At 39.8% G+C, this 54,988-nt stretch overlaps 2 protein-coding genes across 5 annotated transcripts in view; one reads left to right on the top strand and one right to left on the bottom strand.

Moving 5' to 3' along the window:
- Window positions 1-21,815, top strand: part of pnocb (prepronociceptin b) — a 25,464-nt gene extending 3,649 nt beyond the window's left edge. The window contains exons 2-3 of the mRNA XM_032586100.1: window positions 13,183-13,439; window positions 20,901-21,815. Of these exons, the coding sequence (XP_032441991.1) occupies window positions 13,302-13,439; window positions 20,901-21,539 (777 nt within the window). The 5' untranslated portion in view covers window positions 13,183-13,301 and the 3' untranslated portion in view covers window positions 21,540-21,815. The remainder of the gene's footprint in view (window positions 1-13,182; window positions 13,440-20,900) is intronic.
- Window positions 21,816-24,621: 2,806 nt separating this feature from the next.
- On the bottom strand, window positions 24,622-45,284 carry znf395b (zinc finger protein 395b). Of its 4 annotated transcripts, none has more exons than XM_032585617.1 (10): window positions 42,889-45,212; window positions 37,561-37,735; window positions 36,089-36,243; window positions 35,891-36,003; window positions 34,311-34,510; window positions 34,092-34,192; window positions 31,592-31,892; window positions 27,321-27,416; window positions 26,380-26,486; window positions 24,622-25,512 (listed from the first exon to the last, which is right to left on the bottom strand). In XM_032585617.1, exons 2-10 carry the CDS (start codon window positions 37,669-37,671, stop codon window positions 25,377-25,379), a joined length of 1,320 nt encoding a protein of 439 aa, XP_032441508.1. In that variant the 5' UTR covers window positions 37,672-37,735; window positions 42,889-45,212; the 3' UTR covers window positions 24,622-25,376. The 4 variants fall into 4 exon arrangements, with proteins under 4 accessions (XP_032441508.1, XP_032441511.1, XP_032441510.1 ...); XM_032585620.1 differs by having other exon boundaries at window positions 24,622-25,488; window positions 42,889-45,208; XM_032585619.1 differs by lacking the exon at window positions 42,889-45,212 and adding an exon at window positions 45,266-45,284 and having other exon boundaries at window positions 25,377-25,512.
- Between the last annotated feature and the right edge of the window lie 9,704 nt (window positions 45,285-54,988).

The following is a 54,988-nucleotide window of genomic DNA, read 5'->3' as shown; positions in this document are numbered from 1 at the left end:
CTATTAATTTAATAGGGGTGCACCTGATTTTCTCAATTTTGGGAAATTGGCGATTGGCCGATACCTACATGTGAAATCAATCTTATCCACCGATTTTATCTTCCTTGGCAAAGATCTGAAAATCTCTACCATTTAAGCTAATTAATTGGAGGTTCTTTTTGTTTTTGCACGGTAAATAGTTTATAAACTGTTGTAAGATGGCTGCTGACTCTTAATTTGAGCTCCCTTAAAGGTGAAAAGGGTTAAAACTGCAGCTATGCTATTAGAGTTGGAGGTTTTAATTAGAATATCGTCAACTGGCTGTTGGAACAATATAAGAGAGAGAGAGAGAAATATGCTTTTATGCTGCACTAAGTCTGCTGATTTTGTATAACCTTTCTGGAAACATTTAGCAGGTAAATGTTTCAGGGGGCATGACACAACCACATCCTACTGAATATTAAATGCTATTTGGTATTCTTTGTTCAAAGATTCATATCAGTCTACAGTGTCTGCAAAAGTATTCTTACATGTGGAACTTTTTTTTAAATCTATTTCTCACAAGTTTCTAGCTTTAGTTTCCTATGGAGATATTACCCTAACCTGACTAGTCAGACAGTTCTTCCCATGATTCTTTGGATGGTATTGACCTTGTGATGAGCTGCACCTGGTTTCCTCCAAAAGTGATGCCGGGTACTCACACCAAAGAGATGAGTCTTTGTGTCATCAGATTACAGCATCTTGTTTCTCCTGATCTAAAAGTCTCTCAGGTGCCTTTTGGTAAACTCCAGATGGGCTGCCCCATCTGGTGACTTTGATCAGCAACACTACCATGGAGGCCAGATTGGTGGATTGCTCCAGATGGTTGTCCTTCTGGAAGGTTCTCTTCTCTCCACAGTTGAATGGTGGAGCTCTGACATAGCGACTATTGGGTTCTTAGTCACCTCCCTGACTAAGGCCCTTCTCACTGAAGGGCCTTAGCTCAGATTAGACGTTGGCCACCTCTGGGAAGAGTCCTGCCGGTTCCAAACATCTTCCACTTACCAATGACGGAGGCCCCTGAGCTCACTGGAAACTTCGGAGCAGCAGAAATGTTTCTGGATCCTTCCCCAGATATGTACCTGAAGTCAATCATGTCTTGGAGGTCTACAGACTACTCCTTTGATTTCATTCTTGGTGTTTGACCCGGACCTCCACTGCCAGTTGTAAGACCTCACGTACACAAGTGTGTGTCTTTCCGAATCAAGTCCAAATAACTGAATTCCCAACAGCTGGTCTCCATTTAAGCTGGAGAAACGGCTCAAGCATAATGAGTGGAAACTGTTAATTGTTTTTGGAGGTTCCTGGCAAAGAATGTGAATGTTTGTGTCAATGTGAAATTGTGGTTTATTATTTTTTATGAATTAGTAAACCTTTAAAAAAAGACTTACAGTAAGTGGATGAAAGTTTAAAATCTTTCTCTTCGTCAGTTGTCTCTCAAGTGACCAAAAAATGGCATTGGCATCCATTACTAACCTTGGAATGCAGCCCTGAGAAGACTCGACTTACTATCCCAAATTTTGGACTTTTTAAAAAAATTTTTTATGAAAGACACAGATTTTCAGAATCTTGGTTGTGTTTTTAAACAAAGTGAATCGCTTAAAATAACAAAAACATATCATGCCTTTGACTATATCGGACTATAGCGTTAGACTGAAAATCTTGACTACCTGGTTTAGAACTCGGTGGCCAAGTTTAGTCCTTGAGAGGTACTATGCTGCAACTTCACGAGGTACACCTGCTCCAAAACACCAGAATCAAATGGCTATGCTTTTCCATCAGCATTCAGTCATTCAACTCTGCAGAGGCCTGGTAGCGAGTCAGTAATTTGGTCAAGATGTGATGAAGATGGGATGTATCTAAATGTTGCAGGATTGCGTCGCTTGAGGACTGATTTTGAGTACCCTGAGTCAAGAATGATTTTTTTTAAACTCTTCCTTGAAGGATTTCTGTTCTGCTTTGCCTGAACTAGCATATGAACAGCAACAATGTTTTGTTTCCAAGCATAGTACATTTATTGTAGATGGTACTTGAAGTGGAATATATTAAGATCTTTACAGCAGGTACAATACTACTGATAGTAACATCTGACTCACTAGCCTGCTTTTATAACACTTCAAGCAGGGACTTAACCTGTTAATAGCTTTGTGTGTTTACTGAATGGAATGAGGAGAAGTCAGCCCACTCCTCTGATTTGCCAAACAAGGTAGTATCAACGTCTGATTTAAAGGGTTAGCTGGTTTTGCAGCTTGATTAGACTAGCTTAAACAGAAGAGATGATTGGACCTTAGTTGAAGATACTTCCAGGAAGAGAACAAAACTAATCACCATTGTTTGGTTTTACCCTTTAGAATGGCTTAATGCTTTATATCCACCATCCTGACACAAGAGGGCACAGATACTTCCGGATCACTAGAATGCTATCTGCTTACACCAAACAAGATATGATGAGGTAAATTATCAGTAATCAATAATAGTGAACATTTACATATTTTATTGAGGCGCCAAAATGGACCTTTTATTCAAGCCAGGAGCTCCTAACCACCGGAGGCCAGAAGTTTTTCCTGAATTCAATAATAATCCGTATAACAGTTTGAGCCATGAACCTCCAAACTCTCATCTCTGCTTTATTTGCAGTAATCAGTGTTGTATAGTAACGAAGTAAAAATACTTCACTACTTTACTTAAGTATATTTTGGAGTACTTCATACTTTCCTGGAGTATGAAAATTTTTGATGACTTTCACTTTTACTTCACTATATTTCCGAACTTAATTGCGTACTTTTACTCCGATACATTTTCAATGTGTGGTTTAGTTACTCGTTACAAAAAAGCGAGAGAGAGAAACGCAAGTGTTTTGACCCCACCTACTGATTAGCAAGTAGCAAGTAGGCTACCGAACAAAGTGCCTGGGCTTGTTCATCACCACCAATAGGATACTTCTTCTTCTTCTTCTTTTCTATTATGGCGGATCACAAGCAACTTTAAGGTGCATACCGCCACCTACTGTACATGAGTGTGTAGAAGCATTACTTCATATCTATTAAATTCTACTTTTTAATTTTGTATTCTTAAGATAAATAAACAATGCTTTCCTTAATTTGTGAATATCTGTTATGTTTCCTTCATTTCCTAATATACCTTTAAGATTCCATTCATGCCCCATATTTCTAACTATTCTCTTTAATTCTTCCCTTTTGAGTTCATTTGACTTACAGTTCATCAATATGTGTTCTACATTTTCTTTCTCTCCACATCTCTCACATTTATCATTATTTTTCCTCCCTATTTTATAAAGCATGTCATTTAAGTAGGTATGACCTACTCTTAATCTACTAATTATTATTTCTTCTCTTCTGTTTCGTTCATTAATGCTTCGAATTCAAACTGACTTTTGTACTTCATATAATCTTCTTCCTTTCTTATCTTCATTCCACATTTTTTGCCATTTCTTGATTTCTTTACTTTTAATTAGGATACACCTGTTTCGCTTCTCCCATTAAACACAAAGCAAGTCTCGCAATCAGTAGCAGTCACATGGAAATTCTATCTTACAAAAACTCCCCGTCCAACTTGAAGAAACACATCGAGGTAACTTCTTATGAAATGGTTATAATCCTCGTGTTTCAGTAACTATAGCTTGGTCACTAGGCACTACTGTATTGTGAAATCTTGACCATAAATGAACTTTGTTTGGCATTGTTTCAGTTCCACACGTGGTGTATTTAGCTTAGGCCTAATGTTGACTGTAGCAGGCTACCTAGACTCCTCTGTTCAAGGGGGGACAGAAGCCATAGCGATAGCAATTTAGACTAAATTTAACGAATATAGGAAAGGCAAGCAAGTTCAAAACCAGGTTTACAGATGCCAATAAGCTGCATTTTCCTCCCAGTTCTTTTTTTCTTTTGCATAATGACCAGTTGTGTGCACCACCTACTGACTGTAGGATTGACTGATTCACTGATTTGTGAAGTAGAGTAATCGTAACAGCTCTTTTTCTTCATGTTGGCCGCATTTTCTGTACTATTTATTTTTCTCATTTTCAGCACTGACCTTACTTGAAGGGAAAACTTAAGGCTTACAAAAACTTTGTATTTTCTGTCCTGGAGGGTATACTAAGAAGCTGGTTCAGTTGTAAAGCAGGTTAAGTTAACCTTGTGCTATAGGTAAAGCACCTAATTTTCTTAACTAAATGATGCCTGCAGGCATATCTATTAGCAGGTTTAATTTTGCCTGCACTTGGTTGTGTACATTATTTTAAGTGTATTTGACAAGTTTACCAAAATATAAAAAATGTCATTCAAACTGCATTTGCTTTGTTTTACTTTTTACTTGTACTTTTCATTACATTACTTGAGTACATCCATTTTTACAGTAATTTCCATACTTAAGTACAAGAAGTTTCAAATACTTTAAGACTTTTACTCAAGTAACATTTCAGTCAGTGACTTGGACTTTTACCAAAGTCATATTTTGGAGAGGTACTTGTACTTTTACTTGACTCTGAGATTTCAGTACTTTATACAACACTGGCAGTAATGATTCAGCCCTCCATCTTGATATTGCCACTCACAAATAAATATCGGCCACTCTTGCCTATAAATTTGCATGCCGTTTCACTCTTCAACCTTTAGCGTTTCGCCTCATTTGCATAATCTGTCTGACAGCAAGAGTGCTGGGATGGACGCGATGGGGCTAATCTTTGACTGACGGCAGCGGGACAAAAGTGGGATCTATGGGCAAACAAAGGGGCCTTTTCCTGTGGAGGCGAAGACAACATCATCCGTCCAGCAGTTTGGGAGCGCGCTGCCCGAAGGGTGGCTCTTGAAAACAGATCTCCGTCATCGTGCCCCCGCCGAAGCGACCTTGTCCTCCTTAATGAATGCCGGCATGAAAGCGAAGGGAAAATGGACTTTAATGAAGTGCCGGATGCGGCGCTGTTTTTAGACGCGTCCCTCCATCTCGTGGAGAAGAATGCTTTTACCTGCATCTCTCTGAAACAAGCGCATGGTCGCGCGCTTCCATTAGAGTTAACAAAGGCCTTGAAAATGTTATGTTTTCAAAAGAAATGTTCTTCCTGTTGAATTAGCAAGGAGGCCGTCACAAAAGGGCCACTGCTCTCATGCATTTGGTTTTATTAACTGGGTCCATTTCTTGTCGGAGAGGATAATAACGCGGGAGCAGAAATGTCTGATACCGTTGGTTTATGGTCTTTCAAAGGGACGCTCCGGCAGTCAGAAAAGGGAGGTATTATATACCTTTTCTTTGAGTGGAAACTGAGCAGAGAAGGTCCATTAAACTTTTTAGAAGTCCTTATTTAACTCTACCCTTATGGACCGTATTGTATTGGAGAAAAAACAGATTAAAATGTGTTTTTTTGCCTAATGCAGACTTTGAAAAATACTTCTCCCCTATCCAGGCTTTTGTTTCACCAAAACAGGAAGGCAGTGTATCAGTTTTTCCCCCCTACTACTGCCTTGTTGTCTTGCTATTAGATAGAGGACGTCTCACAATGCCTCTACTTTTATTTTCTTTAAAAAAAAATAAATAAAAAGAAGACAGCTGAATGGATGAGATTTGCTATTTATGCGGATGGAGAACAAACTTGGTGGGAATGAATAAGGCTAAATTAGAAGCTCCGGTGAAGGGCATCGAGGGCGCCAGAATGTCACGACTGTGAGTGGTGGAGAAGAAAAGCCCGGTGCCTCGATCCTGACAAAGCCCTGACGCTCTCTATCTCATCCATTAGTTGTCTGCGTGGAGCTGAAAAGCAAAGAGGAGTCTGTTAATGCACAGATAACCCAGAGGTCCCTATGTGTCTGTCTCTCCCCATCTCCCTCCTCCTCCTCACTCTCTTCCTTACCTCCTTCTACTCCTCTTTCTTCAGCCCACCTACCCAATGTTTCTCCCTCTTGTTTGAAACATTTGGTATTATAATGGGACTCTTTCCTCTTGTGCAACGTATTCCGAAAGATTCCAGTTTCTTCCATTAGTAATCTTAACCAACCTTAACGAAAGTCCAGAACCAAGGCACGACGATGCGGTCACTCTCTAGGAGGGAGAGATGATTAGAATTTCTGCTCTACCAATAACATCTCGCGGAACCATTAGCGACACTTGATTTATCTTTATATGCAGAGATTGGTGAGTGTTTTATGTCGACGCGCCGTGTAATCACTGGTGGAGAGTGCATTGATCTGAGATAATGGGCAGCTAAAGTGCAATGTGGTGTTTGAACGGAGGGGTGAAGGAAGCCAAAGAGCGTCTTTAAAATAACACAATGATGGTTTTGACACAGCCGAATGCCTATAAAGAAAAGATGTATTATTCTGAAGGACATAAAATATATTTTTTTATGTGAATCAACAAGGCAAAAATACAAAGGTTTGTCTCAACAATCACGGTTTGGTTGATTTATTGTGTTCAGCCTTAAATTTAGTTCTTTTTCGACTCGATTCAATTCAAAAATACTTTAAATACCGAAAAGGGGAATTAATTGCTGTAAATGTTATCATCTAAATATCTTCAAAGAGTCGTGAATGGTGATGCTGTCTGTAGGAAGGATCTCCTGTGGCTCTCTGAATGAAGACTGTTGCTTGACTGACATGCTAACAACTGAATTTCTGGGCAGCAGAGATCATTTTCTGCAGCCCCGTCTCCACAGGCTTGGCTTTACCGGTTCTCCCTCAGTTAGCTCCAGCGAGTTTTGTCTCAATTTGCAGATCCGGCACGGTTTCTTTCCGATTTTTGGAACCACCTCACGGATGGTACAAGCCGGTTCAAGCTGAGTTTTGCGCATCTGATTGGGAGACTGGTTTTTCTAACTGGATTTACGGCACTGGGTGAGAAATGGCGATACTTCTGGAAGAGCGCATATAGCATCAACTTGACGGGGCAACCTGCAACGTACAAATATACCAAGAGATTTCGGAAAAACTGGCCGCCTACTGGTACAAAATGACACCATTGTAACGTCGACCACAGCTCCTGCACGCTCAAGGTTCGCCCACGTAGTGAGGAAAACACCACCAATGGAGACACCCAACTTTGCTAGAACCAAGCTAGACATTAACTGGCTAAAATTAGACTTAACAATGGAGAAGGGGCTTACAGCAACATGTCTTGGATGACACTCTCAGTTGTTGACAAGCATTTCTAATCCATCTCATCTGCTTTTGCTGCTTCTGTTTAAATCTCTGTCTGGTCGTATGGTTAGAAACCCGGGCGGAGCGATGGTGGAGTTGTAGATATGATCTTATTTCATCGAGACGGATGGAAGAGATGGTTTGAACTTCCTCCTTCTTCTCTCTGCTCTTTGGTCCTGCTCTGCATCCATGAAGCTTCCTCTTCAAATCTTCTGGTCTTTGGGGGGGGGGTCAAAGTTCAGGTAATATTTGAGTGTGCAGGGTTCTAATTCGCGGATCCCAGTTTTTAAAAACAACAGAGTTGCCACTTTTATGCATCATAGCAACGGTCCGAAAGTGAAGAAGTTAAGAGCAAGAATCATTCAATCTGCACAGCGTCCATGACGAGAGAAGGACAATTGCCCAAACATTTTTCAAAAATATATATTTATTTAAAAAAATCAACAAAGAACTAATGTTACTCCAACATGCTTCCAACATCAACTGTGAAAATCTTGCTGCTGTTCACTTACTACTCCTTGTACTCCCATGTCCAGTCAGTTTTGCTCCTTTCAGTGGCTTTTTGTTCTATACTTTCATTAAGTGAACAGTTTTTCCTTCAGCTCCAGCTCTTTACTGGAAACATTTTGTCTTGCGGAGTAAATCTGTGGAATAGTCTTAGCGTAGAAATAAAGTAATGTCCAAACGTCACCCAGTTTGAAAAGGGGGTTTCAGATGACGAGACCACGTCATAGTCAAGACTACTGTTCAAGGACAAAACAATTATGGATCCACCAACCTGATTTAACAAGCTTCTACTTCTTCCTAGCACAATTCAAACATATCATTGCTGTAAATAGTGTAAAATCCCCAGCTGTTATACCTGTTATTTTTATTTAACATACACTAATTCACAAAGACACAAAGTGTAGTCGCAGAAAGATAATCTCAGGCTTATTGTTTGGCTCTGCACACATTTCCACTTGGCAGAGCGTAATCTGTACCTGATGGCATTTTTCTGACAAAACGAAGACACAAAAATTAAAGCTTGTCAAAATAGCCTTCATCACAGCCAGCATGGGACTTCTGCAGTTATACCGTCGTGTTGTAAACATACTCATATGTGTGTACTCTGCATTCAACATGCCCCGTTTGGGCAATAATCTCAGGCCGCTTTCAGCTTACGGGAGAAATTGCTGAACAATGATGGGGTTAAGTGTGTCATAGTTTATGGGTAAAAGGTGTGCAAACAGATGTAAGTGAGATATACAGTTAAAGTGACATATGCATGTCACTTTAACATGCACTGCGTCAATACAGATCATGACATTTGGATCACTGTTGAGGGACAAGTAGATGGATGTCTATTGGTCCAGAACATCAACGGGATTTTCCATTGTGGGTTTGCATGATGTGTTGATGGCTTCCTCACAAAACAAACCCAGCAAGCTAATCGAGCTTCCTGCGTCCATGAAAGTCAATGTAACAATATGTGTGAAATTAAAAATAAAAGGACAATCATGTCTTAGAAAGTTAATTTTTCCAGATGATTTTTGCGGTGTGTTTTTTTTTTTTTTCAAATTGCCTTGTACAGTAAAGTTATTCCCTATGACGGAGTTTCAGTGCGAAGCTGAAAAAATATATTACGAGGAGATGGGCTTGTGTTATTTGTTAATAAAAATGTGGGGGTTTTTTTTGGTCATTTTAGAGTGGTTTGGTCACATTTTACAGGGCTGGAATAGATGAAAGTTATTTTAGTTAACTTGAACAGGGAAAATACGTTTGAAATACCAGCAGATGTACTTACGCGATGAATTAAACTTGTATCTCGAGCTTCTGCTGAACAAGGAGCAGTTTTTGATTGGGAAATTCTTCATATTTTGATGACTTGTTTAGGTTATTTCCCCAGAGGACAGGACGGATACTTAAAAGACTGGGAACACAATGCTTTGCTGAAAGCCAATGCTTAAATGCATGCAGGCAATTTTACGGACGCCTTTTATCTAATTACTATGAATATTGTATGACTTTGTTTATTAATAACGGTGTTGACAAAAGCGTCTGGATGGAAGCTTGAAATGTCACCTCATATTAAAATACTTCAGTGGAATTATTATGTGTGAATGCTGCGTCTTTGTAACACCGGAGTGCATTCGTCGCCCACGCTGGGCCTGTGCTAATTTGTTTAACTTAGAAAGGGCCACTTAAGGGAGAACATGACAATATCAACTGGACTTAGTCAGCAGGCGGGTAAATAATCGCCACACAAAACATTTCAGGGAGGCAAGCAAACAGGTTTCCCTTAATGATTTCCCATAAAGACGCCTGGAAATTTGCCGGAGCCGTGCCCGACCTGTCTCACACACCGCTGACTTCAAGTGGTAATGTGACGAAGTGGAAGTGGTCACGGTGTGCCAGTTTTTACCTATTCATCCGTTTTTACCTCAGCGCACTCATCAATACAGCAGCAGTGCAGTTTATTCTCAAAGGTCCCCCTTCACTGTTATCAATACAGGCTCACTGTGACTGATTACATCCGCTACTGGCTCTGTGTGGGCTGGCGACGTTGTGATATTTCTGATGAAATATTTCTCACACAAACTTTTCATGTAGCTAGGTTCCTCTGAATGCAGAGAATGAAGTTGTTCTTCCTCCACAGTCCTTTGACTTTGCAGGTATACATTGAGCTTTTCCAGCAAACTGCGTCAGTCAGTACTTACCTGAAGGCAGGTTTAAAGAACACGCTCTCGCTTGGAAAATTGGTTCCAGCGAGGCACAAAGTCTTTCCTGGCTGAGCACCAAGTGGCTCTTGTTTCTGGCAGGAGTCCTCAAGGACGTGACTGTTTTCGTAAAAAAGTCTTTACTTTTATGGACAGGCGGGGGAACAAAAACTGAGGACTTAGCCGTTCAAAAAAAAAATTGTAAAAAAAGATTGATAAAATCCTCCAAACACAACATCCGTAGACAAGTTTTGTTTTTAGCTACTGTTAAGTGGTTGTCCCGAATCAGTCAAGAAATATACTTTACTCTGTATGTACTTTTAAAGTTTAGTCTAAATTAATACGTGGAATTAGCCTTGGTTAGCATATTTTGACATTTTGTCCACATTTAGACACTTTTGTGTGAATGGTTTCTTCTTTCAACCGTATTTACACGTTGCTTTTACAGGCCTTATTCAACTCATATGAATAAATAATAAAATCAGGACGGCTAGGACTTGACTACATCCTGACCAGTAGAGGTGGATGATATTGACTTAAAATTTTATCTTCATACTTTTTAATAAAAGTGATGGTAAAAAAAAAAGTATTTATTTTTGGTAGGGACAATGCATATTAATTGGCATTTCTGTAAATGTGCCAGAATTAGCCAAAAGGCTATTTTTCATCTGTTGCAGCTTATTGCTTCTTTGCCATCGGTTTTTGTAAACTGTATAGCTGTGACTTCATGGCACAGCAATCATGGCTCCATAAGCACACAGTAACAAATCATATTTTTGAAGTTGTTGATATTATGTAACAAGCTGTGGCGAAAATAGCAACAGTAGCAATGTTGACAATACAGACAATTTCAGAAGTTTTAAAACATCATTAATTGGAATCTGTCGCGATATGTCATGATAAATCCAAACTCTTATCACAATAATTTTTTTCCACAATAACGATATCAATATATGATAACAATACAATCAATATATTGTTATCCAATAGAACAATTTATGGTATATTAGATAACGATATAACAAGACAATTCAGGTCAGGGTTACAGTACATCTACATTTTGCCGTTACCCAACGTTGGAGATTGACGCAGTTTAGACGAACGTAATTATCAACTAATATACGTTTAGAGAAAACTTTGGGAAACAGACACTGAGGACTTGATGCCAGGTGTTCTGCAACAGGTGTGGATACAAAATAAACAAGATGAAATTACATCAAAAGGAAGTTAAAGCAGCCAAAAAAACTAACTATAACAATGGATCATTTTGTAAAATTGGTGCAATGAGATGTTACTTAACAGTGAGCCAATGTTTATATGAACTATTCTTAACTATTTTCTTTAATGTGGAGATTAGTGACAATCCACCAAGGAATGGTTGTGACATCAGTGTTGAAATTACATATCAAGCTTTGCACATAAAAATGTATTTAATATAAGCCCTTTAAACTAAGGTGTATCATGTATCAATTATATAATTATGTTTTATATATATTACATTATTTGTTATTTTTTATATTTATGGCATCAATTAAGCAGCAAGTCACAGATCCTAATATATAAATGGTAATGAGTAAAAGGAATACATAAAACCACTATGGGTGGCTGGGTCTGTTGTTTTTCTTTCTTTTTTTAGTGGGTCTAAATTAATGTTTGTCAGGTAAAAAAACATCTGTGGTTGTTTTCATCATGTTCACGAAAATTTGATTTGCTGCTTCTTTCTGCTGCCTTTACATCCTTTCATTAGTTGGCATTGAAGTGTTCGCAAAATACAACACATAAAAATCTCTAATTTCTCTTTACCTCATTTGGTTCCTTCTACCTGGACGATGGCCGTGTTTTAGATTTGCGGCAACAAAAAATGTTTCTTCTGAGGTAGACCAGCCGCTGAGCACAGGCAATATGTGATGTTCTGAGAGGCTGTTTTCCTTCATCATCTCCGTGTTATCGGCTGATATAGAGGGGAGCGACAGAATAGATGTGGGTCGGGGAATGAAGGTCAACCCTATGCACCTGGTCCACTCAGTTAATGCCACAGTCACACATCAGAGGACTCTCAAATTTATTTGTCCACCTTTCCTGCTGAATCTCTCATCTTTTAAAAATAATGACTTAAAGCTGCAGTTAGTAACTTTTATAGAAATTGTTATTTATTTACCATATCGTGGCACCATGTCATGAAACAAGCACTGAAAAAAATTGAGCTCCTCGAAATAAAGCGCTCCCTGACTAAAACAACTAATCAGAGCCAAGATCTCTTATGGCTGTCAAACAACTTCACATACATGCTAAATATGCTAATGGTGGAGATAACTTAACGTTCCAGGAAAATTGTTGGTTGCTATGCTAACTAGCCATAGCATTACTAGCAGACTCTGCTATTGGGAAGACGCTGTGGCATAGCAGAGAGCACAAATGATTGACAGCGCTAAGACCCGCCTCCTGGCTCTGATTGGTTGTTTTTAGTTAGAACTGGGAAAAGGCAGAGGAGCATGATTTGTTTGGGGGTTTTTTTGAAAGATTATCTCTCATACTATACTGCCAGGATGTGGTGACAGTTTCACCAAATGAGTAATATATATATCTTAATATATTTTTAAAGTTACATAATGCAGCTTTAAACCAGGGGTGTCAAACTCCAGTCCTGGAGGGCCACTGTCCTTCAACTTTTAGATGTGCCTCTGCTGCACCACATCTGAATAGAATAATTAGGTCATTAGAAAGGTTCTGGAGAACTGATCTACACAAGGAGGAGGTGATTAAGCCATTTCATCCCAGTGTTTTGTACTTGTGGCACATCTAAAAACTGCAGGACAGCGGCCCTTGAGGACTGGAGTTTGACACCTGTGCTTTAAACATAGCTCTATTTTTATGTCGGAACTTTTTAAAAACTCATATGCGCCATCATCTGTATGTCGTTTATCAGACAGACTGAAGACAGCTGCGTGTCGATTCGTGTTGCCTCCGGTGATGACCCATGTTGTGCTTTAAAGATAATCCCTGCAGCCACTTATAAACGGCAACAAATCCCCAACCTCTGCAATCGGGGGAAAAAAAAGTCCAATTTGTGAAGCAACCCCTGGAGCAGAGGACGATTCCTGCCCACTGGAATTTGCCCATCTATAATTGCTTGAGGTTGCGCTCTCTCTCAATCCCCACCCACGACGTCCATCTCCTGATGTTGGCTGAACACTCTTCCACCACCAACGCGTTCAACTGACCACGCAAATCCAGTTAATTATCTGTTGGGGGTTTTATAAAAAAAAGAAATGGAATTGATGCAATACTGCTGTCACTCTGGTGCGCTTCTCTCCTTGTAGGCTGGAGCCAGATCCCAGCGGCATTGCCTCCCTGATTCTCCAGCTGCTGACTGTGATCTCTGCTGGGCTCTGGTCTGTCCCTGCCCGCCCGCCTGCCCGCCTGCCTGGCCGTGCTGAGCATGAAGATCCCCGTGTGGTGCCTGGTGGTTCTGCTGGGATGTTTCTTCACCCCCGCGCGCTGTGACTGTCAGGGGGAATGCGTGGCCTGTGGGCTGCTCTTACAGCAGCAACAGCTGGAAGAAGCCTTCGATACCATAGTGAGTATATGGGTGGCTGGCTCTGTTTTTTTTCTTTTTTTAGTGGGTCTAAATTGCAGCGCACGTGTCATCATCTTCCAAAAATAATGGCCTGTGTCATTTTTTGCCAAAAGATGAATTAGGTTCTGAAAAATAACTTGGGCCATTATTTTAGGCCTATTTCTGTCAGTTGCTCAGGAAATGACCATCTGTACTGTAAAGCAGCAGACTGCAGGCTAGCTACAGGAGCAGATAACCTAAAAAATAAACCAGCTTGTTACACTATTTCCCTTTTAAAGAACAGAGCTGGAAAAATAAATGTCATTTAAAACAATAAACATTTAAATACTCTCTCTAAACTACAAAATATCAACAAATAAAGGTACAGTAGTATAATCATCACTTAAAAACTTTGCTAAATTATTTTAGCAGCAGTGGGAATCACTACTGAGTTTTAGTTTAAAATGGAAGCAATGCTATGCATTTTTGTCATCAGATTTTTTTAAATAAACACCATTAAAACATACTGTAAGAATTCAATTTCATACCTAAGCTCTTCGCAATAAGCAATTAATCATCTCATCAATTAATGGCATGTTATTGAAATTAGCTTGATCGTTTCCATTGTGATAATTAATATCTTGTTTACAGAGACGCCATAATCCATTTTATTTATGTTCTCGGTTGTGTGAGGCTTTTATTTCTGTTTTGTTGATTAATTTTTGGTTGCCGGATTTTATTTTATTTCGGACATTTAAAATGTCTTCCAGTTCCAACGTGGAGTGTTCTGTACAAAATTGAAGTTTATTCGTGTTTGAGAGGGCAAACTTGCACTATTATCCCATTATCAGCGTATTAGTTGAAAATCAAAATGTCAATTATGATTTATCGCAGTAAAATTAAGAAAGCTAAAATCAATAAAAAAAATTACAGCTTAAAATCATAATATTTGACACACGTTTTTTGTTGGCGTTGCACAGTGGTTTAGCTACTGTCAGACAATTATTGCATAAGACGGAACAGTTAGAAAACCGGAGAGACATGGCTTTAGCTGGGAAAAAAAATCCTCAAATTATTTCAACCCAACTTCTGATATTGCAAAGCATGAACGGCACTTGCGCAACACTTCGTGACCAACTCCAGCCTCTCAACCGGGAGGAACAGATTCCCCCCTCCTTCTCTCAAACCCAGAACTTCCAACTCGGCTTTCCAAACAGTCCGAGGACGTCAGCAGGGGTAAAAATAGTCCGAGGGCGTCCATGGATAACGGCAGGACGGCTAATTTAGCTGATAATGATGCGCGGAAAGACAGCTGGGACCTTTATGGAGTTGTAATAGAACTATGTAATTGACTGCTCCTCTGTAGCATCATCTTGGGCTTACATCGGTGACTGACACTTTTGATCAGCTCCTCATTGTATTAGGCGCCTTCCCATTGAGCCGAGCCCCAGATGGAATCCGCAGAGCAATTCCATTGTTTCCCACTCCAGACAGAGAGAAGGGGTGTGTGTGTGTGTGGGTGTGTGTGTAGGCGTGTGTTTGTTTGTAATACCTTGCGGGGACCATTATCCCGACACATACTTGTGGGGACCCACTGCTCCTTGTGGGGACCGAAGCCTGGTTTTTGGTTCAGTGGTTAGATTTAGGTGTGAATTGAGTTTTGGTTAGGGTTAGGTATGTAATGGTTATGGTTAGGATAAGGGTAAGGTTTAGGCAGTAGAAATGAATGGAAGTCAATGGAAAGTCCCCATAAAGATAGTCACGCAAACATGTGTGCGTGTGAGGCCGCCGCTGTTTGTTATAATGTCAGGACCCATTGATTTGTTCCCAGAGTAGGCAGACACACGGATAGAGGAGACATACTGTACGCACACACGCCTTCTGCCTTTCTATTCATTACATAATGAATTATATTATTCTCAAAGGTAAACGCCAAGTTTTGTTTACACTTGGGCTAATTATCTGTGTTGTTGGTCTTAATTAGAGGATTTTCAGCAGCTCCGACAGGCTTTATTCAGGATTCCTGGGGTTCTCTAAGTGTTACAGTTCAGAACAAGGCAGCAGAAAGGTGTCAAACTGAGCTCTTTGAAACTTCCATACAATCTGATCCCAACTTCAGCAAATCAAGTTTTTCCTTTCTAGAAAAAGTTAAGAGGGTCTACCCTCTCTTAGTGTTAAAGTCATTGGCTAAACAGGAAACAGCTGGGAAAACTTTTTACCTTGTTGTGCAACTAACAATTATTTTAGCAATCGATTGTTCTATATCAATTAATAAAAAAAACCTTGTCACATTCTACAGATTTTTAATATGCAGTATTACAAATAAATTCAAAGTTGCAAATGGACAAATTGTTCAATTAGATTTGAACTGAAGACTGAGCTGCTTGAGTTTTGGCAAAAGAACACATCTACAAAGATATTTTCATGTTAAAGCTGCAGTATGCAATGTTTATTAAAAACTTATTTTATACATTTGTTGAAACTGTCTCCATGTTGTGACAGTATAATGTAAGACAGATAATTTGTGAAAAAAATTAAGCTCCTCTCCCTTCTCCCAATGCTAACTAGAAACAACCAATCAGAGCCAGGAGGTTGGTCTTAGCACTGTCAATCATCATTTCCTTTCCTTCCCTTGCTCTCTGTAATCCTGCAGCCAGCAGAGCCGGTCTTGAATGCTAAGGCTAGTTAGCATAGCCACTGATTACGGCGGACAAATGGTTTTTCCATAACTATGGGTTGTTTCTCCGCCTTTCATGCTTTTAGCAGGCAATCACATGAGGATGGTTGACAGCGCTAAGCCCCTCTTCCTGGCTCTGATTGGTTGTTTTTGGTTGGGAGCAGTTCATTTCTTCAGACAGCAGTAGTAGCTCAGGGAGGAGACGGAGGAAACTGATCTTTTCACACATTATCTGTCTCATAGCAAATTGTTAGGAGATGCTGACTGTTTTAATAATGTATGTATGTAAAAAACATATTCTTAATAAAAGTTACCTGGTGCAACTATGCCAAATTTATATATATATATATGACAGTTTTGGCTTAATTACAGTTCTGAATATGATGGGGTTTTTCTTTCTTTTTTGAGTCTGCGTACTCCAGTTAACGATTAGAATGAAATTTAGAATTCTGACCTTTTTTGTGACAATTTGTCAAATGTTCCTTTTCAACAGAGCTTCAAATCTGGGCTTCTAAAAAAACCTTCAGAATTAGAAAACGTTTCCAAACGGGTCAAATCAAGCGAGTAGACTGGTTTCTGATGATTGCACTTTTAACGCCTGAGCTCGTCGACTATGGAGATGATACTTCCGACCTGCTGTTAGACGGCACCGCTTTAATTCATTTCGCCACCTGGCGTCATGCCATCAGGGAACAAAATAAAAGGTGTAATTCCTGCTCGGCCGTTCGAAAGCAGACATTTTTAAAACACAGGTTTGTCAATGACAACTGCATTGCATCTGAGCGAAAGGTCTGCTTTTACCCGGCAACAGGCGCGCACAGATGCAGGGGTTGAATTACGGCGCCCGCTAACGCACCTGTGTGTTCCCTTCTCAATAAAGTTAAATTGTCTACCGTGAAATGAGCTAATCAGACGGATTTATTGCTCCAAGACCCCCTACCCAAACTCAAAAGGCTGCAGTTGCTCTCAACAGCCGTGTCCTGGTTGTAGGTAGTAGGTAGTACACCGGTCCATATGAGGGTCAACCCTTTATAGCCACAAAACGTCTGCGGCAGCCAAAGGTTTTCCACAACCGCCTTTGCGTCCTCTCATGTATATAAAAACAGAACTAAATTCTCTCTCTCTCTCTCTCTCTCTCACACACACACACACTCATCTCCGCTCACTCATAAACTCCTTTTAGATTGCTCCATTGATCTGACGTGGAGAATCCCCTTGGTGTGCTCATTTCATTTACGACGGATAATTAATTTCCGCTGGTAGATCCGCAGCGGAACTCCCTCTTCTCTCGCTCCTGTGATGCGAGCAGGTCTTCCGATAACAACGGCAATTTATCTCGTTTTGGGCGAGATTTTGAAGAGCAAAATGGGATTCGCCTCTCAGCTTACGCTCGAAACTTTTTAACTCGCAGAGTGTCGGGTTTGGGTAAAAAGGAGAGAAGCAGAGGGGGACAGTTCTTTGGAGAACATGGTGGGGAGAAAAATGCTTTCCCTAAAGTGTCTAGAGGTTTGTAATTTTCATTCTGGTGTTGTTGATGTTCCTTGACGACGTTTTGTTGATCGTATTCACACCAGTTGAGCTTTTGCACCTTTTATCCTGTTATAACCCCAAACCTGAGTTTGTTTTATAGGATTTTTGTGCCATAAACCAACATGAAGTACAGCAAATTTAAACTACTACAATTTTAAGTTGTTTTGGCTTGGCATCCAGCTAGCTTATTAGCTTCCACCATTTTGCTTTACAAAAAGGTCAAGGTAACATGACCTCGTTTTAGTACTAATAATAACATCGCAGTTTTTAGTAGTTTTAATAAATCTGAACTATAAGTGGACTTCATCCAGTTTGATGAGCTAAAATGATTTAATGGTTCACAAATTTCACATTTATTTATTGTTTTGTGATTTAAAGAATCATTATTTTCTTATTGCCTTTATTTATGCCCTTTTTTTCTTAAAATTATAACATATACAAACATTAATATTTTATGATTCTTCTATTAATTGACTTTTTGACACTTGTAATCCATTTTATTTTTTTCTTATTGTTCTTGACTTGTGGTCAGTGGGCTGAAAGTAATCATTTCAAGGGCCACAAATGGCCCACGGACCACACATTGGACACCCCTGAACTACTGTGCCTATGAACTGACGTAAAAAATGTGAAATGAGTGAATTTTTCTGAGTGTTTTTTTTTCCTTAAGACCATTAAAAAACACAACCACAGTAACATCCCTGTATGTGTATGTATCTGAAAGTACTGGCAGCAAATGACACAAATAAATAAAGTACTTAACTTACATAATGTCAATGCTATTTACCTTCCACATTATTTTCCCATAGCTGTTCTGCACTGCTTTGTGAGGATGTATCACATGAAATTACAACGAATGACCGTGTGAAATTACCGTATGTGAAAAAGTTGCACCAAGTCTTCTGCCGACAGGAAAAAAGCTCATAATGTGTTCAGAATGCAAACCAAAATCTCATGTCCAAACAGTAAAGCTGTGACCCTTTAAGAAATCTGACAGGAAATCAAAGAGTCAGGAATAATGATGATTTGACAGGAAAGTCATTAAAACTGCACAGCGTACCTGTGCTATATTAAAAAGTTGTAAGATATGACAGGTGTCGTTTGAAGAGCGAAAAACACATCATTATTATAACCGAAGAGTCAATCAGAAATAAATAGGTATCGACAAAGGAAATGATTCAGCTGCTGTCCTTCAGGCCAGTTTGCGACGTCTTTCAATTTGGTGCTGTCAGTCATCCTGCGGTCGCAGATTTTACGCCTGTCAAGTGACGGACATCTCATATTGGTGCATAACTTTCCGTATACGCTGACCGTGGCAGTAACAAGGCTCATTAACCCCAACAACGCAGCAGCCGCCCAGTCAGGCTGCAGAGCCGTAAAGAAACGGGATTGCTTGCCATCGTTTTACAACATGTGTAAAATACTTTAATATTTAGTCATAAAGACAATTTATGAAGTTGAAAAACTTTGTGAGGCCTATTGAAGTATTTTTTTTTTATTAATGTAGACATACCTATAGAGAAGATTCGCTTCACCTAAGTGGACTTCTGCTCAGCTGTGTGAATCTTTTTACTATTTTAGAGGATTTTTCTTTTTAGCTTAAATGAATAAAAGAAGCCAGTGTTATGACTACAGAGAGTTAAGCTTGCAACAAGATAAAATTATTATCTTTTATACGTATTGAGGCAAACTAAAAACCAGATTAGTGAATAATGGGTTTTTAACAGTTGGACACACCTGAGCTCCAATGAGATTTTTTTGGCCTACAATTAGCAACTCTTTGCTAACTAGCTAACGAGAGCATACAAATACTTGACATGCATTGATTTGTTTTTGGAAGGCTGTTTAAGACTTTTATCTCAAGTTTCATGTACAAAATTGGAGCCTATCAGATGATAACTCCTGTTCATTTTTGTTCAGATAAAAAAAGATGTGTAAAGTCAAACTTGGTAGCCATTTTATCAAGAGCAACAAAATTCCAAATACATCTTGATATTGTTATCAAGATATTTCAAGACGATTTGAATCCCATCCAAACTTTTAAAGTTTAAAAAGTGAAACTGTTTTTTCAGGGCCAGAGTGTGTACACACACTAATTTAGCTTAGCGTCGCTAATAGCTTTAATGGATCTTTATTTTTTTCCTGAAAACCTGAAACTCTTTGCTAACACGTTAGCCATATTCTACTGCAGTTTGACATTCATAAGGTTATGATTTGATTTCTTAGGTTCCATTCATTGTGGAACAAAATTTCAATTGTGAAGTAACAATTGTTTCCTAAGTGAAAAGTTTTAGGGAGGACTGAGATTTCACTAGGTAGGCTACAAACGTTTTCTGAAAACTTTGAGCAAATGTTGAAAATGTGACGTTTTTAAATCTACATTTAGCCTAAACTTAACAACTAATGTCCAGAGTAGGTAAGCTAACGAGAACTTAGCCAGCTATCTTTCAGTATTTCTCTGGATTCTGATTTTACTTCCTTTTTCAACTTTATTTTACAGTGTAAAAGACATCATCGTCTTTTCTATGTCTGTTTGACAAATATTTGCCTAGGAGGAAAAGGTTTCATCATATTAGCCAGAAATGGGGCTCTGGTTTGATTTGTTGGGTTGAAAAGCTCCCATAAAATAAGAGATAAAATCATAATAAATTTTATTGGCTTTAACTACAAAATAATTTATTACCTTGGTTGATTTGTGGAGTTAAGTTATTTTAGCCTTCCTTTGTTTTTGGCAAGACAAATTACTCATTGTCACGGACAGCAGATACAAACTCTTGGCTAATTCTGGTGCATTTACAAGATGGTTAATTAATGTGCATTGTCCGTACCAACTAAATTAATATATTTCAAATTAATCAGCCATAGATTAATTACATTTTAAATGTAACTTGAGACAAAACCTCTCCTCTGATGATTTAACCATTTAACCTTTACTGTTATTAGGGTTAAATACGATGCTTAGTAAAGTAACTTTCATAAGAAACAGAGGCGCTCCACACCGAGAATGATTGGCAGCACTAAGACCCTCTTCCTGGCTCTGATTGGTTGTTTGTAGTGATCATTGGGAGGAGGAGGAGCTTGTTTTTTTCCCACAGGTTATCTGTCTGAACACCAAACTGTCACCAGAAGGTCACAGTTTCAGCAAATTATATATATATATATATATATATATATATATATATATATATATATATATATATATATGTTAGAAAAGTTTCATACTGCCTCTTTAATCTCTCTGTTGGACTAAATCCCACTTCCTGTTCCCTCTGCAGGTGTGTCTGTTGGAGTGTGAGGGTCATGTCTCCACTTCGCTAACATGGGAAGTGTGCAGACGCGCCGTAAAGCTGTCGCACCAGCCCACACTAGCAGAAGGGGGCGCTCTGTTCAAGAGAGCCGGGGAGGAGCCGGACCTGACCCCTCTCGACCTGAACGCCGAGTCGGCGGCAGCTCAGCAGCTCCCGGAGCAGGACCAGGACGAGACGCCGTGGGACAACGAGCGCAGCGTCCAGTATGACTCCTCCCCGCTGGGCTCCTCGGAGGAGGGCGGGAGCCTGCGGGGCCTGGATGTCCGTCTGACCGAGGAGGAGGCCCAGCAGAGGAGGGAGCGGGGCTCCGAGAGCGACGGCCAGCTGGAAGGGGACGCCAGCTCCGAGGGCGTCACCTTATCCAAGCGCTTCGGCGGCTTCCAGAGGGGGCGCCACGGGTACAGGAAGCTGATCGGCTCCCCAGTCAGGGGCCTGCAGAAGCGCTACGGGGGGTTCATCGGCGTCCGCAAATCCGCCCGCCAATGGAACAGTCCGAAGTGGATGAACGTGAACCAGCAGCTGCGGTACAGGAGCAGCAGCCGCAGCGGCCGGCCCGGTACCGGCGGCCTCCCCACGAACCGGCGCTGGAGGCAAAGCAAACTGTGACGCCTCTCCGCCGCCTTCGGGTTACCTCAGCTCATCCCACCTTTCAGTTCTCTGCGGCTCCCTCGGATTTGAACTGTCGACGTGATCAGAACAACAGACTCTCATCTCCTCCGCGCCTCTCTTCGTGTCCCTAAGTAACAGAGAATGTTTTGATGTCCCTCCTATTTAACTCACATTTTACATGCCATTCTGTGAAATAAAAGAATTAGAGAAAGTGCAATTGAATATATTTTTGTGTGTCGATACAATAAAAAGGGGCCAAGTGACACTGGAAAACTGGCTGCTTGTGATGTTTTTCCACCGAGAGAGCTCCATAGCAGCACTTTCTTACACTTGTCTTCACGTTTTGTTAGGATACCTCAAATTTTTGTGTATTTCATGGAGATTCTGTGTGTTAGACCAACACGGAGCAGTTCGTAGTTGTGAAATAGAAGGAAAACGACGGCAGAGAAAGAGAGGAAATTATGGATTTATAAATAAAAACCTAAAAGGTGTGACATGCATTTCTATTCATCCCCTTTTACTCGGATAACCCTTAATAAAATCTAGTGCAGTGGTCTCCAAGCTTTTTGACTCAGGCCAGGTAGGCAAATTTTTCCAAAATAAAAATTCCCCAAATTTGGGGGAATTTAAAAAATAAGAATTGACCTTAGCCAACTGGTCAAAGTGACTCAGTTAAAATGGGCAAAGAATTTGCCAATGTTAACTACTGGCAGGCCACAAAAGGCATTACATTGAAAACGAAAAAAAAAAAGAAAAGTTTATTGTAACTGTTTTAGTTTTACCCGATCAACAAAGGAAAAAGAATTTTAAATGAAATTTGTATTTCATTAAAGATCCAAAAATATATGCCGTATTAAAAGAGAAATAGACAATTTCCAAATTTTCAGAAAAAAAAAAATCCCCAAAAATGTTGGTTTATTTTGTTTTGAAGATACACCAACAAATTTTGGTCTAGTTTGTTGTCCAGACAAAAATAGACCATCATCTAAAAGAAAAATAGTCAACTTCAAATTATTTAATTGTTTTCCCCAAAATTTTTGGATTTTCTTTTTTTTTTTTTTGGAAAACTTTCCATAAAACTGTTAAAAAAAAAAAAAAAAACTATAACAAATCTTGATAATTAACATAGACAAATAAAATTTGGCCTATTTTGTTGACCACATTCCTCACTTGTGGTGAAACATTAAATCTCAGTATTAATCTAGTTGTGGAAAAGCTCAAGGGGTTGTGAAAACTTTCACACTGCATCTCTTTAAAAGAAAAACTAGTTCTGTAGTTCTGGATGGAAATCGCCTCGTCAATGTAACTAACAACAACAACAACAACAACAACACAGGCTTACACGCGCATCTACAGACTCCCAACTAATCCCCACCTTTAACCTAACTATAAATTCTAAGTTTCACGAATGTCAGCGCAGATTTAAGTAATTAAATTGGAAATGGACCCGCGCCGTGTTTCTGAGATAGTTCAATTACTTGTAACTAAGGTTAGACCATGGGAGCGCTGAAGCACAAACTCTTAATTATTGCTAGGAGAGTCCAATTTTCTGCTTAAAGAAATTTCATTAATTAAACACAATGGAGATAAAATTGGGTTTTTCTGCGCTTTGTAAACTCGACGGAATTTCGCCCAACCCAAGCAGGGGGAGAAAAAAGACCGTAAAGGAAAATTAATGTAGAAATAAATAAAGTACTTGTTCAAATTTTGGTCATCATGTGGACGTTTTCCCTGCGACCTCCGAACATTGTGAGTTGATTTAGCAGAAGTGAAGAGCAGATTTCCGCCACGCCGCTTCTCCCTGTGGAGCATTACTGCCCTCTGGTGTCCGAAGGTTAAAAATGACCCAAATGCGGAAATAAATAAAAACGTCCTCCACGAAACTTGGAATCCACGCTAATAATTTGGGTCACTTTGAAACGTGTGTGATCATCAGCTTCTGTTTAAATAACCAAACAACAAAAGCTTAAACAGTTTAAAGTAGGATTTAAAAAAAAACAAACAAACATTGTGGCATTTATTTTTGAAATAGCCAGCAGCTTCAGCCTCCAGACATGGATTTATTCTCAGCGAAGATTCCAGGAGAATTATCTGCTGCACATATTATCTACTTAATGGTTTTAGAGCCTTTATGCAAAAATCCTAAAAAAAAAAAAAAAAAGAAAATAAAATCACCTGAGTGGAGTGAACTGTGCGGTTCTGTTGCTATGACGCACAAAGCAATGTTTTCTGCTTAACCCTCTGATGCATGAATTATGATCCTTTGTGTCAGAATTTTTTTTCCATTTTTTAAAATTCTTTTCTTAAGGCATAAAAAAGGTAGGAACATTTTTTTGTAAAAATAAATTTTTTTTATTTTTTTTATTTTTATGTGATCAATTGTAATTTTGTCCAAATACAAAGTTGTTATTTGAAAAATACATCAGTAGTATTGTTCCTTAGGGGTTCTCTGATGTCACAATATTTTTTTTACTTGCAAGAGTCGTCTACAGTAGAAGGAGGGACCGGGTCGGTTCTCATGCTTTTTTGTCTGTCGGCCATATTGTATTTAACAAAACTAATTTCTTGCATTTGCAGCTGATGGCCAGTAGTTGATGGTATATTTTATGATGCATTAGTGTCCACTTCAGTGGTCTGTGTGCATTTATAACATAAAAATCCACAGGAAGCACAAGAAAATGGCTTTTAGATAGCTGTCCACTGTAGTGACCACTATGCATGAAAGGGTTAATCAAAAAAAACAAAGAAAAAAAATGTAAAAAGCTGTATTTGTTTTGCCGTTATGAGCAGGTCAAATCCATTACCGTGCATCTTAATTGTGTTGAAGTGTTTACTGGCGTTTGATTAAAAGATCCAGTGATTCACGCTAATGGCTGTGTGGGTGATTACACACTGTGTTTACATGTAGGGAGCTTAAAAAGTGTTGTTTTGTTTTTTCCCTGAGAACAGTGACCATTTCAGGCCACACGTTTGACATTTAACTATTTTTTCTGTCTTCATATAAACAATCTGGAAATGAACCAACCAAACGGCGTCGCCCTCTCGCTCTGCGCCGCTTGCAGAAGGAAACGAAGCCCCGTCAGAATTCTCAGTGCTTTTTTTTATTGTGTTTGACAATATATTTCCTCTAGTACAAACTCATTCCTCAAATTCCCGCTGCCGTGACGATTCCAAACATACCTTCAACTGATAAAACCATTAACACTGGGTCTGTGTGCCGACGCCTGGGCAGAAAGGAATTCAGCCTCATGGAAGGAACTTGGTTGAGTCGAACCAAATGTAGCTTATTCTTGTGAGTTAATATTCCAACAAAGTGCCAAAAAACATTTAAAAAAAAAAAAAACATCAGTCAGCCCATTACACAGGCTAGACAAGACAATAATATATATAAAAAAAAAGACAAAAAAAAGGTATAAAATGTTCGTACGGAACATCAGAGCACACAATATAATGTACATCATAACCACTGTGTAACAACTGGAAGAGAAAGACTGGAAGAAAGGAGACAGCCAGGTAGCGGTTTGGGGATACGGCGGAGCTACGGAGGGCGGCAATATGAGCTTTGGATTTAACAAAAAAAAAAAAAAGGAAGAGAGGGCTTAGCACATCACATGGTCAAAGTCAGTCAACAGCACCATCGCATACTTCAGGTTTCAGGATCGAGATACAAAGATACACAAAGAGTCCATCTTCATTCCTTTTAGGAAAGAAACAAAAGTAAACAAAAAAAAATAAAAGAAAGAAGAAAACACAAAGAATTTTGCTTTTCTTGATTTCTATTCTTGTATTCTCTTTTCGATAAATGTCTCTGTTCGCACACGTCCGGCTCGTTCTCTAGTCGGGGAAGCGCTGGCAGGCCTTTTTCCAGCGGCAGGCGGTGCACCACTGGTCCTTGCGCTCCACGCCGTACACCTTGCGGCACTTCTTGGCCTCCCCACGGCCCTTCCTGGAGCGAGACACGGACCGATCGCTATTATGTACAGGCACATCAGATATTAGCATGTTAAATTATTAACACGCGATATATCGGCATTAACATCGGTATTGAACAATTTCAGTCATTTTTTTTTTTTACTTATTGCCATCGGTTTGATGACTAAAACCAGGCCAGTCTGAACAACTGATGTTAATTTCTGTCTTGTTGGCATTTGTGTGTCTGGAAGGGGAGGGAGTTGTAACCTAGGAGAACAAAGTCTTTGTAATCTACTTTTTTAAAAAACATTTTAAGAGATAACTGTTGTTATCTTGTAGAGCATCACAAAATCTAGAATAATTACATATTGAAAGACCAAAGTAATCCTAGATAATCGATAGATAATTAAGCATTTGGAGTCATGGTGGTCCTAGATTTAAATTTAAAAAAAAAAAAACACTTTTAACAATAGCAAATGAATTACTTAAACTAAAACAGTGTGGGATGGGGAAACTCAGAGGGTTTTGGTGTTCCTCAGGGCTCCTCAATGGTTCCAAAACTTTTCTATTTTTCTATTTTATTTTATTCATATATTTTTTCTTTTGCTGCTTTAATTTGATGACTGTCTTTAATTTGAGTTTTTTAAACCCTTATCCTGCCTTATATGTTTGTATAATCAGACCGTTTTGATCCTTGGTCCTCCCTACAAACTATGACTTTAGTTCAGGGATGCAAATGTAAATAAATAAAGACAATCCCACCGGAGAGATTTTCTACTCCTCCTGGCTGCCTTGGCCACAAAACCGCTAACACTTTAGAACCTTTACTTTCTCTTTTACCCCCGACTTTCAATTGTACCTCCAGCATTTGTATGTAGGCAGTGTGTTTCAGCTACTGCAGCCTGTCTGGTGGAGGCTGTAATACCTGAAGGAGCAGTGGTTGCGGGAGGGAGACGCGCTCATTGGCTGCAGCCTGTTCTGCTGCAGCCACTGTTCCCCGACGCTGACTGAGCGGCAGCGAGGTTTCACCATCTGAGGAGGAACAACAGCAGACACTGCTAATACAATAATTACACAACTATGGAGGACTCCAGTTTGATCTTAGTAGACGTTTAGCTGCTGAGCTACACGTCTTAGTAGCTTAGTAGACATTAGCTACAAAGACATTTAGCTTAGTAGCTTCTAAGACGTTAGCAGCTAACATGTAGATGTTTTCATGCATACTGATAGTAGTGTAATAGCAAACACTACTAATACAATAATTAGCTAAGTTAGCTCAGTAGCTAACTAAGCTAACATCTTAGCTTGAAAATGTTACCTAAGACGTTAGCTATTAGTAGATAGCTTATCTACTAATGTCTTATTTGAGTAGATAAGACATTAACAGCTAACAGCTACTAAGATATTAGTAGCTAACGTGTGGCAGATGTTTCTACATCCTATTAGCAGTTCAGCAGACACTACAAATACAATGATTATGCAACTAGGGCCCCACTTTGATTTTAATAGATGTTTGGCTGCTAAGCTAATTGTCTTAGTAGTTAATGTCTTAACTACTATGACGTTAGCTTAGAAGCTAAGCTTCTAACGTCTTAGACGCCTAACGTCTAAGACGTTAGCTTCTAAGCTAACGTCTTAGTGGATAAGGCGTGAGCTTCAAGTCTTATCTACTAGCGTCTTACTAGATAAGACATTAGCTTATCAGCTACTAAGACATTAGTAGCTGATGTTTCTACAAACTATTAGTAGTGCAGTAGCAGACACTGCTAATATTATAATTATACAACTATGGAGGGCTCTAGTTTGATATCAGTAGATGTTTAGCTTTAGCATTAAAGCACACCCAGACTCAGGTTAAAAACTCACCGCAGCGTTGCTGTGGCTGGGTACCGAGCCAGAGGGGGCCCAGCCCTGACTGCACGGGCTTCTTGGGGCCATAGATACCTGAACAGGGCTGCAGGCCTGGAGAAAGCAAAGAGGAGAAAGTTAATTCAGCAGCTTCACTTTCAGGTTGTAACTGGAGTCAGATTCTAAGATACTGATGGATGTCATCAGCTTCAGTCTAAGCAAGACTTTGATAAACTCATTCATATGCTTCCCCTCAGGTTTCCACTATAATCTATACTAATCTATACTATAAATCCTTCCTTCTATATCAGTTTACATCGTATTGGTTTCCATAACCAAGGACCAACTTCAGTGTGATGCTTCAGTTTATGAATTTGTTAAAGTCGGTGGGGCTGTATTATGTGTTTTCCAGGCACAAAGTGCCATTTTATTGCACAATCAACTAACTGTGTTACCTTCAGTTGTGCATATATATATATAAAACATGACTTGAAAAAAATCTGACATCTTGAAATTGGGCCTCTGTCTCTTTAAGAAGCTCCAACTCTATTTTGACACACATTATATTATGCCATAGATTTTACACAACAGTCCCATTTTTAACCAAAACCCAGTCGATTTCCTCCAGTTTCCAAATCCTTGGTTATTTTAACAGTTTAATGAAAGAAAAGAAAAAAACAACAGCTCCTGAAGTGAACCGTTTACAGAAGCAGGTGGCAGTAACGACCTTCATGCTAGGTTGTAGCATTACGCCACTCATGGTGTAGCTCTGTTACTTTGGCTCTGGTTTGTCCTTCTCTATACTTCTGTTCGTTATGTTTTGTCAAAGTGTTACGCGTTTGGACAATTATTCCCTCTGGTTCTGGATGCTGCGTAGCTAGGATCAATTTTGCTCTCACTCATTTGCTGTTGCACAGTTGTTGTGACGTGTAACCATGGCAACGAGGTGTCGTGTTTTTTTTTTACAACTGGAAGCAGCTAAGTAGCATCAGTCACGAGACTGTCGTACGGTAGCAGACTTCAGTCAGAGGCCTCTTGAGATCTGTTGCAACAACGACTGCTACTGGAGATACTTTTTTCCTCTTGATATGTCCTGCACACAGCGTCGCCGTTCACAACAACTCTTTGAAGGATCTTGAATGAACTTTAACTTTGCCATTACTCTACAATAACGCGCAGAAAATAAAAATAAAAAATAGAAAGAAAGAAAGAATGAAAAAACAAAACAAACAATGATTCAAACAAACCAGTCTGCTTTTATTTGTTTCAAACATATTCACCCCTAATCTCTCACTCAGCCTTTATCACTTTTACTCTCGCACACAGCGGTGGCAGCATTATCCTGTGGGAAGGCAACATGAAGTACTTTCTTAACGTTCTACATTTTACTTCTCTGAAAACGTGTAGCTATACGGAGCAATGAGGTCCGCTCTGGATGCTTCCGCTTAGAAACACAGACTAACTTGTAAATTCCAATTAAAGCGAGTAACAAATGGACCCTCTAAACGGTTTTAGTGTCTCTCTGACTGATGTGTGGACCGGACCGAAAACAGGACGACGGCTTCACATCGAGGGCGTTTCACTGCGGCTGGCTTTACAGCACAAACAGGAACAGGAAGAGCCGGGCTGCAGATCATTAACTACACCCAACGCTCCGTGGATTTGTTTGAATTAATGACCGTTTCTTTCTTCTTCTTCTTTTTCACATCAGACACACACCGAGGGGGCATTTTATGAAGCTTATTCAGTTATAAAGCAGGACGACACACAGGAGAGCAAACACACACGTTTATGTTCAGAGAGGGAAACTTTTAGACAGACTCAGACTCCGACAACCTTGACGATGAACAGGCAAAGCTAATCAGGCTGACTTTTTTTTTTTTCTAGCAATCTGCTCTTGTGACCAAACAACTGAACTGTCACAGTGTTACTGATCATTTCCTGTGCCGTTTAACCGTTTCCCCCCCGGCCGCGTTTCTTCCAGCGAGCCCAACGACCCGGTAAAGGACTGAAACAAGCCTTCAGAACGAAGCACCATAAAGTATTAACCGTGTTAATTCAGGCAGTAAAAGTGAAAACGTCTGGGTAAGAAGGGAGACGGTGAGAGGCCGGGTTACAGTCGGCTTGGCGACAACAGCTCCCACCGAAAATTAGGAGTAAATTTGAGATGGACACAGTTAGATTTTTTTGTCCAAAAGATGAAATGAACGGCTTTGGGAACCACTTTTGGTTGGTGTTCGACACAGAGCAGGCTGGCTGCTGCCGGTGACCTGTTTTTTTTTTGTGTGTGTGTTTTTTTTTTCATGGCTTTTGCAGACCGGCAAGAGTCTGGTCTCGCCGACAGAGCGAGTGAGCCAGCCGGCAGCTTGCTCTCTCTCTCTCTCTCTTTCTTTCTGTCACAAAGCATCCATTTACAGGCTCCGTGGCTCAGGGTAAATGCAGGTCAGCAGTGAAATGTGCTGCTTTGTGATGCATAAACAACACTGTAGCTCATTGGTTCGTTGGATGTTGTCTGGTTTAAAGGGGGCGGGGGGAAATGTCTGGTAAGGAGGGTCTTTGAACCACTGCTGCTGGCAATTAACGTGAAACTCCTTCAGTGCAGAAAATACAACTAGATGAAGTGAATCTGTCACAGTTGAAAAAAAAAACTGGAAACTTTAAGGTTTATACTCAGTTACAACTTCCTTTAAAGGGATAAACAATAAATAGTTTATTAATAATTAGGGCCAGGACTTTAATTTAACTTGTTAGTTTAAAGTAATTAATTATGAAGATCTGAACACATTTGATGGATTTAATTGAATTTCTTCTTCTTTTTTTTTACAGAACAAAGGTTCCGGTCGGATCCTTTGTATTCGGCTGTTTCTGGAACGCCCGTATAATCTGATGCGCGAGCTGCGTCTTCAAACAACAACGATGGACGACAGAGCCGCTCCTCTAGGTTAAGTTCTGCTTCAAAAAAAGAAAAGAGAAGACAATCTAATGGGACGCCGGAAAAAGACTAGTGTTGTGTTCAAGTTGGGCTAAAGGAAGCTAGCATATCAGCGAAGCTAGCCGAGCCTAAAATAGCACCTCAATGCAAAACACGTATCAGCAGTGAAGATGTTCCCAAAGTTGACACATTTCTACAGCTCCTGTTGAAGAACCTAAATAACAGATTAAAAACGATAAACATCTTAGTTGCTGAGCAAAAACGATCTTTGAATTGAAAATGTTGCCTGTATCGTCAATAGTTGTCAGTTAAAATGTGATTAGATAATTACAGACTCTGTAATTATCTCAATTAAAAATTTCAATTAAGGCCCACCATTAATAGTAATATTCATTAATACTGTCTGCCTCTATTTGTTTCAAGCGATCTGCAAAACTTTGTAGCTGGTTTCATAACTCTACAATTATGGGAAGTAAATCAGTTTTTCCTGAAAATATTTTTTCTTAAAACTACATATGCCGGGCTATATGAAATTGGAAATGCTGTTAGTAAGCAGATTTGGATGAAGCGTCATTCTCCTGTTCTGTGCTGAGAAAGAAAATAGAACCAAAGCAGAATTTGAACAAACACTCCAGGCGTGCATCAATGATTCACCCAGAAGGTCCTAGAACACCCAACTACGTATATGTCGAACTACAGAAATCATATTATATTGTCTTCTTCTTGTGATTCTGTTTTCTCGTAGACATTTTTCAATATTTACACCATGGTTGTAACAGAGAATATGTGTTTGTACTAACATTGGCAGTAGATATCGCCAGTGGCGGACGCAACTAGCCAAAATGTTAAGTTCACTAAGCAGTAATTCGCTAAACAAGAATTTTAGCTCCGCTAGCGCTAAACATTTTAAATATGAGACGCTAACGCTAACCATAAAGTTGACTGTCTCTCAGTCATTTCCTTCATCTTCATTTTGCTACATATTATCATTTTAAAGTTGTATGAATGGGATAACCATAAACGAAAAACATTTGATGTGACATAAAGTCCAAGTCATGAAAGTAGGAAGCATCTTATGTCAACGACTGGTTTGGAAGGTGTAAAAATGGTGGCCATCTTGAAAAAATGTCCGTCATCCTGAAACTCACGTGGCTAATGAGAAATATGAAAGGAGTTTTGTGCTTTTAACATTTTTACAGTAATACGCTGCACTACACCAGCCTCGGTTAAAGTCAGCTCATGTTTCAACAGCGATAAAGTAACATAGAGATGTCCAGGACCAAAACCACTGCTGACCGAGAACAACTCTGAGACTCCTCTATCCCAAATCGTCGCTTCGCTCCTCATCTGAACCCACCTGATACAGATGCTCCGTGTGGATCTGCCAGAAGCTGCTGGGGGCCGACTGGCTGAGCGGACTGGGCCTGGTCGGCCCTGGCAACGAGCTGGAGTTGGACCTGGGCCTGTGAGCCGCTGGGATCTGGACCTCGGATCCCGGCGGAGACCCGCACGAAGCCCAGCTGAGGAGAGCAGCAGAGGCCTGGCCCGGAGTCTGCTGGGCCGGACCGGCGGCGGAACCGGAACCGGCCTCGATGGTCTCACAGCAGATCTTGGCGTAGTAGAAGTCCTCCTCTCTCTGGGTCTGATCGGATCCACTGCTGCATGTGAGTGTGTGTGGGGGTGGACATGTTAGTGGACACACAGAGGAAAGAAGGAGAAGCGTTAGTCAGAGAACACCACTCACTGTGGCCCAGATAGAAACTCTCACTTCTCCTCACCAAGTCAGAGCTCTTCAGAACGCTGAAATTTTTATTCCCTCTTGTTTTTTTAATGCTGTTTTGTAGCTGAGAAATGTCTTTAAAGGCTGAACTCTCTGGTTTTCTCACCCGCTCAGACTGGATGGTGGTCAAACAGTTTGCACGCAATTCCCCCAACATCAGACTGCCGTATATCACCACAAACCCGAACCAATGGACGGATCAAACACACAAATCCAAACCAGGCAAAGTCATTTTCCTTATTTCACCATTAAAGCTGCATGATGTAGACGAGACTTGACCTCATTTATTGAGCAATATTAATGGTAAACTCTAAATACCTAGCATTCAGTGCTTGACTATTCAAAGTCCATGTGTTAGAGTAGATCTGGTAATGAAGATTTCAGACTTTTTGGGGGGGATTAAATATTTAGAAGAATGAGAAATGATAAAATTGCCATAAGGACTGTTGCTAGTTGCTTCTAAACGAGCTAAAAGGATTGTTTCCCATCTACAAATTAGCCCAAAGAGGACAATATACGTGTTATGAATACAAAAGCACCGATTTGAGAGTTTGTGGCCAATTTTAATTATTTTTAAAAACCTCAGCAGGGCACATTTTTGTAAAATCTGCTAACAGTTACAATTTATCTTTAAACAAAAGTCCTTTATTCTACTTTTCTGCAAAACTTTTCATTTAAATGTTACCCATCTTACCAATACTGTAAACTGTTTATTATTAAAAAAAAAAAATTATTCCAGGTATTCCAGGTTACCAAAACGTCTCTAGATATCTTTTGCACATTCAAAAATTTTTACATGAAGATCAAAAATATCTTTTTTTGTTTACAAAATTATTTCAAAAATAAATATCAGTTGGCTTAACTTGATATTTGAGCAGGAAAAACTCCTGTTATTTGCTACTTAAACATGACAACTTGAATTAGCAGCCGGCTATTTCCTTTCTAGAATCTTTCTAGAAGTTTTGTCTTTCTACACTCTTTGCTAATACTGGCTACAGCTAACGATAGAGATTTCGAAGCACGTTCCTAGATAGCTAGCCAAATCGGTTTGCCATTTGGCTAACAAATAGCAAACCTATTTGCTAGCAAATAGGTTTGCTATTTGTTAGCGTTTAACAGAGTCTGTTAAGCGCCTGTTTAGCGCTAACAGGTTAGTGCAACCTGTTAGCGCTTAGTTGCTCAGTGATACAAAAGCGGATCAAATCTTTCGTTTTCAACCAGCTGATAAACACCAAGTGAAAATCCTGTTGAATCTAGTCTCCAACTATTTTCTCTCACTGTGAAGTGTTACATATTCAAAGTGAGACTAAAAAGTAGCTCAGAAAACAACTTGACCAACAAAATAGCTGAAATAAGGTGGAAAAAGATAAAAATTACACAAGGTGGCAACTTTTGGGGAAAAAAAAACAGCCTAAGAAAAACACCAGGCACAAAAGACTGCTAGCATAGACGAGATGCAATCAGAAGGGAATGAATTAGCAACGAAGCAACAACACAACCATTACCGCTTAAAGGTGGTGCGTTTACTGATCAGACGAAAGATCAGATTTGAAGTTACTGACAGGTGATCGCCACAAAATACATAAAAAAAATAAAAAATTGAATCGTCTGATTGCATTCAGCAGACACTCAGTCCACCTCTAACTGTGAGATGTGACATATTTAAAATGTGGTAAAAGATTTTAAAAAATTAGGCATAAAAAAATATGCAAGTAACTTACATGGAGAAATGAAGAGAAGAGAAGAGAAGAGAAGAGAAGAGAAGAGAAGAGAAGAGAAGAGAAGAGAAGAGAAGAGAGGAGCTACATGAGAGGCAACAATAAAATTTTACTCCATCAGCACACTGTGTTTAGTTTTAAAGTCACTATAAAACAGACGCGCCCCCTGTTCTACATTCTATATTTCCTCTATGCCCAGGCCTCTACACTCTATCCATAGGTGTGTGTGTGTGTGTGTGTGTTTCAACTTGTTTTCTTCTTTTATCTTTTATTTTTAGTCATGGAGCAAACACTATGAATAAACTGATGAAGTGAAACTGAGTGTTTTTGTGGGTAAAGCACCGATGATGTCAGCTCACCCCAGGTGCATCACACGGATGTGTCTCTTTATTCCAACAGAAGACGTCAGCACTTTGCCACAACTGGGCCACAGACACTTGTACACACTTCGCAGGGAGCTCTGCGGGGAGAAAGAACGGAAAGCAGAGGTGAAGCGCGGGGCAGCGTAGAGGGGTCGGCTGAATCCGTCCCCCGGCAAACGCGCCTTTCCTCCAGAGGTTCCCGCCCAGGCGGCTCACCTTTGGCTTTTTGGCGGTGAGCTCCTCGCCCTGCTCCAGCTCCATGTGCAGGCCTTCATCGGGGCTGCTGTCCACCTCGGTGACGGACGGCGACGGGGCGGGGCTCCCGTTGCCGTGGTCCCAGCTCCAGTAGCCGCTGCTGCCGCTGTCGGAGAGCTCGCCTCCGCCGCTCTCCATGTCGACGGACGAGGACGAGCCAGCTGGAGTCGGAGACGATTATGTTTTTAGTTTTCGGGAAGGCGTTCCAACATGGTTACCTCTCGACACTGCCTCCCCCACAAAGTCAAAACTAACTTCCTGAGGGTTTTTTTTGAGGAGGTAAAACCAGTTGTTTTGCGGTCAGCCGCGCGCTGCGCTGCTTCACCCAACAGAAAACAATTGCCGTCACAAACTGGTCGAGATTTGGGTCTTTTGTAAAGACGTCCAAAATCACTATAGCACATTTATTCCCCTTTGGCCCACTCCTGGTTATCTTAAGAAGGTTAATATTTATTTTACTCAGGCAGGTGAGTTTATACCAAATATGTGGCCTTCGTTCTGGCACAGTCATTGCATGCAAGGACAAAGGGCAAGTAAAATAATCATTAAATAAACAACTTTGGGGATGAAAAGAACAAACTGGCAAAAATGCTCAGTGCTTTTTTATGATAAATGATACAATAACAGAATTAGATCTTATTTATAGTCTCTTTAAGACCCCTGATATCTTAAAGGGGTGATTCATATTACTAAGGGTGGCCCAGTGTCTATTCTGCTTTTCTAAACAGGACAGATGTGCCTGGTGGATTACTTTGATTGAAATTTTTACTAGGCGTCGCAACTTTTCCCCAAATTTGACCAACCACCTTAACGTTTCCTGTATTTCTTTCATTTCTGACCAATCAGCCTGGCTTAGTTTTGACCAATCCTATTAGCCCCCTTCTCATTTGACTTATGGTCTCACAATGTCTCTTGAAACACGTGTGACGCTAAATGGTAATATTTGCCTTTGTTTTTGTTGTCTTTGTTGCAAAAACACTTTTTGAGACATCCTGTAGGATTTGATTATACTGGGCGAACAGCTCATGTTAACTGGAATCACCAGTGTGGAAATCTCCTGTTGCACTTTGACAACAGGATTTTATGTGCATTAAAGGCACTAATTCAAGAAACTACTTGAAAATGGCTTTTCCAGGTTAAATATTGACTATATTAAGATTATATCTGCATTGGCAAGGTCATGCACAGCACTTCAAACTTTTTTTTGTAAGAACATGTCATGGTAAAAATAAAGCTTAAAAAAACGTGCAACTTTTACCACAACTTTTTGAAAAAGGTGCCGCAAAATCAGTCATTTTAGGCCACAAAAACAAAACCATGGCAACATCGTGGAGGGACTCTTTTTTTGTAAGACTTCTCTGGAACCATCAGCTGCTTTGGCATTTGACTGGGCACTAAAAACAATGTATAAATGCTATGAAATACTATTAATTGCTGATATTTAACAACTGTCCCAGTAGAAATACACTTTGCAAATAATGTTCCTACAAAGCATTCGCTCCAACAGAATCAGTATTTAATACTACAGAATGCAGTCTGACCTGGACCCGGATCCGTCTGTGGAGGGTTCTGCACCACCGGGCTGCAGGACAAGCTGGTCAGAACCATGGCGGCCATTATCTCGTCCATCTCCACAGACTCCGGGCTCCGGAAGCTGAAGAGCAACACGCAGAGATGTCTTTGAGCGTTCGTTGTCATGGCGACCCCCGCTACGCCAGCACCGGGTGTCGCTCCCTCACCTGTACGGAGCGTCGCCTCTGGGCGGCACGCTGCTGAGGTGCGTGGCGGCGCCCACGTTCTGCAGCGGAGCGGCGAAGTTACCCCAGCCTGACGTCTTGGTCCTGTGATGATGGCCGAACGCCTTCTCAGCCTTGATGCCGCCCGGGGTGTGCAGCTACAGGTGGCGGAGGGACGAGGTGACAATGTTAAAACTTGTCAAGTTTATTTGTGTGGCCCATTTCAGCAACAAGGCAGGTCAAAGTGATTTTACACCATAAAAAATATCATACAGTCACTAATTGTAAAACAAGAAGTCAACATTACATTTTTTCAAATGGAGTCATGAAGCAAATATACATTAAATATAAATGAATAATTGTAACATTTCAAAATTTTACATGTCGAAAATAAATTAGCTTCATGGAAACACGCCAGTTTCGAAAATACGTTTCGGCGCTAGGATGAGGTGGAGGGTTTTTTCTGACTGTATCAAAATTGGTTCTTTTCACAAAACTCCAATGGAAACACTTTTTTCATCAACAACAGGATGTTGCAATGGAAATTTCGTTGAATTCTGTTCAATGACAATAAATGCTATCTATCTATCTATTACCACTGTCAGAAACTATGAAGAAGAAGACGACGGGAAGTGGTTGGAGGATCACAACACGGCATGTTTTCTATCAACTTATCGAGTGAAACAAACTTATTTGAGTGAGATTTTAATTTTAAAACATCGAAATTGCAAAATTGTGTTTTGGGGGGTTTTTTTGCTTTTTTTTTTTTTTTTTACATTAGCAGAATATTCTCCATGTCTGGTTTTGGCTCAGGTGACCAAACCAGAACCAGAACCAATTATCTTAAATGCAAAACTTATTTATATATATATATATATATATATATTTTTTTTTTTTTTACAGTTTTGGCATCATTATTGCTCTGAATATGATGTTATTTCAGCAAATGGCATATTTTCAAGTCAGTGTACTCCAGTTAATGATTAATCTATTACTAAATTAGTTGATGATTATTTCAACAATCGATTAATCACATTCAATCCGATAAATCGTTTCAGCCCTCGTCTATTCTCTGGGCTCCAGGGAGCCAGTGGAAGGTCTTTGAAGCATCCCCCTGGTTTTACTGGATCAGGATGAATCACTGGACACACATGGTGCAACTAAGCCGCCGCACCGTGAACAACACTGTTAAGAGAATACTTCCTGTCCTTCTGTAGATGGCAAAATCTGCCGGGAAAAAACGACAGGAGCAGGAAGCGGCTGACAGACTGAGAGCCACGGTGGTGTGTTACAATGAATTCAGGACGAAAAACACGGATCCCGTCTGCAGGAACGCTTTGTTTTCCTCTGGAAAAGACTGAACTTTGCCACTCTTTCTCTACTTGTACGATTCAAATGAGAAGATTTAAAAAAACACCTTCTAAGTGGGAACATTTCATTAGAAGAATTATTTCGCTATGGCTCCGGCCTCTCACCGGAGTCTGCTGGTTGAGCTCTGCTGACGCACCGTCCTGCTGTCCCACCCGGCAGGCCGCCGTCCCGCCCGGCCCCGTCCCACCACCGCTCTCTGGTCCCATAGCTGCCATGGTGCTGCTGCACACGGTGAGGGGGGACTCAGCACAACGTCACACTTGGCTTCAGACAAGACACCTGCAACAGATTTGGGCAAATGAGGCATTAGATCACTTTCTCAGTCATGCAAAGCCTTGAATTGGATTTCAGCTATTCACAGAAAGTTCAGTACAATGTTACTCTTTCAGCACACAGTTTTTTTTGGAAAGCCCTCCATAAGTTGCAGTGAACTTCATTTGAAGTTCACTGCATTTCAAGCTGAAAGTATTACACTTTCAGCTTCTTTTCACCCACAGCCTTCTCTCCTCCTTCTTGCTGCTCGTCCATAAAGGTCTGATTTGCGGCGACGGGGGCCTTCTGACTGCTTCTCTGATTAATGCTCTGCTTCCCCAGCATGACTGTTTAGGTGGACGGCCGCGTCTTGGTAGGATTGCAGTAGAGTTACGTAATACACTGACTCACTACGGTGGCCACGATTTAGGTGTGTGCACTCATTTTCGACAGCAAAACACTGGTTGCGTAAATGATTTGGCGGGCTAATATATTTCAGGTTCCTTGCGGTCAAACCCTTCTTGCTACAAACATATTCAGATGGTCTTTCGTTTTTTTTTTTTTTTTGGAGCATCCTTTCGTTTTGTGTTCGACTGATTGGATTGGGGAGGCTGATGTCAACCCACCAATATTACACACAAGACGTGGGTGGATTGATCCAAAAATATCAGTAATAGCGATACCAAGTATCGGTGTGTCGCATCGATACCTGTGTGGTAATATTCATACTTTAGATTCTTGAAATTATGTTTTATTTTTGTACTGGAGTTTTTTAACTCAACTTCAAAAAGGATTTAGTATTGACTTGCTCTCAAATTATAATTGTTTGCTACAATTTAATTTATGATTAAATCATATTTTTTCAGTGCACACAAATTATATTAATGTTATTAAAGTATTCTGTAAACACCTATAAACTTTGTCCAAATTCAGTCCTACCACTAAAACACCCAAAGGTCAGAAGTCTGATGATATATCTGACTTAAATAAAAAGTATCGGTATCAGTATCAGCATCGGCGATACGCGTCCTGTATTTATTTGGTTTTGAATCGATACCAAAACATGGAGTATCACACGCCTCTATTACGCACCTGATCCACTTCAGACTGTAGACATAAACATGTATCTACCAAGAACTGTAAGGATTAATACACTAATACATAGTGATATGATGATAAAGCTGTAGATTATTTAGTAGCAGAGCCACTAAATGATCTTCTAGAATCCAACTGTTCTGAGATTTAACCACTGGAATGTGTTTCAGGTAATAACACACTGAATGCTGTGATATTAAAGCAGTGAACATAAAGCCAGCTGCAGAAGGGAAATCCCCCACTCGTCTTTACGAATGCTGCTCAGACGAATGCTGCAAGTTGTAGGCAACGTGCTCTGAAAACACCACATAGCTCGTTGTCAGCAGATCGACTTGCATGATGTGAAAGTACAACGTGGTTTGGTTCCGTGTTTGTTGAGGAACAATGATAGTTTATGTCTACTCCTTAAAATAGATCCAAGTAACCAAGATGCTGAAGCTCAAGGACAAAAATGTGGCCAGAGGGTCAGTCTGGAAAATGTAGGTGAGTAGGAAGCAATGTATTTATTTCAGCATTCAATAATGTCACAATTCTCAGTTTTTCTAATATTGTGTGGCCATAGTTTGCAATACTGTCATCCATTTTCAGGTGATATTCTTTTTAGGGATGCGCAATATATCGGCACTAGCATTGGTTAGGTTACAAAATAATGATACATGCACCGATATGAACATTTGGACGATAATATTATGTTAATACTTCTGCTATGGCCTATTACCGATATTTGCCAGTATTTTATATATTGTACATATATTTCATTACCCTTTCAACATTTTGAAAAAAAACCCCGATCACATCAGTGACTTCACCCCTGCTTCTCTTCTTCAGTTAAACTACCCACAATCCTTTTCTGCATCACTATCAATGTCACATAGCCTTGGTAACCCCTCCAAAAACAAACAGCAAAAAGATGGGGAAAAAAACTCCAGTTTTACCTATTGGACCGATACCGATATGTTAAAAAAATGATAAATATTGAACACTAACCGTATTTATCTGCTGTGGTCCAAATACTGAAAAAAATTCTAGATCGGACATCGGTAATATGCTCGATCCATAAGGGCAGATCTACTCAGTCTGTTTCTATGCTTTGTGCTTTGGACAACGTCAGGCTATATATATTTAATTTACATTATACTTAGAATGACTAATTGCACTTTCTGAAGCATTTGAAAGAAATTTTCTTGCAGTTTATTTTTACCTTTGACCAAGGTAGTCAACCTATTGTTTTATTTATTTTACATGGGTTGTTATACTCCTAATTGACTGAACAAATTAAAGCTGTGTTGTTTTTACCAAGCTTGGGAAGCTATTGATGTATTTGGGTGTGCTGTACTGGTGCAGAGTTAACTGATAAATTTGTAATTCAGTACATTGATGTCTGTGTTTAAAAAACAGAAACATTTCAAGCCAATTCAGCTCTGTTTTTCTGCATTGGATCGGTATCGGTCGATACTAAACATCAGATTTCGGTATAGATATCGGAAGTGAGAGGTGGATCGGTGCATCCCCAGTTGTAATGTGACAAATTTAGAAAAAGATTAAGGTTGTACAAATATCTTTAAAAGGCAACATTCTGCACAATGCTAGCAGGAAAAAAAATGAAGGTCAATGGTTGATTTCTGTTAGAGCCTAAATATTCTAAATGAATCAAATATTCATCCTGCATCTGTGAGCCTGGTGGTGAAGAGCAACAGCACCACAGGAGGTCAGAAATGATGAAACACACTTGAAAGAATGGATTTAGCTCCTATCTTATTGTTGTTTGCTTGCCTCCTTCCCTGCAAAAACATGAGCGTGATTCAAACTCTGAGCAGACGTAATCTAACGTTTGGCTGCACGTACTTTGGCCTGCCGCCCGAAAAAGGTGAAAAGGGCAGTGCTGTGTTCAGCTGCAGCCGGGACAGCTCAGGAACTAAACTAAAGCTGAAAAGCTTAACGAAATGGTCCCACTGCAGAGATGGAGTGTCTTTTCAAGTGCTCAGGCACTTCAAAGCTGCCAAAATCAACAAGCAATTAGTGAAAAGACACACCAGCAGAGACTCAAATGATGGACATTCAAAGAATGTTTTTAATGTTGCAAAACTTGGGTTCTCTTACTGTGTGTCCAAGTGTGGAAAATCAACTGGAAACCATTAACTTGGGACCCCGGGGGTGGTTAACGGATGTACAGTTTTCTCCCAGGATTTGCATGGGTTGGTCCCATGCAAATACTGGAGTCTCAAATGAGACTGTCTGAAATACTTGAGACGCCCTCTAAAAATGCTTCTAATTGCCTATTTTAATGGTTCAAACTCCAAATATACATTTAAATGCCAGTCAGCGCCAACGAAGCTGGATTTGGCTGCGTTACCAGTAACTTGTCAAGTGGCATTGCGCCTAGGCATTTCAACGTACCAAGCTGCAGATTTTCTTATAACAGATTGTTTACTTGCTCTTTAGACCCTTTTAATCTCATGAAATCAATCATCATAGAAATCCTAGAAATCACCTTCCTTTCAGTCTGAATGCATGAAATACTTAGAATTACATTGTTATTGCTTTTATATTGCTAACCGCCATTAGCCTATTCAGTTATTACACGAATGACACACAAAAAAAACCCATTTACTTCGGAAACTGAAATACCGCAAAACTAATTGCAGTGTTACTTGACATGCTATTGGCAGCCCCTTCCAAAGCAGCCAATCCTTGAGCGCAATTTATTTTCCTTGGTGTTGATTGGGTGAGCCCCCAAAAGCAGCGACGAGGAAAAGTGCGTATGTTAGCTTTTGCATAATGCTAACGATTTCCGCTGCGTATCTTCGTTCATTCAGTTCATTAAGGTATGTTTGGTGTTTAAACTATTAAAATAAGCAGCTATAAGCGTTTGAGAGGGGAATATCAAGTATTTGCTCATTTTAGCTATTCGCTGGTTGCTGTAGGTTGCTAACTAGTGAATAAAGAGGTCTACTGTATAGCGTTTCTTTACATTGGGTTAAATTCAGGCAACGCCAGCTGTGGCGTGGGGGCATAGTAAATTAATCAAAGAAAAAATAATATTAATAATAATAATAAAACAGAAGAGATGTTTGTTTTATCTTAAAGAAGAAAATACATGCACAGACACACGCATACATACATAAAGACAGTCTGTGAATGTATCAGTCGTTGCTGAGCAGCAAATATTAAAAGACAGCAAAAAAATGCTTATTGACATGAAAAACGTTAATATTTTTATCTATATCCAGTCCAATACTGTTATCAAACCCTTTGCTGTGCATGTGGAAGTTGTTTACTCCATTTTAATCCACCCCCAGCGGTGCATGGCACAAGAAAAGCCCCGCTGTCCTGTACTTTTCCACGCACCTAAACGCAGCACAAAGCCCTATTTTCAAGCCCCCCGAGCTCTCCGCCAATCAGCGCGCGGCGTTAGTAGTAAACAAGCTGCACAGTGTGGGCGGAACGCGGCCGCTGATTGGCTGCGCCCCGCTTTCTCGGGTACACACCCCCGCTCCAGCAACGTGTTCGGACACGAGTTTCACCGGGAGAGTCGGAGCTCGATGAGGGAATACGGCTGAAAATATCTAGAGTTTTGTTTTTTTTTGCCACGCAAAGTCACGTTAAAACCGACCGCAAAACGGTCGGTTTCCTAATCAGGGTTCTGCTATAGACGTAAACACCGAACATTTTAACTGAAGTGTAATAAATACCGTGACCATTCCAATATAGATCATATTTGTTGGTGCATATTCAAAGGCTGCAGACGTTATTGCGGACAAAAATACATCTAAAATAACAGAGATGCTGAAATGGAGCAATACGTATTTTTTTTAAATGCATGAAACGCGCGATTATCAGTGTTAATTGCGTTTTATGATGAGCTACAGAAAGAAAAAACGACAGAAAAGTGTCAGTTTGTCATCCGCCCCCCACCACCAACAAGCTCACTGATCTCCACCCGGCAACGCAGACCGACCTCAGGAGAAACACCCCCTCCCTCCTCCCATGCTGTAAAAGAAAACAGATTATTTTTTTCTCTCCTTTCTGCAACAAGAAAGCCGCGCAACATCTACCGTCTCGTATACAAAATTCGATTTTCTTACTTTCCCCGACCTCGGTCCTGGCCGTCCCGGTCCGAGCTGCTGCAGCAGCGGATCGTCGCTGCCTGCCTTGCCTCGCACTGCCTCGGCTTGTCCCGCCGCCCGCTCGCCGGCTCTACAGTCTGCCGGAGGAAAAAGGGGGTTGGTCGGATACGTGCCTACGTGTGTCTGCTCGGTGGACCAATGCCGGAGGTGACAGCTGGGCAGAGCGCAGAGATATCAGCCCGCGGCACGGCGCGCTGTGCACAAGAGGATGATGTAGGTGAGGGGTTACCAGAGCAGCAGCAGCAGCATCCACTGTGTCTGTTTCCTGTCTGTCTGTCTGCAGCACAAGCACATCTTCCTTGTTGGCTCTGCTCATGTGTTTAAAGGCAGATAAACATCTAACATGGCTCCCATCCAAAAACATAAACAACCAAAATAGATTTTTTTTTCTCCCTCCCCCCTGTGGTGTGTTTTTGTAAAAAAAAAATGTTTTTTTAAAAGCACTTGTTTGCAACAGATTCCCTAAAAGAGATGGCCAATTTTTGAGAACGTACTCTGCAATCATGAGGTCACTCAGAGTTGACCTCTAACTAATGCCTCATAAAAAAAAAAATGCAAATCCCAAATGTACAGCACATGAATATTTCCTGTAGATTTAGTCTAGACTGTGTAATCTGACTGCTATTAATCCAATTTAAAAGAACCTCCATATTAATTTGAACGACAAGTGTTTTTTTTTCCAGCATCAAACAATCCCATCAGTTAAAACACACACACACACACGCACGCACACAGAGAAGCCGAACAGTTCACATAATTGTATCCTCTCATATCAACCCCCAACATCACACGACGAATCGCCTGCGTATCACACAGGACTCCGCTGTGTGTGTACGCAGCGTGTTTGTTTCTGTGTTGGAGAGGCCGGATTAGTGTCGGCTGTCTGCACCCTCTCCACCAGACATCCAGTCAGCAGGGATTTTAGGCTCTGAGCGCTGATACAGTCTGAGAGAGTATAGCCGAGGCCTTATCGCAATCGTACACCTAAACCCGATTCAGTTCCTCTGAATTGAACGTTAGTTTTACCCTGGAACACTTGCTAGGCCTCAGCTGGACTTGAGGCGATCGGAAACCAAGACATTACAGTTACAGAGTCGAGAGTAAACAAGGATTTAATAAGACCTTACTATGCTGTTGTTTACCAGGTTTAGGTGGATTAAAACTCAATCCACATCCCATGAAACTCTTGTCTTTTTATTTAATAAGAACTATGTGGTAAAACGTCTACACACACGATGTAAATCACTTCAGAACTCAACATTATGGTGACATAGGCCTTATTATTCAACTAGCAATTTTTTTTAAGGTCAAGAAGCTGGTGTATATGCAACAGGGTACAATAACAGTAAAGGTAATGTAGTAAAAAAATGACACACCATTCATAGGCACAACGGCAAAATGGAGACTATCGTCAGCGTATCAGGCATGCATGGTTAAAATCTCCCAAAACATTGTGGCTTGGAACGTGGTTTGGTCAGATAGAACAAAACTTTCTATTGTTCTTGTTTACAAAGAACTTTATAGAAATGATAAGTTGTTACATTGATGATGTAACATTGTTTTGGTAAAACAGTTTTCATGTGGACCAGCCCTGAAAACCTTGAAGTTGATGTGTACCTACGGTTATGTTTAAAGTTCTTCATACCTCTAGCAGATTTAAATTCAGAATTATTTACAGAGACAAGCATCGTCAAAGACAATAAAACTGTCCAGAAGGAGGATACATTTTTGGGTGAAAAAAGTATGTACATTTTACGCCTGCTTATTCGCAGTTTGGTATTTGTGGATTTTTCTGAACATAACTCTTACTTATTCACGGAAAATGTCACTATTTGTAGATTTTCTTTGCAGAGTATATTTTAGATATTTGAAAAAAAATGCTTCTTGGGAAGCTGAAATACCTAGCTGCAATGCTACTCAACACGCTATTGGCTGACGTTTGCAAAGCATCCAATCTAGTCATTCATTTTCCGTGGCGCTCATTGGCTGTAGTCCCAAGAGTGGAGAAAATGACGACCGTTAGCTTCTGCAGAAGTCCTGAGACAGTTTCCAATGCGTGTGTCAGTGCATTCACTCCATCTGCCTCCTATTCTGCAACTAAAACATTTAGATATCAAATATCTAGCTCCTTGTTGGGATAAAACACAACACCTTAAACACAGCTTGGTCACTTTGTTTGCAAAATAAGGGATTCAAAATGTTTTTTGTTGTTGTTTGTTTTAAAGATGTAGTAGCAGAGTGAGTTGCAGAGATTGGTTACGTCTTCAGACCTTTATTGTAAAAAATGTTTTATACCTAATGAGCATTCCTGTCAACAAAACACATCAAAGGGTACCTGTGGCCTCCATCGGCCCCAGACCCGCCCGTCCCTACCCTACTGGTCTTTCCTGAAAATAAGAGAGGGTGGGGAAAAAGAGGTGGGTGTATGTTAGGATGTATGTCAGGGTGCATGTAACACACAAAGAGGTCAGGAAAGGAATGAGGTGCAGCACCATGTCCTTCCTGCGGAAACAAGCCTTCAGTAGAAGGAGATATCTGGACCATAAAGTAGAGAGTGAAGCATCTTAAGCTTCATGGCATCATCTCTGAAAACCTCGTGTCATAAACATGGTGTTGTTTTTTTTTAATCAACTACCCTGATTTCAATTGATGATTTATTAAGAGGCGTTTGCTGAGCTCTAGTCATCAGAATCAAGTGGTAAAGCAAGGAAACATGTAAAACGTGCAGGGCAGTGTGCCTTCAAAACCAGGGTTGAACAGCATTGCTCTAGACATGTGCATTGCAATAAGGAAATCAACACAATTTTTTTTTACGATTAATACAAGGGCATATTCAGAAATTTTGAGATTAATCTCAGAAATCTTCTAGAAAAAACAAGGAAATTTCTGGGCTCCATCCATCCATTATCTTACACGCTTGTCCCGTGTGGGGTCACCAGGGGTGCTGGTGTGAATCTCCATGGGTGAGAGGTGGGGTCACCCTGGACAGGTCGCCAGTCCATCGCAAATTTCTGAGCTTCAAAAAGTTGTAAATTTGCTAGAAAGAACAAGGGAATTTTGAGATTAATCTCATAAATTTTCTAGAAAAAACTTGGAAATTTTGAGGTTTAAAAGCCAAAATTTACAAGTCAAAAATGTTTTGACTTTTGAAACTCAGAAATTCCACATTTTGTTCTAGAAAATATCTGAGATTAATCTCAAATAACTTGACTTACAAGTCAACTTAAACTCACAGATGAGCACAGGTAAGCTAAGGTGGAATTTGGAGATGTGTGCACCTTTTGCATTATTAGATGTGTGGGATTGGTTTAAAGAATCAGAACCAAGTAACCCTGGAAGAACGTCTGCATACAGGTAAGAATGCTGTTAAAACCTATAACATTTGAACTAACATTGTTGAAAATAACTGCATTTTGGTTATTCGCTTATACAGTTGTGATGAGCTGCTAGAAAATGACCAGGGGCAGGTTGATATGGAAACCACACCTTTTATATTAAATCTCACTGCTAGATCTCAAAGATCCAGATAAAAAAAAAATACTAACAAATTTAATCTGAGATTGAAACGAATACACAAAGCGGTTCTGATAGATAGCTAAGAAGACAGAGCAGTAAACAGTCTGGGAGGGTGGTTACTGGATTAGTGGAGGGTGTGATTACAGCTGAGTGATCAGTAACAGCAATGACATGGTGGTGACAACAAAATAGGTGGTGATCAACAAAATTAAGCTAACTGACGACATGTAAGGCATAATGACGGACACAGAACTCAAACCCACATTCAGGGTTTTGCCTGGAATTAACTATGACAAACTAATCCTCAAAAAAAAAAAGTCATATGTCTCAAAACCCAGAACCAATTCAGATTAGTAAGTCTGGTCACCCAACCCTCTACCAACCACTATTGCCCTTCCTCTATGATATCCTAACAATAAACACAAATATGGAACAGAATGGGTTTTCACAGCCTTTAATGCACCGTGGCAGGAAACAAACATGCCTTTCATTCGGGCCTGTGGTATTTGAACAGGTCGGTTGATTTATATGGTAACGGATGGCATGACAACAGGCATTACAAGAATGGCGACTCCACCCTGTTTTCAGGCAAGGTTTTCTTTGAATTCTACGAAGTCCCTGGCGCCTCTCCCACTAAAATCAGCCGCAGTGTTTACATTACAGGTCATAATTTAGCGTAACCCTCACATGCATCACCTAGCCAGAACGGAGACTGTTCAACCACTGGAACAGGGAGAATAAAATAGATTTTAAAAAATCCTAAACAGAATAGTACAAGACAAATCTCTCACCAAGAGTTGAGCACTTCAACAGGCAAGAAAAATATCTGGTAAGAAAAGAAACATCATTCCACCACCAGGAACAAGATGATGGTATAACTGTCCAAAAGAGGAACAAAAACACGCAAATCCCAACTTGAAGCTGTAAATAAACTCAGCTGAGGGAACAATAAATCAAGGGTAGTTTCTGTAGCAAACAGTAAATATATTTATGTTGTAAAGTTGGAAATATATTTGTTAATGGAGAATTATGGAGACTCAGTGTGACAGTATCTAGAAAGATACTGTCACACTGTTTTCTGTCTTGCCATGCAGTTCTATATTTGAGAAAGACATTACTTTTTACGTCTGGCGGTTTACGTCTTGTGAAGAAACAGAAGTTTTTTGGTAATATCAAACCTTGTCATGCTTTTGAACTATTTGCGTCACTTTGGTTGTGCTCTTTGCAGTGCAGCTTTATCGGAATAAGGGATATAGAACACACAGTATTCTGCCTTGACAGTATGGGGTCAATGCTCCAGCGTTTAGTGGTCCCAATTTCTGAAATATTTATTAGCTGAATTAGTCAGAAAGTACACCATGCCATCAGTTTTACTTTAGGCTCAAGCATCTGTCACCCTAAGTTGAGTGAACCTTCATCAGCGAAGACAGAGTGTTTGCATAGGACTGCATGAGAATAAGTAACGTCATTGCATATATGGTATGTGGTAGATGCTTTACTCAGACTGCAGAGTTTTTTGACACGTTGAAACCCCTCCAAGGCAATCAGGTTTGACTGATGGTTTGACTACTGTTGTGAGTATGAATCTAGTCCTAATTCATTGAATTGATGATCAGACACACAATGTGGGTATAAAAACCAAAAACAATCAACTTACTGTACTGAACAAATATCACAATTAAAAGTAATTATCTTTAATGTGATAACAGGCGTTCAAATTAGCAGATAGCGCCAAACAGAAAATTGACTAAAAGACTAGACATCCTAACTAGTTTTATACAAGTACATGCAAGCTATAAAGGGGTATGGAACTTTTTACTGCTTATGTTTGTGATTGTTTTACACGTTTGGAATGAGATGTGCTAACTATCTCATAGGTAAATAAGAGAAACCTATTTTCTGATCACCTTAAATTGCAGAATTTTTCTGATGGAAATGAACTTTCAGACAACTTCATAGTCCACAGATAACGAAGGAATGCTTTTATCTAGGTAAGTAAATTCCTGTCACAATGAGAGAAAAGGTGGCCGCTAGCTTGGTCTTCCACCCCTTTTCCATCCATCTGTCCGTTTGGTACAATGTCAAGTTAGGAAAACTGGATGTTGAACATGAGGTGATAGTCCTCGTCTTGCGAATGTTGTGTGCTTGTGACATTACTGCCCAGTTGAAACTGCGGCTGGCTCGTTGGCTGCTGTTTGAGAACGTTCCAGGGTGTTTGGTGGCAATATGTGAGATTTCCATCCTGTCGTGACTTCCAAATCTTGTTCTGAAAATTTACAAGGAAATTGTGAGATCTTTTGTTACATGGCTTCACATTTCTGCGTTAAACATCTTTCCATTTAGAGCAAACATACCTCCTCCTGATTTCGTGCTCCCATTGGTTCTTCCATTTCTCTGTCACAGAGAAACACACAAAAGGTTTAAAAAGTAATAAAGATATAGTTTATACCCAGAATAGTTTTGAATAATGCCATTAGATATATTTTGAAAAGCTAGACTCCAGCTCACAACTTTTTTTTATTTGAATCCGGTGGTGGTTTAAACTAAATTTACTCATTTAGCTTTTTGAAGCACAGATACAATGTATTTTAAAAAATGTTGCTTTGTGATTATTCTGCAGGCAACTGTCTCAGTCATGTTTCATGATAGCTGCTGGCAATAGCATCAGCTTTAGCTCCATATGAACGTGTCGTCTCAGTGTTCTCATTTAACTTATTTTAAAACTGGGGAATGGTATAATGGTGTCGCATTATTCGTTATTTCTGTAAAATAAATTCTTTTAAGAACATTTCTCCTCGTCTCCTGAGAGTTATCTCACATTCGAGGCAAAAACAGCTTGACGATATTAAATATGTTTAACCATGTTTATGATTCTAGTCACACAGTGGTATAAAACATTCGTTTTGAGTTCTTTTTCAATACATGCTTTGTTTTAAATGTGTCGTATTTCTCATGATGAACTTAATTACTTAGAGTTCTTAAGAATATTATTTAATATCTTTAAAAAAGCTGGTCAGGCAATTTCTGGAGTTGATTTTTAAGCAAGCTAATTCCACACAACTGCCTCTGTTAGATTGCAAAGTGTTAAGATAGAAGATTTTCCATGGTGTTCCTCAAAGTCCTGTCCTGAGACCATTTAAATTACCAATTTCTGGAAGTAATGTTACATTTTCATTATACAATTGAAAATTTTTGCTTTACAACTGTAAAGTTGGAACCTTTGTGTTCCTCACGGTTCTGTCCTGAAGCCATTTAAAGGGCCAATTTTTGTAAGCAACATTGCATCGTCATTATAAAATTGTAAATTCTGGATTTATGCCGATGAGACTGTTTTGTTTTCTTGTGAAGAATACATTACTTCTGTTGATTCTGTCCTTTGCTATGCTCTACACACTGAATTCATTTATGAGAGACATTTGCACACAGTAACTCAAATGTTTCCATGTAGGAGATCACCCTGCTTAAAGATTCTTCACTTCAGATTTCAGTGGAACTCACTGTTGTGTATTGTATCAAAAACAGACCAGCTTCTTCTTTTGTTTGCCAGAGATCAGAACTCTTACTTGTTGACTTACAAACAAAATGTAGAAAACATCCCTCTGACTCAGCCATACCTGCTTTTCTGGAACGGTAATAATCATTACATCTTTTCTCAAACATGGCTCTGTTCCAAAACCTTCCAAACATTTCTTCAGGGTTGGGAAATTGTACATCTTGTTATTGTGCACTTGGAATGCAACCCTAACCCGCAATAATGCTGGACTTGACATCAGCTACAGTATTTCTCTTTCTCAGATAAAACTTTTAATAATCAATCTTATCTGTTTCATCTGTATTTGGCTGTTAACCCCCATCAGGTTTCCTGAGGATTTAATAAATGACTGAAAGCAAGAAGATGATGAGATTTGACTTTCTATCAGTAACATGATCTTAAATAAAGATAGACGTAGTACAAAGGTTAGGGGAAGATTGTTGGACGGCCTTTGTTTTGAAGTTCAAAAAACAAGAAATGAGCAACTCAGTCTTCAGGTCTGTGAGAACACCAGTTTCTCCTCTCCAGTTACTAGCCTATCGAGTTTTTTTTTTTTACATCGGCCTGTAGTCTGTCAGCCTGTCAGGTTACATAACAGATCCAGGGCGATGAGAAAGAGTCTTGCAACATTTCGGAGCTTCCTTCATGCCTTGCATGCAGCAATGCCTCCAGCTCAAGCTTGTAGAGTAAGGTCATTGACCACAGCACACAAAAGTAAAAGCTACCCGAGAGGAACGAAATACCTCCGCGCAATCATCGGTGGAAGGTTTTCCTTTGTGGAGGCATTGATCTCAGTTTCCCTCTCGGTTCAGGCATGTATTGTTCAATGAACAGCTGACATTTCAAGGTAGAGGAACATCTGATAAAACTATATCTGTCTCTCCGTGTGGGTGGATGTCGCTCCTCTGAGCTTATGAAGCGGATTAGTTTGTCGTTTTGTTTGTGGTGATTTTGGAATTTACAATATTTCGCCCTTGTTGTCATTGCCTGGGAGTCCTCAGTACTCCCGCTTTCTTCAGTCAATAAGTCAAACTCTTGAGCTGTACTGAAGTTTCCTAAATTCTGTTTTATTGGTCAGCTCTTAACAAAGCAGCCAACATTTGGGCTACATTTCCTGCTTTCTGCTCAGATAGATCACCATTGCAAATGGTGATCTATCTGATTCCACCTCAGGGTGGAATTGGAAACAAAATGTGATGCAAAAGTGATAGCTTGATCATAGATAGAGTCTTGGTGAATAGAAAGAACTGTCAGTTTCAGGTTCCACACCCCACAGATTTGATCATTATTTATATGGATATGTCCTAATTATATAAACTAAATATAATTAGGACATATTATGTCCTAATTATAATATGTCCTAATTAGGACATATTATGTCCTAATTATAAATACCCTAATACTCTAAATAAAAACCCTAATGAAATAAGGGCTTAAATAAGATAAGAATTGAATAAATTATAAAAAATAATCTAAAATGTTAATGCAAAGTTTTGTGGGGTTTTTTATGCCAAAAGCATATATAATTTCAGCATTTTTTAAAATATTTCTTATGTTTTTGTTCTACGGTAAAATATGAAAGAATTTGCCACTGCACTTTGTGAAATTGAGTCTGATATTTAATTGGTTCACCGACGGATTAGATCAGTGGTTTTGGCCAGAACTGCGTCGGTAACCTGGATGTGTAATCCAGACAGACAAAATCCGTTTTTGATGTGTTGCAGACTGCAGCCAGTAGAAGCTTTAATATTTGACGTCTGTTTCCTACATTGAATATATTTAATAAATTGTCTGCAACAAATGAATGACATGTGTAAGCAATACTAATTGTTAATAAATGGCCTCCATACAAAACACACCAAATCAGAATTGGCAGTGGAGTAGTTTCTTTTTACGGCCAGTGGAAGCGCTGTGGGTCCAATCAAGTGCTTACTTTTAATTATTGTGGTCTTCAGTAAAAACATGCATCCAAAAACACGCTTTTAATAATTCAGTAAATTCTAATTCTGACAGTTTAAACGGTGTCATGAATGTTCTCCATTCTTAATGTGCCAATTAGAGTTGATCCAGTTTTTTGTGAGATTTACAACAATCCCTTTGTGGTCACATTTAGCGTATTCATTCATTCATTCATTCATTCATTCATTCATTCATGGTAATTGTTGTGTTTTAGTTTGCAGGAAAAACACGTTCTTTATTTATTTATACTTATTTATATTAGTTTTGAAAAACCAAATTATATAATCTATTTATTTATTCATTTGATCTGTGTAATTTATCAATTGTCGCATTTAAAGTTCTTGATTGTGGTTCTATAAACAGAAATGAAATAGAATGTATATATACAATATGTACATAGAAAAACATGCAAGTCTTTTTGGGGGCTTAAGCAGAGTTTCATGTGAGACAACCCATGTTATTTTAACTGTTTGAAAGTAACATCAGCCAACAAACACTGACTTTATAGTAAACTAGTTAACAAGTTTGATATCTTACATTTCCTGAACAGTGGCAGCTGCCAACAACATAACAGATTAATCTATTGCATGTGTACCAACTATAAAATAGCATGTGTAATAGAATTTAGTTCATATTATTCAATAAAAAAATAAATAATAATCATTATATATATATATATATATATATATATATATATATATATATATATATATATATTGTTTTCAACTGCACTATTGCCTTGCAGCAAGAAGGTCCTGGGTTCGATTCCCGGCCTGGGGTCTTTCTGCATGGAGTTTGCATGTTCTCTCTGTGCATGGCGGGTTCTCTCCGGGTATTCCGGCTTCCTCCCACAGTCCAAAAACATGACTGTCAAGTAAATTGGTCTCCCTAGGTGTGAGTGTGTGTGTATGGTTGTTTGTCCTGACTGTCTCTGTGTTGTACCCGCCTCTCGCCCGAAACGTTCGCTGGATAGGCACCAGCAGCCCTCCTTACCCCACTAGGGACAAGGGAAATGGAAAATGGATGGATGGATGTTTTCAACATGCTAACTCCTTACTCTTGGGGGCCCCCTGGTGACGTGGGTGTCCTAAGCACTCGCATATACTTTGGCCTATATATATATATAATGAAAAATTTGGTGATTTCCAATTAAATAATTCAGATCTACAGAAGTATTAGTCCGGCACAGAAAATGATCTTCAGTGCTTCTGATGCTGTTTTACTAACTCGTCAGATTTTCTCTTGATGGTCAACTCCATCTTCAATGTTTGATGACTTTGTGTGGTTTAGAACTTATGGGTCAGTCTCAAAACCTCGTCCGTCCTCTGACTGATTGCTGATAATCAGCCACTAATTGCTTCTAATGCACTGCAATAGATGCAACTTGCATCCCAGAGCTTCTCTGGAGACTAATGGACAGAGCGATGAAGGGAAACGTGACGGCAGGAAGAGAGAATGATGAAGTAATGGAGGGAGCTCATACCGTTGAACCGTTCACGTCATAGCCGCTGCTGCCCCTGTGGATGTAGGAGAAAACATCACAGATCACCAGGTGACATGAAGACATTTTCATCATCCACTTTATCCTCACTGTCTGTGGAATGAATTGTTTACCTGTGAAACGTTGATTTATAGCTTAAAGCTGGGAGCATTTATCACCTTTATTTTCACCTGTAAGTCTGACTTCCCTTGTTCTCAGCCGTTCACACGTCCTGCTCTTTGTCATAAATCTGTGTACCTGTGATAGTCATCGCCCCGCTCCGGCGCTCGGCCACTCCCGCTTCACTGCCCTTCCACCATTCCAGTGCGCTGAACTGTTCATCCCTACTTGTGTGGATGCCGTGCCGAGCCTGGGGTGAATTACTCAGTCAGCTGTTTCAGGCTGCCATCGCTTCTGCCAGAGCGAACGATCATCCCCAAGATATCATGAAGCGCCAACTTTTTTGTAACATGCAGGACAGCTGCTCTGCTTTTTGCTACTCTCAAAGACCTGAAAGGAAAGCCTTTCTTTAAGTCTTCTTCACTTATTTGGATAACGTCGCTGTTCTTTAGACCCAGCTCAAAACGTCCCGAAAGACAAATTGATGAATAACTTTATGATATGACATCAAACCTTTTCCTACTTACAAGTTTATTTAACCTAAGCAATCGCGTCTTCTGAAAAGACCAGAAGTCTTTTGTCTTTAGACAACTCCAGTTTAAAAACCAAAAGGAAAAGGCAAGCTGGATCATGAAAGCGTGATTTTAAAACCTTTTACCACGTTTGCATAAGACTGCTACAATGAAGCCTCGCCTATCAGTTCAGTGTTTGTGGAAAATCTGCCAATTCATAGATTTGTTTTTGTAAAGCATATCCAAAAAATTGGAAAGTCAATGTAACTTGGGAAGCTGAAATATCTAGGCCCAGTGCTACTTGGCACACTATTGGCTTTGTTAGTTCGTGCCCATATCTTAACTCATGGCCACGAGTTATAGCCATGGCTATAATTACTTCTGACCATGATAATTAAGTCGTTCCCACAAAGTAAACAAGTTGTCTCCACAAGTTACTAAGTTGTGGCCGCGATGTTTTTTCCTTCTAACATGTCGCCAGACTTGTTCAGTAGGCCAGTGTCAATTATAAGCTTTAATAAACAGCATTAGCATTTATGACACTTTGAAGATTAGAGCTCTTTCAAGGCAGAAGTACTCTGTTTACTGGCCTCTCTGAGACATAGTGTCTCTGTTCATAGTAAGTACCTAGCAAAAAATAATAACAAAGCTGTCAAAATACCCATGAAACAGAGCTCTCTTAAACTTATGGTTTTGCTTTTTACATCGTCTTACTTTCACATCAAACAGTAGTTTTCACTAGAAATGTGTTTGATTCTCAGTCTGTGCTTCACTCAGGCATATATCATCAACGGTGCAACTCCGTCTCCCATTAAAATAAAGATTGACATCCCTATAATTGACCACCCAGTGCAACAGTTTATTGGTTCATAAAATGTTATTGATGACGCTGCGATGTTTTTAAGGGAGGAGTTGATTTCAAATAAAAGAAGCCTGTAC

The sequence above is a fragment of the Xiphophorus hellerii genome, chromosome 15, assembly GCF_003331165.1.
Source record: "Xiphophorus hellerii strain 12219 chromosome 15, Xiphophorus_hellerii-4.1, whole genome shotgun sequence".
Classification (NCBI taxonomy): domain Eukaryota; kingdom Metazoa; phylum Chordata; class Actinopteri; order Cyprinodontiformes; family Poeciliidae; genus Xiphophorus; species Xiphophorus hellerii.
The sequence above is the reverse complement of the archived record's forward strand: the minus strand, read 5'-3'. Positions and strand labels throughout refer to the sequence as shown.

What these genes read in the sequence shown, in the direction of transcription:
- znf395b (XM_032585619.1), bottom strand. Translation starts at nt 37,671, where the DNA reads ATGGCAGCTATGGGACCAGAGAGCGGTGGTGGGACGGGGCCGGGCGGG. An exon ending in CCAGCCACAGCAACGCTGCG is followed by an intron (nt 26,487 to 27,320) that starts GTGAGTTTTTAA and finishes GTTCCTCCTCAG; the next exon opens with ATGGTGAAACCTCGCTGCCG. An exon ending in CGCAACCACTGCTCCTTCAG is followed by an intron (nt 25,513 to 26,379) that starts GTATTACAGCCT and finishes TGTACATAATAG; the next exon opens with CGATCGGTCCGTGTCTCGCT.